The sequence below is a fragment of the Papilio machaon genome, chromosome 11, assembly GCF_912999745.1.
Source record: "Papilio machaon chromosome 11, ilPapMach1.1, whole genome shotgun sequence".
Taxonomy (NCBI): domain Eukaryota; kingdom Metazoa; phylum Arthropoda; class Insecta; order Lepidoptera; family Papilionidae; genus Papilio; species Papilio machaon.
In genome coordinates, this window is record NC_059996.1 from 1442586 (window position 1) to 1514674 (window position 72089).

The 72089-nt window shown below is 33.0% G+C and overlaps 3 protein-coding genes and 1 non-coding gene across 4 annotated transcripts; 2 read left to right on the forward strand and 2 right to left on the reverse strand.

Moving 5' to 3' along the window:
- Positions 1–10915: 10915 nt before the first annotated feature.
- LOC106718892 lies at positions 10916–24103 on the reverse strand. Its single transcript, XM_045679979.1, has 9 exons — positions 23852–24103; positions 19063–19364; positions 16137–16237; positions 14978–15186; positions 14570–14710; positions 13934–14136; positions 13324–13508; positions 12550–12673; positions 10916–11042 (listed from the first exon to the last, which is right to left on the reverse strand). Exons 2-9 carry the CDS (start codon positions 19264–19266, stop codon positions 10932–10934), a joined length of 1278 nt encoding a protein of 425 aa, XP_045535935.1. The 5' UTR covers positions 19267–19364; positions 23852–24103; the 3' UTR covers positions 10916–10931.
- Positions 24104–35176: 11073 nt separating this feature from the next.
- On the reverse strand, positions 35177–40396 carry LOC106718950 (phosphoglycolate phosphatase 1A, chloroplastic). Its single transcript, XM_014513158.2, has 6 exons — positions 40233–40396; positions 38593–38750; positions 38103–38237; positions 37604–37811; positions 36220–36364; positions 35177–35538 (listed from the first exon to the last, which is right to left on the reverse strand). The coding sequence occupies exons 1-6, from the start codon at positions 40318–40320 to the stop codon at positions 35355–35357; spliced, it is 918 nt and encodes a 305-aa protein (XP_014368644.2). The 5' UTR covers positions 40321–40396; the 3' UTR covers positions 35177–35354.
- Positions 40397–43944: 3548 nt separating this feature from the next.
- Positions 43945–45224, forward strand: LOC123721396. Its single transcript, XM_045680032.1, has 2 exons — positions 43945–44028; positions 44681–45224. Exons 1-2 carry the CDS (start codon positions 43977–43979, stop codon positions 45043–45045), a joined length of 417 nt encoding a protein of 138 aa, XP_045535988.1. The 5' UTR covers positions 43945–43976; the 3' UTR covers positions 45046–45224.
- A 1346-nt stretch (positions 45225–46570) lies between these two features.
- On the forward strand, positions 46571–46658 carry Trnay-gua. Its single transcript is given in 2 exon segments — positions 46571–46607; positions 46623–46658. It is a non-coding gene; the product is annotated as a tRNA-Tyr (tRNA).
- Positions 46659–72089: the final 25431 nt, after the last annotated feature.

The window sequence follows — 72089 nt, forward strand, 5'->3', positions numbered from 1 at the left end:
TCAACAAAATCTGTCAAAATGTATATGAAAAACGTGACATCACAAAATTTATAGACACTTCGATACATTAATGACTTTACTAATGTCCCTCAGGTATAGACTACATGTCAACTGTTCAGATTTACTCCGTCACCTTGAATATCGCAGCTACTTTTCTCACGCCAATCTTGAAAAATAGGTTACAAGCGATTTTGGCAATGACAGACAGAAATGTGGTTAACTCGTACGCCTAAGTACGAACCTCTCTGACAACTGTATTGTGTAAGTGACCACCAGGTTTCCAAAATAAACATCACCTTGTGTTTGTAGGGTCTTTGACAACTAAGATTATCTTAAAAAATTGGCTCATCAAGTGTAGTTGTTTTATTTTAAAAGCTACAGATATTATTATTTAACAATATAATATACATTTTATTTTTTGTAGACGTAAGTAGATAATACCATAATTTTTATATTACTTGTATAAATATCAGGGTAAAATCGTTCTTATCAAAAAGTGCTTACAGAAGTATATTGTGAGAATCGATTCATAACCTCATTACATGCTTAAGAGAGCACCTCTCTACAATATTCTATTACAGCCGTAAAATGATATTTTCTTCTAAAATACGTTTGGGTAATATTTCTTTTTTAACATTTTCCGAGTAACTTCTCAATTTCACTTTATATAAATTAAACACAACTAAACCATAAAAATAAGTGTAATATCAATAGCTCCTTATTTTTTGTTTAACTTGTTAATTAATTGACTTTCAAGGATGATAAGAAGGCGTTACCAAAAAATCCTGAAAAAAAAACTGCTGTAATATGCATTGAATTAATATTGCCACTGCCAAACCATTCAATGCGTTGAAATTAAAGCTTGCGAGATTTTTTTACTGTTGTTTTCCCTCTTTTCTATTTACGATTCGCATGCGAGCCGCACAAAGGGTTGCGTTGTTGATACTGAGCGTATCCGTGCGGGATATACTCGAGCTACGCCGTAGTAGCTACGCGCTACACTGTAGTTACTACGGAGTATTGTTTCTACCACAAATGACACCGACATGGGAAGATTAAACTTTTCCAACAATGACTTGGCACGGATTAAATTCTGTCTATTTTCCTGTTCTTTTATTAACTTTATTAGCCGTTGCCTTGACTTCCACTTTGAGAAATTAAAAAGAAAATTTATGTCATTGTTATTTGTTAACTATGTGAAGAGGAAAACTTGTTCCAACCCCCTACAATTATATTTCACGATTTATGTATGTATCAAATTTCATCCAGATTAGTTCACGCTTTTAAAATTGGCCTATTGTCAATCAATTAATAACTAAGGTTCATGGTTGACATGATTTTGCTGCGTAAAGTTCTACTCTAATTTGAGTAAATATTATTTATGTTCATACTAGCTGTCGCCAGAAACTCCATCCACGCGGAATTAAAAAAATCGTAATAAGTAGTCTATGTGTTCTTCCAGACTATGTTCTACATCTGTGCCAAAATTAAGCAAGATCCGTTGAGCCGTTCTGGATATACCTTCAAACAAACATCCATCCATCCATCAATCCATCCATCCATTTATAATATTAGTATGATTAATTATTCACTCGTTTTTCATCTTGTCTTATAGTTTTAATACTTAAATAAATTGTTGGTTTAATTATCATCAAGTTTTTGCTGTCTAGATGTAATTTAAAAATAATTATTCTTCACTCGGAGAAAACCATTAGTACGATAGTTTAAAAGAATTAAAAACTAAGCTGTCTTTTGTATCGAGAAAGAAACTAGAAATGTTTTTTTTTTACTCTTTAAAGGAAAAGTGTATACACAACTGTCCTTTGTGTTACTTAAGATCAGATTAGAACAGCGTCTATTTACTATAAGATTTATCTTTGAAAGAGTACAAATAGATAAAGACATCGTAAAATATCACATTTATATTATGAAACTAGCTTTTGCCCGCGACACCGTCCGCGCGGAATAAAAAAATGCACACAAGATAAAAAAAAGTTCCTATGTCCGTCTCCTAGTTCTAAGCTACCTCCCCATCAATTTTTAGCTAAATCAATTCCACCGATCTTGAGTTATAAAAAATGTAACTAACGCGACTTATATATATATATATATATATATATATAGATAGATTTATATTTAGAAATAACATTTACTTCATTCTTTCGTATTTAAAAGAGACCTTTGATGTGGTAGGTATTTTCCATTCCCGTACAACTGTGGAGTCGATCAGCCTACCGAGCAATTTTCTCGTTGGGAAAACATTCACACAAACTTGAATATACCATTTGACCAAAAATATAATCAATCGGACAAATGGTTATTTATTTCGTGTTTTATTTTATTTTATGGCCAATTCAAGGAAACAAACCTAATTATTTAAAAAATACCCAAACCATCTTCTTTCTGCAAGTCTGTTATTGGAATATAAATGTAATTAATTAATATAAATTCACATTATCACCGATGTTAGTGAGTTCTATACTGGCACGATATTAATTAAAATTTTGCTATAATTTCATTAGCCGAAACATGTTGATACGCGTAATAAAAATTATTGATGAGTATTGTTTGTAGTTTAATAATTGTATTAATAATATTTGTTTATTATTTACATTTAAAATATACATTTAAATAAAGAGAAAACTTACTTTAAAACAAAACCCACTAAAAGAAAATACAAAAATGCAAAAAATTGTATTCACTTTCTTTTCTGTTGTAACTATTTTGTATATTGTTTCTTGCGGTCTATGTTTATATAATTCACTAATATATACATATATATCTAAGCTGAATAAACATTTTTTTATAATTACATAGCTTAATAATTGTACTTTTGTTCTTACTAACTTTTGCGCGTAACTCCGTCACCTCAGAATTAAAAAAAAACCGTAATTATTCTACGTGTTCTTTCGGATTATGTTCTACATCTATACCAAATTTCATCGAGATCCATTAAGCCTTTATAGAGATACTTCGTGACAAACATCCGTCCATCCATGCATCAATCCATCCATCCATTTAAATTTTCGAATAGTAAGATCACTTCGTCCAGATAAGACCTTGCGAAGATTACGGTTTTAGGCCTTGAACACAATTAATGTTGTTGAAACAAAATTAATGTTGTTCTGAAAATTTACAAGATAATCTAATTAAATTATAACTTTGCCAGCTTCTGTAAAATTATCTACAAATTAATTATTTAATTATAATTGATGATATTAAAATAATATTTGTACGTTTAAAATATATTCAAATCGTTTTATATAATTACTACGCTTTCAAAATTATCGAGTGATCACGATAACTGTCATAAAATGTTCTTAGTATAGTTTTTATTCTTTTTTTTAATCAACACAAGATTAACGAATACAATTAATTCAACTTTATTATATTTAAAGGTAACAAGTTGGTTAAGTGAAAATGATTTACATTGTGTGGAAAAATAGATTAGATAAAAAAATATTAACTTTACAAAGAGCAAGCGGTGAAGTATGCAGAGGGGAATTGCGGTTTTCTAGTAATAAAGTAATTTAATTTATAATATTTGATTGAAGAATATTACAGAATTTGAATACCAACATCGACACTAACCATGATTTTACATTACGAAAAGACATTTGCAGTATGTTGAAATAAAAAGATAGTTGTTTTTTTTTAATAATATAGAGGAATAACAAAAAGTATTTGTACTTGAAACTAACAGAAAGAATCATATTATCTCACTACAATTTGATGGTATCGATTTCTAGATATCAAAGTGATCTCTCTGTATTGAAATTGCTTTGTGTGATTAAGTGTGGCTTCAATAGAATTACGATGAAAGGCCTAATTGTATTCAGATTACAGTTACTTGTTTAGGTAATATTAAATCAATCCCTAAATCAGCCTAAGATCAGCCTGATTTTATTTATTTGTTGTGAAATTTAACATCTTCCAATCTTTACTGGCTTAAGCAGAATATGTTGATGCGATCCTCTTGTTTTATTTGAGAAATTAAATAAATCTTAAACATATAACGAACTGTCCCATATTAATAGTCTAATTTTGCACTCCCGTTATAAAATCTTAATATTTTTTTACAAAATACAGAGATATTAGAAGTCAATAGCAAGGAATATTATGTAAGTTTTTTTATGTTGTGGGTTTGTATGCATAGGTTCCTTTGTGATGACCTAGAGCCTACACAACTGTACCGTTTTTGAGTGTTTTATCATTCGATTAATTTTTTTCTCGTAGTGTTATTAGTAGTATTGCATCGTAGAAGCTGGGAATAAAATTCGAAATTAGTGAAAAACGTGTTCGAATCTCACTTTCACACTCACACTCACTAACTTTCTTTTAAATCGTTGATATGTTTATACGATTTAATCGAGTATATTGCAAAGTAAGAAAGCATTTAAAATTCGAGATAACTTAATATTCCTCTTTTCAGCTGACGCCGACTACTGGACATAATCCTATCTCAAAGATCGCCACGATGTGCTACCCGCATCCAGTATACTTAATCAATTTAAAGCTAATTTAGTTTAAGTGATTAATTTTCAAATCATTATTTTAAAATTTAGCCAATAGATGGCGTTAGTTTATATCTGTTAAAGCCACGGTTAGTTGGTTAAATTGTTTTTTTGGTAAAACTCTTAAACAATACTTTCTTAATTCTTTAATTCTTCGACGGATATTAATATGATTCCGGTGTTGGCAACATTTTGAATTAGGTTTTTTTTATTTATTGCACTTTAATTTCCTTACTCAAAACTGTTTCCAAAAATAAACTTTAATCAGTTGCGCAAATTCGATACGCTAACGTGAAATGTTTGCAATAAATTTTAATGTAAATTTATGTTGATGTATTACTTGAGATAGCTTCAACATCGGGTTTTAATATTGACAAATATTTATTTGAAATATTTCACAATAAAATTGGAACTTTTTAATGAATGTCGAGTTTACGTTTACCGTACTGCAGTTACGACAGAAAGAAAAACAGCGCACCTTGAGACAATTTAACATTTCACTTCGCACAAAAAGTGCAATCTTGTGAATAATGACTACCTTAGCTTGACTCTAGTTTGTTTAAAGTAAAAAGTTTCTTTCACTGATAAAAATCTCTTTTCTAGTGAAAAGAAAAATACCCATTTTATTTTACATGCTTATTCTATTTCTAAAAGCTTTAAGTACTTCAAAGTTTGGACAAAGTATATTTTTCTGTTATAAAAAAACAGTTTATTATTTTATCACATTAATTTTGATAACTTCATGATTCATCATCATCATCATCAGCTCACCATACTTCCCCACTGAGGGGCTCGGAGCCTTCTCAAGTTAGGTGACTAGGCCATAGTCAACCACGCTGGCCCGGTGCGGGTTTTTTTGGCCCGAGCGGCGGGAACACCAAAGTAATCATCGACGCCCATGGACATATATCTTTTGAATTTCTTTTCAAATATGTACAGGTTGCATCCCATGTTTTCCTTCACCGTAAGAATGTCGGATCAATGTACAATGTAAATCGAAAATCGAAAAATACATTGGTACATGGCGGGATTCGAACCCAGGACCTGCTGATTGCAAGACAAGTGCTTAACCCCTGAACCACCGACGCTCTCTGAGATTAATTATTGTGATTAATTAAACATTATTACATATTATGCAAAAAATTAAATTATCTTCACTTCACTTTGAAATTATCTGATAACAGTATTCATCACATCAATTTAATGTTGTATAAATATTAATATTGGGAGTTACGATTATTTACGTTGGAGCCATCGTAGCATCATGACTTCATTGATAAGGAATTTAATTTTATGAAATATAATTCCACATTTTTCCCTCACAGAACACTTTGACTAAATAAAGCTACAAAACCTTAAATGGAAAAAACTGAAAGAAGTATACTATATAATAAAACTTTGATGCCCAAAGCTAAACCTTTTTATTATTACAATCCATTCAATTTCAGAACAAAATTAAATATACTTTATTATAATTTTGATCCTTCAAAATATATTCATTGGTTTGATAAATTTCTTTTAAGTTAAAGTTAATATCGTATATATTTTCTAATAAGAATTTATGAAAAAAAAAAAATAACTCATAGAATACTTTTTTCTATGAATATCATACTTATAAATATAAAATAATTAATTAACGTAACATGAAATTTATTTGTAAAATAGTAACATTGAAATAAATAATATAAATAACGTCCGTAACCCATATGGGTAAGTAGAGATTACGGATTTTCGTTTGGTACGGTCCTGACACTCTCGCTTTGTTCATATTCGTACATCTATGAATGTGGGAGAGACGTAAATACACATGCAAACTAGTCGGTAAAAATTAAAGTAATCGGTTTTATTTTCGAGCTTAGCTTCTGAATAAACAGTTGACAGTTCATAAAAATTTTATACGACCTATGATTTCATATTTGAATCCTAAATTCATTTATTTATGAGAAGAGCGGTGTTATAACTTGTACAATTTATATTTTTAATTTAGGTTTACTATTAAATATACACATCATCATCATCAGCTCACTATGCGTCTCCATCGAGGGGCTCGGAACCCACCATAAGTTAACTATCAGGCTATAGTCAGCCACGCTGGCCAAGTGCGGGTTGGTCGACTTCACACATATCATTGAATTTCTTCTCAGATATGTGCAGGTTGCATCACGATGTTTTCCTTCACAGTAAGAACGTCGGATAAATGTACAAATGTAAATCGAAAAACACATTGGTACATGGCGAGTTTCGAACCCAGGACCTGCAGATTGTAAGTCAAGTGACTTACAATATACAATCCCGACAGACCGCCAGGTACCTTCCATACCATCTGGACGGCTGGCATTCCACAACAGTGCGGTTCTCGCGAAATTTCTTGCCGCGCACGGCCGCGTTGTGGAATGGTCTGTCCTCGGCGGTATTTCCAAACCAGTACGGCTTAGGGTCCTTCAAGAATCGAGCGTATCACCATCTCAAAGGCCGGCAACGCATTTGCGATTCCGGCCGTCGATGAACACCTTGGTGTTCCCGCTGCTCGTTTGCCCCCTTCTCTTATAAAAAAAAAAAAAGTGCCTTAACCCTGAGGCACCGACGCTCACAAAATACACATCCAATGTTAATTTATAATAATTGTATTATCAATTCATTTTAAATACAAAAATAATGTTTATTTCCAATTGCGTGAACAAAAGACTGGAAATAATTATTTGTTATATAATTTTGTGACACAGTTCTCTGAAAACCAACAATATGAATATTGTTTACGACAGTTTCTTTCTTTGAAATTATTAATGATAGTACCCGCTTCACTGCAATAATAAATTGTAATAAAACGTTACTTTTTAAATGTACCCAAAAAATCAGATAAAAAATAAAAGCTTTTTGAACAACTTCATAAAGTAAAAAATCTTTTGAATTTACAAGGGGAAGAATTGTGTAACATGTTATGCGTTTTATACATGTTACAGAACTTTATTGACGTCACATAAGTTGTTATCGAATACTTTGGACGTCTTGACATTTGCTTATTTAGCAAAGCCTCAACTCAAGTAAGTATGCTCATATAACTTGGAGGCTGAAAAAGTGCATACTCGTGACCTAATTCTCGAAGCGCGATACGAGAATGTTGCCAGTTTTAAAACACTTGAACAACTAATTAATGAAATTTGAGATTTTATATAAGCAATTTTTTATTAAAATTTGATTTTAAATTTAGGCTTGCTGATTCAAAAATTATCTGTTTTTATAATTTAATATGCGAATATGTAAGAAACTGAATGAAGGAATTGATTACAATCTGGAATAGACTATTTTTTAACCCGGAAAAATATACCGTTACCGGAAAATTTAGGTGTTGTTTTTCATGTTATTACTCAATAAATTCACCATATAAAAAATAAATAAGTTTATAGTTTCATAACTTAAAATTCGAGGGCAGGTTTTGAGGTGGAAGAGGATTAAACTGGGGAAGAGAGAAGTTCTCGATTCTCCAATATTTTCACTTAAACAAACCAGCAGCTAATAATTATATCGTTTTCATTTGAATTTTATTAAAATAATTAATTAAACAATCAACCCTAGAAAGCCGGTGCAGGCTGCGAGTCATTTAATGGAATCCAGGATAAATGAAATTTATACAACAGCGAGAGATTTTCTTGCCAATTACTGGCGAAAAATTGTATATTTCAGTTTCATGTAAATGTTATTTTCTACTCGAATGTAGTTCATTACTTTATGTCAGTCTCAGATGTTATTTTCCGCTCCAGGGTTCAATTTCAATAAGATAATATAAATAATAAAAATGTAAAATATACTGAGCTAGTTGCGCTTATATTCAATATTTCAAAGCACTAATATTAAATTGCAAATAATATTATATAAATCCGAATGTTTAGGATGGATGGATGGATGTTTGTTACAAGGTATCTCAAAAATGGCTACGTTTCATCGAGACCCATATATCGATGAAATTTTGTATAGATGTAGAACACAGTCTGGAAGACCACATTAAGTTTTTTTAATCCTAGTTGGTTTATAAATGTTAAGATTATATAAATTATAAAAGTCTTCTTCATATTTCTAGTCTTGTAAGCGATCGATGAGTGCTAAGCGTTTAGTGATGTAGCAAGTTGGTAGCAGTTTAATATTGGTAGAGCCTGCATCCGGCGTCTGTGAAATTACACGACCACAAAAAAGACAGGCGTGACATGGAAGTAATTCCACGTTTCGAACTGTTGAGTGCCGGAGAACAAAAGAAAAGGGTAGGGATGGGAGGTGATTGTGCTGGAAGAGAGGACGCACAGAAAGAGTATATTTTAACTAACTATGTCAATTAGAGGAAGGCAACGCATCTGCAATTGCACATTTCTATGGATAACAGCTTGCTATGTTATCAAATTCAGATGGCTGCTTGCTCCTTTGCTATCTAATACTGTTAAACGACATGTACTCGTAGTATAAAAAGTAATGAGTACATCATTTCTTGATGTTTGGTACATATATTTTTCCATTTTAACCCATTAAATCCATATTTATTTATAAATAAAAGTTATATCAGTATTAAAGTAAAAGCGATAAAAGCTTTGTTTTATTTCCTACTCAAAGTAATAAATGGGGCATTTGCACGTTCTGAATTGCAGACGGTCTTTTGCACGTACCGCTCGTATACGCAATACGATTTGTTTCACATAACGTACAATATTTCAAAGTTCAAAATTTGAAGTATTTCAAGTTTCAAAGTTAAGTAGTTCTTGTAAAAATATCTACGATCAATGACAGTAATTATTTTCCTCTCTTAAAATTAAAACCTCCTTAAAATTTAATTTAAATTAAGTACTTAAAATGTTTTGCAGAAAAAAAACATCGTTTGTTTGGTTCTGATGCTTCCGTAAACATGTGTCTTACTTATATTATAAATGCGAGTGTTTAAATGGATTGATGTTTGTTTGAAGGTATCTCCGGAAAGGCTCAATGGATCTTGATGAAATTTGGCACAGATGTAGAACATAGTCTGAAAGAACACATAGGCTACAGATTAAGTTTTATTTAATCCCGTGCAGACGAAGTCACGGACGACAGCTTGTTTATATTATATGTCGTAATTATTAGTCACATAATGCCAGTTCTAGTTTACGCTAAATCTACGTCCGAGTCGTAAATAAGCAAAGCTGTGCATTCAACTCACGCACAACTCGATCGTAATTGAAATTCCCTGAAAGATTCTGATCTTATGAGAGAAAACGAGATCAAATAAATCGCATTGTTGAAGACTCCGAGATATAATCGGCTTTATATGAGTGATTTAAAAGAAAATAAAAAATAAATAAGCTTTACTATTGATAGTAAAGTTACAGTTGTAATGGCTATTGAAATTTAAGGACATTTTCACATGAACCTTGACGATTTTAACCTTTAACATGACTTCAAAAGCTTGAGAAATGTATTGTACTTTTTATATAGAACTAATAAAATAAAGACATGTTTTTTTGTTTTTATTCTAGCAAATAAAGTTGTCAAATAATTGACTATAGGAAAAGGATAGGAAAATAATTGAGTATAGGAGAAGAGGACTAGAAGAAAGTCTCCGGTACGCACACTTATCAGACAGAAAAAAATTACTACCACTTCCCACTTGCGATGAGTCTCCTGTGCCTGTACAGGTCTTGCGGTGCGTTTTCCCAAACGCTATCGAAAAATAGAGGAATAGAAAGTTAGCGTGGTTTGGACATGTTATGCGGAGGGATGATAATCATAAAAACAAAACAGTAATGAGATTGAATGTGGATGGCTATAAAGGTAGAGGAAGACCAAAGAAAGTATGGATGGATTGTGTGAAAGAGGATATGCGTAAGGGGGTAAATTCAGATATGACCGCTGATAGAGATGTATGGAGGAGTAGTACATACTGTGCCGACCCTCCATAGGGATAAGGGAAGGTTAATGATGATATCTGATTCATAAGAAAAGTCATAAAATAGTTTAAAATCAAACAATTCAATACTAGGCCATTTCTTTATTCATTTGTTTAATTAAATTTTTGACAATACTTCATTATTTTTACACAAACTAATTTCTTAATTATAATACTACAAAAACAATCATGTTTATTTTTTTGAAAGCATGTGCAAATAGTATTTACAATAAGGCCTGATAAATATATAATTATATTTTATATCCAATGCAACTATAATATGTTTTTATTTTTATATTTCAACAAAACTTTTTACTAAATTAACAAAGTATATTACGAGTTGAAATATTTAAAACACAAGTATGATATTTACATCTTTACTTTGCTAACAGTTTTACACGCAATATAAGTTTTCATTATACTAATAGACATTTTTTATTTTAAATAATTTTGTAAAACAATTGCAACTTTAATAGATCAGTTGTATACTTTTCTGCGGGCGTATATTAAACCAGTTAAGGTAATTGCAATGTATCAGGTAAACTGGTCACTCCTACGACTTGACTAGAGCACTGCTTGTGAGCTTGACCCGCCTTCGGAACCAACACTAGTTGTTCGAGATCTCCCTGTGAATTCAAAAAACTTTTTAATTTAATTCTTGACAATTCAATATTTAAATTTATAATCATGGCTTTTGAGACAAAAATCCCCGTTTAAATGATATTGATATCTCTGTTTTTTCCAAGATAATGACAGGGATTGAACAGGGATTCACAGGTTTTGTACAGAAATTTGAATCTGATCGTTGGTTAATATTTTAAAATTTTAAACCAACGATCAGTGTTGTGCAAATATAAATATCGTATATCAGCTATTGACCAAAACTTCGCAGGCGCTTATTATAAATTTAAGGGATCAATTGAATTCGAATAATCCACACTCAGAGTCGTAAGGGAGACTCTTAGTATAGACTTAGTACGAGAAACTCCTTAATTGATTATTGAACGATTTTAAGGTATACTATTCTATAGAAATAACTTTAATTCCGTAAAATAATTTGAATAGATTTATTACGAGTATGTGTTTTTTTTTTGTCACAAAATGCGGTCGTTTATGTCGCATTAATGCTCAATAACACGTTTAATAGGGTTATATTGAGGATTACATCATTGTTTGCCGCTACGAGAACGTACATTTGAAAATTAAGGCTGGTTTTCACGGTGCATGACTCTGCGAATGAGGACAAACCTACCGACTTGTACCGTAACAATATCTGTGGTACGTAATTTTGAATTGTCATGACATCTATATAAAAAATGAAAAAACTCTCTGGCTCATAAGAAGTTGTAGAAACAAGTCTCCGGTAGCGCAGATAAGTTCAGCTCCATCTGTAAAACTACTACGGTCGATTAAAGATAAATATTGCAGCGGAGTGCGTGGCTGCATGGTGATCAGCTGTCAGTTCTCAAAATCATATTCCGTAGAAACCTGACTTTACAACTCGCAATAAATCCGACCCATCCCAGCCGCGTGTGCTTTGCGTGGAAGTAATACCCTTTTGTATCGAACTGGTAATTTCATGTACATAAATGTATTCAATGTTTGTGATATGAAATCATTAATGAATTGCTTTATTAAGAGTAATATGCTTGTATCTAGTATTGAAGTTATTTTTTATACACTAGAACTTATAGACCCTAAAAGTATAAGCAGATCTTGAACTTTTTTATATTCAAAGTATAGTTACACAGTTTATTTTTCAATTTTTCTTCATGTGTAGTTATTCTCTGCTCTAAAAGGAATTCGTGTTTTAAATATTAAAGAGTAACTATCGCCTATCACATATATGTATCCCTTATATTGGGTTGTTCGAAAAGTCATTTTTATTTATAATGCCTTTATCATCTCCAACCGACCTTCCAGGACGTGGTGCATCTTCGTCAAAAATATACGAATCCTAAGTCGAGAAAAAACGAAATGAGTTTCCAAACGACCTAATAAATAATATTAATACCAAACAGACGAAAACAAGTAAGTTGATACTCTGAAAAATCTTTCTCAGTCTGTGTTAATATTTACGATGTCCCTTTTCGTGCACGGCTTATGATTTTATTTAATAAAACTGCTACTTACTGAGAAAAGATAGCCTATAATGAGATCGGCGTCAGTTGGCGTGTCCAAAGCATCCTTCTCAAGGACATCTGTCCTTAGCCAACGGCAGTCGACGTAAACACGGACCGTATTATCGTCGTGAACACTGACACAAAAACAAACAGAATTAAAAACTTGATTCTTTCACTTGGAAGCAAAATTAAGTTTGATTTTTTTTTTTTAAGAAATGATGTTAACTGTTTGCTTCACGCTTGATAAATGTAATATTTATAAGTAAACGTTCGAAAAGTTATTTACTTTATTTATTTTTCTTCATTTAATGACAAACCATTAAACTACTTTGTAGAATAATTTGTCAGTGTTGTAAAATTTGTGGACAGTGATATATTACTATCACTGTTTCGAGAATATTGCTTTTATTTTATTTAATTCAATTTATAAAGAACAATACACGTGGACACGGAAAATTATTTCAATATCTTCACATTGTAAGGCGAAGGACATTTTTTTCTACTCGCTTATCGCACAATTTTCTGTCTCAAAACATCCTTGGGGAATTAACAGCCACTATTATTTAGGATCGCAAAAAACATTTATAAAAAAGGGCTGTCCTTATCGTTGTAAAGCTTCTGTTTTTTTATGTTAAAACGTATAACGTAAGAAATTATTAATAGGTATAACGTATTGTATAACTAAAAAGGTTAAATAAATTTTTATACCATAGGAAAAAAGAAAACAATGTCCCAAAAAGCAGCAACCGTTATATTTGGAACTCATTAGTAAGTTTAAGATTACCTTATAGCTATATGATGCCAACGGAAATCATACAATGGCACTGCAAGATATATAGAGCGTGAGAGGCCGGCCCCAGCGTGAACCAATCTGGCCGCGCCGCGCCCGGCCAGCTCGAGTGACAGGAACGAGCCGGACCGCCGCCGGGACCGCAACGAGAATAGTGTGCCTTGGCCGTAACCACCGCTCTAAAATAAAAAATAAAAAACTAGGAGTTTAGAAGGCGGAGAATGAAAATATTAATGAACTTTGTGCAAAAAAGAATTTGAGTGTATTAGTTAAAGAAGCAAAGAATCATCGAAGGCATCGAATACAACATTAGTCAAACGAAATTCGAGAATATTTTTATTTCACGACTGCTTCCCTTGAAACTTTTATGCCTCCGAGTTCATATCTACAAATCGATTTAGTATAAATCATTCAAAGAACTTATACGTAGCATAGATTGGTAGGAAATTAAAATGCTTAATACTACTAGAATTTATATTCTTGGATTTAAAAATAGTATCATTTCAAAATATTGATGTCAAAATTTTCATGCATTGTTTATTAAAATTACGAGTTATGAAAATTGTTCCGCTTTCTATACATTATTAAAACCATATTAACAAACCTCAGGTCTTAATCTCAATGAAACAAATAATGTGAACTCAGACGGAAAAGTTCTTCCAGTGGCAAAGAGTTCTGAAGAAGCAATCCATATGTAAGAGTTTGGTCGCAGACTGAATGCGTGAGGCCGGTCCGGAACTGACCCCCATCGGGCTTGTGTAGGATGGAAGTTGCGTCTAGCGTCAGGCGCTAGAGGATTTATAGATACTACAAATAGAAATAAAAATTAGAATTCTTTCAAATGAATTTTATTTGGTATTTTAATAAATCATACTTTGCCTGTCTCTCTGGTTTAAGAACGTAGGAGTTGTTTGTTTAATTTTATTTATGAATATTAAAATGTCGAAGTTACTGATAATGAAAACAAATTTTAAACTTATGGTAATTCAGAATTTCGATTTTATCAGTGTCTGAAAATTATAAATCGTGTATGTTACGGACACACGTAACTTCAACTTTCGACCCTCGAAATTTTCGTCGGTCCTAATATTAATTTACTGTCTGTAATTTTCTATCCATTTGTTATCTTCAATAAGTTGATAATGTGAAAAGTTGTCTAACCAAGACTTTTTAAGTGACTGAACTAAGGCCAAAATTAAAAACGTCATATTTAAGTTTGCTTTAGCTTGATAGTTATTACCTGTACAATCAAAAGAGTTACATGAACGTCTTTGTTCACCAAAGCCTTCGCACAATGCTTTTGAACAGTATCTTCTTCTGATTTGTTTACCTCCTCCACATGTTTTACTGCACACGCCCCATTCTCCCCAACCCGCCCAACCTGTTTATTAAAATTTTTATTAACTGGTAATAAATTTATGTTTGTGACTATAACTTTATTGATATCTCATTGTGATTTATCAGTTACAAAATATTGCTTTATCGTTAATACCCTGTGACTATTGCTAGTAATTATATTAAGATCTCAATATAATTTTGTCTTTTTATAACACTGTGGTATGGCAGATATCCGTTTTTTTTTTTCATAATAATGCTAGTTACACACACATACTTTTAATGACGTATTTTCAGATATTAAAGAACATACCGACTGCATTCCAAATAGCTATATCAACGCCTAAACTCCAAGGAACTGCTGCTGAGGTGGCCTCTAGCCATGGTCCGTCTGCTGGCGTCGTTTCCAAGTCTTCGGCTGGGTCACTGATCCTCGCGAAGATAATAAACTCGCTTTGCGATGGAGCCATACTCCAGTTGAAGCATCCCTCTATTTGCGGACTCACTTTTAGATTCACTTGCCTAAAAATTATTTTAATTTTAAAAACTTATAGAAATTTGCTTAATTTCACAGAATTTTAAAATTAGCAAACAATCAAGCCTTCTTCTTTTTTTTTAAGATACATTTCGACTCTGTTATAGGAAGTTTGTATTTTTGATGTTCAAGAAATATGATCAACCAGTATAGAAACCAAACCAGATGCAAAGACAGCAAGAAGAACGAAACATAAAATAATGATCCAATTAATGTTATAAAACTAATTGTGTAATATGAAACATCAGTATAATATTTGTCAAGTTACGTAAGACGAGTGGAGTGACAAAGCTGCTAAGTATTCGTATCACGCAGCACTTTTGCTGAGAAAATTTAATTACACGGATCGCGATCTCGCCCAGAAGTTTGTTTGTTTAATTGAGTTCTCCGCTAATCTTCAGTAGCTCTCACGAGTTCGAATGAGTGTTAAGTCACAGACGGAGGAGTCCGAACTTCATTAGTGGTTCTAAGTACTAACTCTGATTCTTTTGTTTCATATAGGGTATATAGAAATAAAATCGTGCGAACGAAGAGTACTTAAAGGTGGTCATTTATATCAATTAGAGTAGATTCTAAACGTTTAACTCATAGACACAACATGTGTTGTTTGTCGTCTAATGAGTTTTCGTACCAAAAGTCTAATAGTCCACGTTCCATTTTCTTATAAAGAAATGATCAGAAGGGGAAATGGATTTGACTGAGAAGGGGAATCATCGGAGATGAAAATAACTTCTTTCTGTGCGTCTTCACCTCCGTCACTAAAATGTAAATGTCTATTGAAGATGTCTAAAAGCAGTGTTCGCTTCGTAATTTCAGCGAATCCAGGTGACCGTTTGCTCGTTTATAACCTTGGATCACCAAAAAAACACAAAAAATTGGTTTATTGGTTTTTTTGGAAGAGAATTTCTTAATACATTTGTCAGAGTAGTCGACTTACCGATCAGTTGTGTTGTACGGGGAGCCTGAGTACTGACTGACAGACGCCAGCTCCACACCACCTCTATAGATTGATACAAGTGCTAAATCTAATGTTTTACTCTGAAACAAAAACGTATTTATTACCAACTAATATTTTAAATACATCATTCAAGAATACGAAAGAAAATTAACAAATTAAAAGCTGATGACTGTTTATTTGGGATGCTAACTGTTTGTACAGTATATTGTTTAAATACGAAGAAAATATAAAATTAATTTCTGGTATATCACGAGGAGCTAAAGATTATATAGATAGCTAGGATTCAATATCATAATAAATAAAATATTTTTGTAAACAAAAACTTATTTACTTAACTATAAAAACAAAATAAGTTAATAAACTATGTTATAACTAAATTGCGCAACTACATTACATTATATAACCTATCTAAGGTTTGTATTTAATGTAATTAAACACTTTGTAAGCTTTTGGAATTAATCTAATAATTTGTATCGCCTATAAAATACATGTACAAGCAGAGATTAAGATTGTTAAATTTTAGTATCCAATATTCGGCTAGACATAGTTTGATATCGTAATTTCAGTGCCTTCAGAGATTTTGGGGTTTGAACGATACTTATCAAAGACTGTTGTCTTAATATCTAAGTATATTTTAGTTGTACAGTAAAACACTATAGTTATTATAATACTAACTGTCACCCGCGACTCTGTCCGCGCGGAATTAAAAAAAAATAATTAGCAGCCTATGTGTTCTTCCAAGCTATGTTCTACATCTATGTCAAATTTCAACGTGAACCGTGCAGCCGTTTTGGAGATACTTTCTAACAAAAAGCCATCCATCCATCCAATTAAACATTCGCATATATAATATTAGTAAGATAACCTATTTAATACAGTTGAATCATCCGTGTTTTTATTAGTATTTAAGATTTTTGAGAAAAGTCTACGTTTTCTTCACGTTTCGTTATAAATTATTCGAAAGCTGTCATATGTTTGTGAAGATAAAACGTATTAAATAATACAAAGATTTCTGAGACCTAAATCCCCGTTTAAAACATCCAGGTATTTATCATCTACGTTTTGTCAAAGATAATGACAGGGACGACGATATGTTTTATACAGAGAATTTAGTCTCAGAAACCAATGGCAAATCATATAAAGTTGTATTAGATTAGCGTGTGTATACAAATATTATATTTTTATGTAGCGCATAAGTATAACGGACCTCGTAGAGTTAAGGGTGCGGAAAATCCCTTTCAAGCCAGGCATAAAGCTCATCAAAGGAGTCCATTATAGAAATTTATACAACGAAATATTTTGAGAATCCATTAGTACTGAAATACTATCGTTTTCTATTTCCACTTTTGATATTACTTCAGATAACTTTATTACAACGAAACTAAAAAATAATAATAATAATTTACACTTATTTCCTGCTACAATATGTAAAATCAAATTTCTAACCTTTGGTTTTCACTGCTGATTCACCTATACAAAAACATATTTAAAAAAAAATAGATAGAATAGAGTAGTTTTTTTAAGAATGATTGTACAATATGTTTTAAGGGTATCACAGTGAACACTCACGCTAATTAAATATAACCTCAAAATATAAAATAGTTTGGCCACCCCAAATGGAGGTCCGTAATCTCTGTCTACCCCTCTGGGTTAGAGGCGTAAGTTGTGAGTACCAAATAAGTTGCGAGAATTTTTACTTAGTACTTTTATTTAATGAAAAGTAAAAGCAAAAGAAAATAAACACTCAAACATTGTATTTCATCAAACAAATCACTACCGCGAATCCGTAGTACTTTTTTAATTTCATAAATGTGATTGTGTGCGGAATAATAATCAGATCTCATCGGGAATGATTTAATGCAGGACTGAATAACGAACGCTGATTGCATTTGCATTTAATTTGAGTGTAAAATAAAATTTGTTTTCATAACACATTCCGCGGTGACGTAATAATTCGTCTCGTTTATCAACGTATTACGTTCATTATTGGATTTGCGCTGTTATTTTGATATTTGCTTTATTGGCTAAATAGATTGGGTCGTATATTAATACCGTTTATACGTTATAAAAGTTAACTTGAATTAACATCACAAATTGGCAAAATCGAATTCGCTGAAATAGCTAAGCGACCGCTGCTCATAGACGTCCGCAATTACAGATGCGTTGCCTTCCTTTAATCTACAGATGTGACGCAGAGAAAGTGAATATTTCCCCTTCCTATTCGTCCCCTCCTCCGATAAATTCCCATCTCAATCCCATAATTTCCTCTATAAGAAAAAGATGGGAAGGGGATAAGAAATAAATTAACTTCCAGCACCACACTCATCAGACGAAACGCGGAAATTTCTTCTGTGTGGTATTTAACCAGGCAAGCTGATCCATGCAACAGATGATGTTGTTGCTGGCGTCTACAACTACTGTAATTTAGATGGATGAAGCTTTGTCATTTTTAATGCCACTTTTACAAAGAAAAGATAGCTCATAATACCACTCAAACTCTGCATGGTGCCGCTGCTGCAGTATTTTAATGGAGGAGGGAATGTATTGGAAGGGGATATATTCTCATTCTGTGCGTCTCTTCCTCCGTCGACTAAAGGTAAGCAACGCATTTGCAATTGCGAATGTCTATGGGCAGCAATCGCTTCGCCATTTGGGCGAATTCAGGTCACCGTTTGATAGCGTGCCACCGTACTACATATAAATGGATAGCACTTAAGCCGTATTATGACAAATTAAGTAGCGATAAAATCTAATTCATTTGTTTGTATTTAACCAAATTATACTTTAGTAAGGAGTACCTCTGAAATGAATTTGGATCAAGATCGGTTAAGTAGCTTTTATGTAAAGTTTCCCCTACACATCGTGATTTAACATATCTGGTAATTAAGTAATATGAAAAACTTACCTGAAAATGTGCTTGTATAACAACCGCCCTGAAAACAATGGAAGCATCTTCAACTCGCGTCTCCAGAGGCTTTTCAGCAAACTTCGGACATTGACTGTCACAAACTATAGTCTGACACAAGAATAGAATAACAACCAACAGATGTCTGTTAGAAAGTCCGCCATTTATCGGACGCAGCGCACGGAAAGCCATTTTAAACTTCATTTCTTTCACTCCCTTATATTTTCAAAATCATCGTCCATTTCACACCACACAATTTTAGTTTCCTTTTTCTTTGACGTTTCCTCTTTTGCATTGTTTACCTGAAACAATTCGAAACAATAATTTAATTTTCTTTTCTTTATAAGAGAAGGGGGCAAGCGAGCAACGGGAACACCAAGGTGTTCATCGACGACTATCGACATCTGCAATACCAGAGGAATCACAGATGCGTTGCCGGCCTTTGAGAAGGTGATACGCTCGCTTCTTGAAGGACCATAAGTCGTAGCGGTTTGGAAATACCGCCGAGGACAATGGAAAAAATCTCAAATAAAGTATGTTACTTCACTAATTTCGTATGTGCGGTTACGTATTTAATTAAATTCTGAAGAAAATAAATATTGTTACAACTGCAAATAGTAATTTGATCAAGAAGCACTTGTTCTATGAAACACAACATACTTAAGACTCCCATACGTTAAGTTAGGGCTGCCACCTCTTCCATCTTATATGACGTATCTTGTCTAAGTTACCGGATTATAGTTTTTTTAATCGAGACTTGATAAGGCAATGGTCGTGGTTTTGTAGTCGCCAGTATTCATTTCTACGTAGGGTCATTGTAAATTGGCAGCCCTAGTTGAGTTCTTAAGCTTTAAAGTGTCTCCTGTCTCGCATTCTCTCGCGCTTTAGATAAGAGAAGGCTTTGTACCCGCTAGCACTAAATAAGTAGGCATGTCGTTCCCAGTGGTATACTGTGAAATAAATTAACGATTTTACTCGTGTTCACACATTATTTTGAATGTGTGATATATTAAATACGAAATAAAGGTCAAATTAGCTGTTTATTTTGTACGCTCGAATTATTTAATTTTCAATTGAAGTATACTATATTTATGTACAAATATGTTTATTGTATTAAATATATAAAACAGATAAATCCTTCTGTTGGTTTTGCGTTCACATATGAAATTTCTTTTTTATAATATTTTACAAAAAACAAACTAAAGCTGTTTTATTAAAAACTTAAAAGAGATTCTATATTACAGAAAGGTAGGCAGAGTTTGTAAGTTAGTGTGACAACTTTTTGGATTTGTTACGCACTAGCTTTCGGCCACGATTTTGTCCGCGCAAAAATGAAAAAAAAAAAAAAAAAACTTAATAATTAAAATGCCTATGCGGTTTTCCAGACAATGTCCTGTATCTGTGCCAATACCGAGATTCGTCAATCCGTTTTGGATGTACGTAATAACAAATATCCATCCATCCATCCAAACTTTCTCATTAACAATATAACTAAGATTTGTACTGCTTATTACTAAAAAACATGTAGATACTAAAAAAATTCGTGATCGTTACTTTTTATTTGAAATTTTATAAAACAACTAGCTGTCGCCCGCGACTCCGTCCGCGCGCAGTTAAAAAATGGGGGGGGGGGGTTATGAAAAATAGATGTTGGCCGATTCTCAGACCTACTGAATATGCTCACAAAATTTCATGAGAATCGGTCAAGCGGTTTCGGAGGAGTACGGTGACGAAAATTGTGACACGAGAATTTTATATATTAGATGTTTCACTTTGTAGATAGCCATTGCTTGTTTGGATATACAAAGCAAACGAAAACGTGGCTAAGGGCAAGAATAGTACATTTTTGTTAACTTCGAAATGTTTACGGCCAGAAAGGTTGGAGTTTAAAATTCTCCCTTAATGCTCCAAAATAACGCAATCACTGACCTCTTTACATAGTCAGTTTATAAACCGTGATATTTCAAAGACAAAACCAAAATAAAAAAAAAAACATTATCAACTCATCGAAATGTATTTTAAGTCTCATCTTACCTCTTACTAATATTATAAATGCGAATGTTTAGATGGATGGATGGATTTTTGTTTGGAGTTATCTCCAGAACAGCTCAACGGACCTCGATAAAATTTAGCACAGATGTAAATCATAGTCTGGAAGAACTCATAGGCTACTTATTATATTTTTTTTAATGCCGCGCGGACGTAGTCTCGGGTGACAGCTAGTCATTTTTAGCCGACTTCAAAAAGAAAGAGGTTATCAATTCGACTGTATTTTTTTTATGTGTTTTACCGCAAAACTCCGCTCCTGGTAGTCCGATTTTGATAAAAAATATTTTAATCGAAAGGAAGTGCTTGCAGATGGGTGCCATTTTTTTTTTTAAATAACTAGAGACTAGTAGATTTTTCATAAATGCGAAGGTAATATTTTTTTTTAGTTTTATGGGATTCAAATTTGTTATGCCAGTCAATAATAACAATAGATTAGATTAACAATAAATTTATCACCGACAACATGAGTAATAAAATATCAACAATAAAATAAATTATTGTTCTCAACTCTTTGATTCAATATTATTATATGAAAAGCACTTCGGTCGTCGCCTTTGTTTCCGAGGCCGTTGTTAACAAATCAGTCGGAACATTCGCTGTATTGAAATTTCGGGAATAAATGTCTTTGCTCGCTCCAGCTTTGTGTTGCGATTGTGAATTGTGAATCTACTAAATTGGACTTTGAAATACGATGGATTTTATGATTTGATTACAATAGCGATAATAACTGAAATATTTGGGTTATCGTTTTGAGAAATCCCCAATAACTTATATGGGAACGACTAAAAGGGTGAGTGGGACTGGTATTATTTCCCGGACGCGGCCCGTCGCTCACTGACACTCACCTTGATGATGGGTCACCCGATGGGCTCGAAACTAGTCGGTGCCGACACCGGATATATATACGTGAGTGTTTTAGCCGTTCCTATATAAGTTAATGATAATGTCTCACGAAAGTTTGAATAATTTAAATCCCCAATATGGGATCGTAACCGAATTTGAGACACTGTATTTAAATTTTCTACAGATTTATAGATAACCCGCCAAGCGAATACAATAAATCTAAATTATGTTAATTTTTTAAATCTTCTGACTAATAATAACTACTATCAGTGAGTAAACAAAATTTAAAACTAGACTTTGTCACGACAAACATAAAGGTACTACAGTAAGTATGAATTAAACAGATCTTCAACAGGAGTCTCTATACAAAGCGATCTCTTTGATATTAGATAACCTTGTATTAATCTCTAAATGTCGGTTGAGATATATTTTGTTTGGATATGTCATTTATCTAGTCTGTAACTAAAAAATAAATAAAAGGACAATATTTCTGCGTTTGATAATAGTGTAATTTCAACAATCATACCTTTTGTTTTTAGCCGACTTCAAAAAGAAGGAGGTTATCAATTCGAATGTATTTTTTATGTGTGTTACTGCGCATCTCCGCCTCTGGTGGTCCGATTTTGATAAAATTTATTTTAATCGAAAGGAAGTGCTTGCAGATGGGTCCCATTTTTTTTTTAAATAACTAAAAGACTAGTAGATTTTGAATTTAGCTGCAAAATGTGTTGCGAAAATTAGAGACATTTTTGCTTTAAGCGCTTATGTAATAATAAATTAAATAATTGAAGACTCAACGTCATAGTAAAATTTTTAGTCAGAAGATTGTTTACGGAACTATGGTCTATCTGTGGTCATCCGACCATAGAAACTACCTACGACTACGTAGTGAGCGACATTCTCCGACATGAAAAATCTAATAAGTTCCAAACTAGTCGGACACTGATTCAACATAATCATATTTCTTGGAGGGGAAAAATGGATGCAAATTAGGTGACACACATTTTCTGTTTTCCCTTTGTACACTTACAGATACATAAATGCATCCAATCGTCGGTTATTAAGTTTTTAAGATACTTATTGTACCTGTTAAATGGTACAAATATAACGTCAGGAACCTGGTTAGATATTGGCCAATGATTTGGTTAATGTAACTTGTAGTGCATGAAAACAGTTGGGAGCGATCTTTAAGAAATGTAAATTAAATTTAAATTCGAATTGATTAGATAATGATAATTCGTAAAATAATCAAAAAACCTTTACCTTTCTTTTCATCCCGTCTAAACCCTTGAAAATCTCGGTTTATTCATTCATTGCTGCCCAATCATGGATATAAATGTTTAATAAATTTCATATTGTAGATTCTTTATTTTATTACCCTTATCACCTTATTTCGGGTCGCCGAAATTCGCTAAAATAGCGAAGCGACCGCTGCTCATAGATACTAGCATTTGAAGATGAATTGTCTACCTTTAATCATCAGCGATTCGGACACATAGAAAGGGATGATTTCCCCAATGCCTCCCGTCCCCGACTAAGTCAACTTTTTCTACCCATCCTTTCCCTGTACGAAAATTGTGGTAAGGAGACTGGTCTCCAAAATGTACACTCATCAGACGAAACGCGAAATTACTTCCACTTCAATCCTGTCTTCTGCGTGATCGTGGTATGGCACCGAGCAAACCGGCCCATTCGTACAAAATTATCGCAGGCTCTACTACTGGCCCCTTTCCTCAAAGGCTTAAATTAGTTAAATAATACCATAAGAGTACGTACTTAAATTAAATGTAAAAGATCACAAAATAAACTTCATTGGTATAATTAAAAAAAAAAATAAAACAAAAGACAAGAAACAAAAGCTCAAAAGACAAACACATAATCACTAAAAATTACTTACCGCGAAACAAGTTAATCCTTTTTAATTCACAAACGTTGTCACAATAAATAACACTGAGTTAATTCTGAACGGTTTCACTTTTAAAATCCGTTTAAAGCACGATTTAAGTTTTTAATTCTGAAAGCTCGTAGAAATTCTCACAAACGTAAGCACGTGCATCCACGGCGACGTCTAAAGAGGGACTGAGTTCACGCTGAATGAATATACGGAGGCACATCTATATTATGCCCGTGCTAACGAGTGAGGAAGGAGGTTCGATAAACTCTTTACATATTGTATTAAATATTTAACTGCTGATAAATTTATTATGATCTCTTAACAGACTATTTATTTTTATTTGGATATTTGATTTCGGCCGACTGCCAGAACTTTATGAAAATATTGGTAAGTCTTATAAAACGAACCGCTCACCGTCAAGATAGTCTGACCAAGTCAAAGTGATGTCGTTCACAAAATTCTAAACCATCGTGAGAGACGCATTGGCCAGACACCGGAGGAGGACCGCTCCAGATGGTTCCCGTACTCCCGCTGACCACGATCCTCAATCATGAGGGACTGATCTAGACAGAGATTACTATTATAATTATTTTTTTTTTTTGGATAAGGAGAAATATATTATGTAGAACGTCAAAAATTACATCCAAAATGATTGTAATAAAATTATGTGCTTTTTTATTTGGCAGTCGCCAGTGGAGATTAAATAAAGTATTAAACAATTAAATATAAAATTACATTTACACTTTCATAACATTTTAATTAAAAAATAATCCCGAAAGCATCCGCTTCTTTCCAAGTGATTTATCATTGCCTGTTGCGTTACGAGGCGAATATAAAATTTAATTTCACAGCTATAGTCCCTAGAGTAAACGCATTTCTTTGATAACTTCCATGGGTACACAGAATAGGATTTCCGTGAATATCGGATTATCTATCCAACAATTGGAAAACGTAACAAAGATTTTGATGAACTTATTAGTGGTTAAATCGACTTTTTGTCTCGTTTCTTTTGTAAAGAAATTCATTTTACATACATACGAGGTTTGCTGAAGCCAAATTCTAGTACCCTCCTTTGCTTATACGGAAAGGTTGGGAAGGGGATATTAATTTGGCGGGAAGGGGACCTAATAAGAAAGGGAAATCGTCTATCTGTATATCAACTCTTATGTTCATTAAAGGTAGTTAACGCATCTGCTACATTTTGACTTTTTTCACACCTCTACAGGCAGGTCACATCGCCATTTTTAAATTTAGGCGTTCGCTTGATCGCTTGCCACCTAAAAAAACAAAAGCGTCGAATAAATAGATCAAACATATTAGATTTGCCAAAAAATTGATCGATTACCGCAAGCAGAAAATTAAAAACAAATGTTTTTAATTTATCTGTGTCTAGTATGAAATTGATTTATTATTACTTGGTCCGCAATGCCAGATATAACAAAAACTAGAAAATTTAATTAAATTACGAAAACAATTTTACCAACAAAATATTTTTCTGTTGACAGCTTGGCATTTTTCACCAAACTTTACCATTTTTACGAAAACACATTTGTCTTTCTTAAAAAAATTGTGAATTGAAATAGTTTTGATATTCATCTTGGCCAAACATCTTTCCGATGGTCACAAAGATTTGGACTTTCGCCAGATCACATATAGCGGTGTTTGTTAAGTCAGAGTGGTTTTAAATTCAATACTTGGCCAGACGAAGATAGTTTGGTATTTCAAAAGCATTGATGTTTGTAAACAAAATAGATATGTCTTTACATTTTCTGTATCTTTAAAATTATTGCCAAAACGTTGGAACATTATAACTGTGAAATGCCACGGCTGTAACATTTGTATAGCGCTGCTACCGCTTTTAGTTCTGTCAGAAAATGTGTAAGTAGAAAATTTCATAAAAGGAAAAACATGCTACATTACAATACGAAAAGGAACTTGACACTTTTTTGACATTGACAGGGTGGCGCTATTGTGCTATCATAATTTAGTTTGATTTATGCCCACCGGATCAGACATCGTTGTCGGTCAATACAATACAACAATGTTCTTGTGCCACTTTTTTGACAATGACAGGGTGGCGCTAGTGTGCTATCATAATTTAGTTTGTCTTTACCCATCGGATCAGATAACGTTGTCGGTGTATATGTCGCAGTCAAACTGTATAATCCGCCGTATTACATTACGGCTAGCTGTTATCAAAAACAGGGCCGTTTTCAAATGCGGCGGTACTACGTGTAGCCGGATTGTCATAACGAGGATACGTTCTTCAATAAGGCGGCCCACGTTTAGCCACATCGTACTAATACATAATCTGTAGGCTTACCATACTTACAAAATGAAACAAATGTTTAAAATGAAAATCAATTTTATTAATCAGAAAAAGCTAAGAGATTTCTTCTTACGATATTTCTTACTAGTCAACAATATGACTGCGACATATACACGTCTCTGTTTTTAAAGAGACGCTTTGACAATAGAAACCCACAGTAAGACAATATAATTTAATAAGTTGCATAAATATTAGAAAAATTTAAATATAATTTTATATATTGTATGTTGAAACAAAGTTTTCTACATCAACGATTATTTGAAATTTCATATTAAATTTCAAACTTTACGTATTGTTAATATTGACTTTGTATTTCTGATGAAAGTTGAAAATGTAACGAACAATAATTTTTGGTTTCGCAGAACAACTATCTAAATTTTCAAATTTTCATCAAACAATTCAATTATTGTCGAGAATTTTCAATTGGTATGAAAATCGATCAATAGGATTTCGAAACATCAGCGGCGAAAAGAGAACCAAAGTATGGAAAAGCAGGTAGTAAGATGAGACAGGTCTGCCACAAAATTAATAATAAAGTTTGCACTATATTACGACTATTGAATAAGTAATGCTGGTGACTATTTTTATTGGTCTATATTTTATGTTCATTGGTAACGTGCAGCTGATGTTAAATCAACTTACATATATTTTTTTTTTATAAGAGAAGGGGGCAAACGAGCAGCGGGAACACCAAGGTGTTCATCGACGCCCATGGACATCTGCAATACCAGAGGAATCGCAAATGCGTATTATTATATGATTATTTCTGATGATACTGCTACTAAGGTTAGGATAAACTAACTTTACGGTCTGTACTTAAATAGAACAGATAATACATGACTTCTTAGTCTTGGTAGTTGCTTGTAAAATCTTAATAAAGTACTATCAGTTGTCGTAATACACGAGACCACTTAACAACCGTCACACAGTAAACAGTCAAGACATCTAAAGACTCTATTAAACTTTTGTGATTTGAAACTTTTCGCATTATAAGTTTCAAGATGTTTTACTCTGTAAAGTTTTGTACTTTAAAGTAAACATCATTTTGGTTGTCAAAACCATTGACTATGTGTTATTAGTTGTAAGAAAATCTTAAAGGTTTTAAAAACTAGCAATTTAAAAAAAATTGAGAATTTTCAAGAATATCAATTCCAAATTAATATGCGGTTCCTCAATTTCAATTTCGAATCCCAAAATTCGAATTTCAAAATCGAATATGATATATATAAATTATGGAATAAAAGTATGAAATCTAAATAATGATTCGCAGACGACAGAACTTACTCGTTACTTGATAAATATTGCTTTAATGCTAACAAACTGTGTAATACTCGTATATCTCGTAAAGAAATGGTATGTTGAAGTTATGAAAAAAATCATATTTATAAAACATATGCATGATATAAAATTACGTTACTGTAAGATACGTCAATAAAACACTGCGGTCGGATGCCAACTGATTTATTCTTTTTCATAAGTACCTTCAATATACTACACATCTCTCTCCTAATTAATAACATTTTGATAATCTATGAACTAAATAAACTTACAGATTTTTTTTTTTTTTTTTAAATGCATTTTAACAAGTTTAACTTACATCTACTATTTTCTTCCTCCACCAAGTGAAACTAATTATTCATCTTACATCATATAACTTACTTTATGTTGATATTAATTTTAATATTAATTATTACATTTTACTAATATCTAACAAAAAGCTTGTTTAATCAAACGACAAGAAAACCAAAGGAAATGCGATAAATGTGACCAAGTGCTGTAACGATTTTTTTTTTTTTTACTTGACCTTACTCCATCCCTTTCCTTCGCCATTCGCGACGAAGCGCTCTTTTTGCCCTCTCATTTAATTCTCCGGATAACGTGCTCACCTGGTTGGAACTTCCGGGAACCGCCCAGGTGGTATCTTCAGCCTCCGCTGGCCCTACAGCCTCAGTGGTCGGCGCCGACGCAGTGCCTGTGTCACTGTCGGGCTGCGGCTGAGCCGTCGTGTACGTATCGTAATCAATATCGAAAGTATCACCTTCATAATTGTTATTTCTATTCCGCGGTCTCGTGTTGACGTACTCATCCATGTTACTATAATTATCCGATTCGTTTTCTATGTCCCATGAGAACCTATTGTTACTCCGAGGTAAAATTTGGTCCGTGTGCCTACGGTATACATCCCCATCATTATTCATAATTTTATACGACACCGGACCGGTTTGTTGTAAAATTTTCCCTTCGACCCACTTATGCTTATTAGTTGAATAATTTCTAGATAATATTTTATCCCCTACCTTAAAGTTTCTAGCGAGTCCCGAGGAGTTGAGTACTTGTTTGTCCTGCGCTTCCTCGACTATTTTTGCGGTGCTCGGGCGCATCACGTCTAGCCTGTTACGCAACCGATGTCCGAGGAGCGCCACCGCGGGCGCAACCCCTGTTGTTGCATGTTCACAATTTCTATACTGCATTAGAAACCGATATAAACTAGTATGGATGTCCCTACCTTCTATAACGGCTTTCTTAATAGTTTTTTTTACTATTTTAACACAGTTCTCGGCTGCACCGTTACCTTGCGGTCTATAGGGCGAAGAAGTTATGTGACGTATCATATTTCTATCACAAAATTCCCTAAATTCCGCGCTTTGAAACGGAGGCCCGTTATCCGTAACGAGCTTTTCCGGTAGGCCGAACCTCGCAAATAAACTTCTAAGAAATTTTATGGTGTGATACGCCGATGTGCTACGTATTTCCTCCGCCTCGAGCCACTTACTATGGGCATCCACTAGGATAATATAATACTTGCCGTGCAGCTGCGCAAAGTCAGCGTGCAGTCGCTGCCAAGGCGCGGCGGGAAACTCCCAGGGATGGAGGACGGCGCGCGGGGGGGCGTCGCGTACGCTGCGACACGCCTCGCACTTGTTTCCTATCAACTCGATATCTTTATCGAGTGCCGGCCAATAAACATAATTCCTAGCGATGGACTTCATTTTTACAATGCCTAAATGACCATCGTGAATTTCTAACAGCACGCGTTTTTGTAATGTTTGCGGTATCACCAGACGATATTTATACAAAATACAGCCGTGATCAATATTCAAATCTGCACGTCTGACATAAAAAGCCTTTTCATCATCTGAACACTTTCCCGGCCAGCCAAACATAATATATCCAAAAATTCTACTTAACAATTTATCTTTAGTTGTTGCTAATGCTATTTCTTTAAAATTAACTGGTAAAGTTTCATCAACGTACATTAAATAATGTTTATCCGGCGCACTCGATGCGCCGCCGCTGCCGTCTCCCTCTAGCGGCAAGCGCGACAACGCGTCCGCGTTGCCGTTGCACTTTGATTTTACAAAATCAATATTAAAATCGTACGCGGCTAGTTTGGCGGCCCAACGTTGTAGCCGACTCGCCGCAGTCTGTGGAATACAGCCTTTAGGTCCAAAAATATATACCAATGGTTTGTGATCAGTTTTTAACGTGAATTTCCTGCCGAATAAATATTGATGATGTTTTTGCACTCCGTACATAATAGCGAGCGCCTCTTTGTCTAATTGACTGTAATTCTTTTCGGCGTCGGAAAGCGTCCTGGAGGCGCAGCTTATAGGGCGCTCGGAACCGTCGGGGAAGGTGTGCGCGAGCACCGCGCCCACGCCGTACGCGCTGCTGTCCACCGACAGCACCACCGGAAGTTCCGCCTCGTAGTGACACAACACCTTGTCGCTAGCTAAAATGTTTTTTATTTTTCTGAATGCGATTTCACAATTTGTATTCCAATACCACGACTGATTTTTTTTTAACAAGGCATACAAGGGATGGAGTAATGTACTTAAATTAGGAACGAATTTGCCATAATAATTAACTAATCCTAAAAATGCCTTTAATTGAGTCACGTTCATCGGTTCCGGAGCCTTCACGATCGCATCAACCTTGGCCATGTCCGGGTGTAAACCATGCCTATCAATAATAAAGCCTAAATACGATACACTCTCTTGTAAAAAATTACATTTATTCAACTTAACAGTAAGACCCATGTTTGCCAACCTTTCTATTACCGCTCTCAGATTTTTTTTATGCGTCTCCCTATCTTTTCCTGTAACACAAATATCATCTAGGAACACTACAGTATTCGGTAAGCCCCTAAGGGTCTCCTCCATAATTTTTTGAAACATTTGTGGAATGCAATTTAAACCATAGGGAGTACGCTTAAATACATAAGTACCAACGTGTGTGGTGATGGCCGTGCACGCCTGCGAATCGGGGTGGAGAGGTACTTGCATATACGCGGTTGTCAGATCTATTTTTGAAAACTCCTGCCCACCGCTTAGGGCCGCAAACAGTTCCTCTATTCGCGGAAGCGGATATTGATCAATTTTTAATTTCGGATTTATTGTAGATTTGTAATCGCCGCATATGCGGATGTCCCCGGATGGTTTAATGATAGGTACTATAGGTGTACCATAATCGGAATGTTCAACTTGATAAATCGATCCCTCTTTTTCTAGACGATTTATTTCCCTCTCCACCGCGGTGCGCAATGCGAGCGGTACGGGCCGCGCGCGTAAGTAAACCGGTTTGTTATCAGTCAATTGCAAGCGAAACTGTTTTTTACATTCACCTAACTTATCTGTAAAGACGTTAGGATAATTATTTTTTAAATCTTCAATGAACCGATTTCGCTGCTCGTTAACATCAAGTGAAATATTATTAATACACAATCCATTTATATTAAATCTTTGAATCCAATTTCTACCTAACAAAGGACGACTACCATTCTTGATTACGTACAGTTGTAAATTATCTTGAAAATTATCATCAATCGACGCGTTTACTACAATATATCCAATCGTTTCTATACGCGACCCGGAATACGAACATAACTTAATCGAATCCTTAAGAATTTTATAGTTGGAAAAAAATCGCTTGTAACAATTCTCATTAATTGCCGAAATCTTACTTCCAGTGTCTAGTTCACATTTTAACATTACATCACCAACCTTAACGTCTATAAAGTAAGGCTTATCTCCGCAAGAAACCGCACAAATATTATACATTTCACAGTCGGAGTCCTCCTCCACAAAATTGTGTCGCGTGCCGGCTGTTCTACTATTCGACGCTTTGCACATTATTTTTAAATGCCCTTTTACATTACATTGGCCACACGTATATTGCTTAAAACGACACTTATCTGCACGATGTGGTTTACCACATCTCCAACACGGCGGTTGCGCCGCAGCCGGTCGCGCCGCCACGGCCGGCCCGCTGCGCAGCGCGTGCAACGGCTCGCCGCCCGCCTGTGAAACGCCGCCGCTTGCGCCCGCGCTGACCGCCGTCACCGCCGCCGCCACGTCGTCGCCGAGGTCCCTGGAGCGCACAGCACCGCTCACGCTGACGCGGCCGCTCACCCGCTCCACATGCTTCTCCGTGGCTTCCAAATTTAGAGCTAGCTCCACCGCCCGTTTATAGGTTAATTTCGCATCAAATAGCAATCGTGATTTAATCTCCGTGCTCCGCAAGCCCGTGACGAATTGCTCACATAAGTTTTCTTCTAAATTCTGGGCAAAATTGCATGACGAAGCTAAATGTTTTAACTGTTGCAAAAATTCGCCGATGCTTTCTTCTGCCTTTTGCCGTCGTTGTCGAAACATTTCCCTTTCGGCGTACACCGAACGTTGCGGTTCTACGTGACTTTTTACAATTTGCACTAACTGTTCGAAAGTTTTATCCTCCGGTCTATCAGGTGCACACAAGTCACACATCAAATTATATGTACGATCGCCTACTAACGTCACCAACGTGGCGACCCGATGCGTCTCCTTTATGTCATTTAGGAAAATAAATTGTTCTACACGTCGCACATATGTTGTCCATTGTCCACAAAACAAATCGAACGGTTCGATTTTACCAAATGGCATGTTAACACTTTTAACTAATTACTTCGCACGCGTACAATATAAAAAAAATAACCCGCCTCGTCGCCAGTGTAAGATACGTCAATAAAACACTGCGGTCGGATGCCAACTGATTTATTCTTTTTCATAAGTACCTTCAATATACTACAGTTACAACTTCAACTTTTATAATCAATAAGCTAGCAATAAAAATACTAATAATATTATACTAAATATTTTGTTTTAAATTATCAAACAAATCTGGAGTTTTCACTGCCAAAATACATATACAAAAACATACTCTTTTCTTAAATCCCCTTCATTATTTTGCTGTTTTAAATGGTTAACCTTATTACCCTTTGAAAAACTTTTTGCTTTTCTTCCAAAGTTTTTCTTCGTCGGCTGATAAAAAAATCAACAATCAATTTTTAAGGATAATGGAATATTTTAGCAAAGCGGAAACTTCTATTTATAAGAATAAATTTAATATTAATAAACTTAGTTTTTTTGCTCTTTTTAAAAACTTTTTTTTTTATAATTTTCAAAAAAATAGAACATTTATTATTGAGCTAACCTAACCTTATTTATATTATTTTTCAATGTTACAACTAATAAATGTCATAAACACAATTTATTTTGTTCCTTAGAACATCGAACGAAATGTGAAAGCTTTTTTTAAGTTAGACTACTCTAAAATTAAACAAAGTAACAAAAAAGTAATATCTTAAGGACATAATAAGAATAAAAGATATCAATAGACGGGACATTACAAACAAAACCGTACCATCAAAAATTCTATTAATAGTTTGACCGACAAGGATATTTTAACCGGTGGGCATAAATAAAATAAAATTATGAATTATGACAGCTCACTATCGTCTCCCTGTGAAAGTCAAAAAATGTCGAAGTATGTTGTCTCTTTGTGTTGTAGCTGTCATGTCATTTTATATGACTAAGTAGGTTAAATATTATAGTCTGACATAACCGAACGCGATAGCAGCGCCCCTCTTACCAGTTCAGAAAGCCTTGTTCGGCTATACGTGGGATACGTGGATTATGTTTAAAATAATTAAAGAAAAGTGCTCGTAACGTCCGCTCTATACTTGTTTTATGCTTGAATATCTTTGTTATAGCTCCGTTGATCGGAATTTTAAATTAAAGTAAACTTCGACTAAGTAAACTATGGTCCTGGTGATCTATATCTAATTGATTTACAATGCACTCAAAACTTTTATTTCAAACTGCACAGACAACATTAAAAATACAAGCTTTTTAAAATAAAAAGCTCAGATGACATCTTTGGAAGCTCGAAGTGCGCTACGTAATCAACTAATGCAAAGAACATTCACAGCTGTGTAAAAAATGAAGTAATTTTATGAAACTGCGCATTGAAAATTGTATAAAGTATTACGAAGACGTATTAAAAAGGAGAAAAAGATCACAAATGGAAGTAATGCAATGAAATTCCTATTAGATTTTATAATTTTTTAAATAAAAAGTGTCATTTTAGGAGTTAATTGTTAAAATAAGTAACTATAGCTTGTTTACGTTTTAACCCAAACAATGACTAGTATCCAACATGTATTTTGAATGTGGAAAGTCACTAAAATAATGATACGAAACAATCGATTACTAATATTTAAAAAGTAAATTGAAATAAGACGAAACGTAACTGATTTTAATTGTTTAAATCTCGGTGTAAAATATAGTCAAATGTAAAGTCAACAGCTTTTATGAACTGATATAATCTTTACTAATTGCGACAAAATCAAGTTTGCCGTGTAAACTGCTACAATACCCCAAGATCCTATTAAACTTTAACAATTCCTAACTTTCCCCATTAAGACTAGTAACAAATTTCGTCTCAAATTCGAAGGAATTCTTAATCTTCTACCTGCTCATATTCTTAAAGGAGTAATAATAAATCAAAATAATGTCACTTAAACTCTTCTTTGACAGTATCCTATATTATAAAGGTTTCAAACGTAGGTAACTAACCTACCGTTTAAACAGTGGAGAAGGTTCTTAACATGTCATAGATGTTGAATGAATAAGTTATGTAAAATAATTTATTTACAAACTAGCTGTCGCCCGCGACATCGTTAGCACGGAATTAAAAAAGTAACCTATAATCAGTCAATACAAATTCCAGTGAAAGTCCCGTCAAAATTGGCCCCGCCTTTCCGGAGATTACGTGGAAGAAACGTGGCCTTGCAGACAGACAGAAATACAGGCAGATAAATATTTTAACTGGCTAATAACGAAAATTATCAGTTAAGCAAAAACATTATGTCTACGAAATTCATTTTATAGTTACATTCAGACACCTCAATTTCATTACCTATATGTATAGACTAGCTGTCGCCAGCGATTCCGTCCGCGCGGAATAAAAAAATACTTAACTAGTAGTGTATGAGTTCTACCAGTATATGTACTACATCTATGCCAAATTTCAGCGAGATCCATGCAGCCGTTCTGGAGATACTTTGTAACAAACATCCATCCATCCATCCATCTAAACTTTTGCATTTATAATATTAGTAAGATTGTCCCAAAAAACTAAGTATGTTATTTAATTTCCCGATTAGGTAATCCAAAATTATAAATACGGTCTTCTGAATATTCCTGATTCACTTGCAGGATTGCAGGACTGTCTATTACACTCTTTATCTAGTCCAAATAATCATTACTCTAATAAAAAGTGTTTTTTATTCACCCAAATAAGGTTATTCAATGGTTGTTAGTTCAATTCTCTGATGAGAAAGTTTTCGTATTCAACGGTAAGTTTAGCATTGCGTACGCGTAGGTCTGTACGATGTAACTTTTTTAATTCCAGTCATTGTGTTTCTTTTCCCATTCGAGTTGGCTAAAGATTCTTATTAACACTTTGGATCAGCGTTATTATTCTGTAAGGCGTACATAGTGTTGGTTTTAATGAATTTCTTAACCTTTTTCGTAAACAAAAACTTTAAAAATTAACTTTATCATAACGATGAAATACATAACACGAATGACATATATGACTATTTGCTATTATTTAATATCAGGGGCAAGAAAATATATACACAATAATACAAGATCATTTTCCATTTAATTTATGTCTCAGGAAAGATATGCACAACTAAGAGGTACAAATATAAACATAAAAATATAGCTGACGAATCTAATCACAAACAATTCACTAATTAAAGCTTTCTCGAAATAACCCATAGGTACCATCATAAGCTTTGTGAGTGAAATTTTTAACTTTCATGCTTATAGTAAAAAATGTCCCACTTTTTTAACCATCATAATTTCCATTTAAACACACTTTATTAAGTACTGGAACTAAACTGCCCAAAGAATCTGCATAGAAATCAGGTTTCAAGCTCTTATGTGCTTTCATGTCTTCATATGTGTTGTTTGTTAACACTAACAAAGTTTTGAAACCGGTCGCTTTGCCCAAACCAATATCTTGTTCGATCCTAAAATTAAATATATAATGTAATTTAAATATCAACAAATAAAGCACACTACACCTTCTCCGTCATTCATCATACCTGCCCTTATCCCTATGGAGGGTCGGCACAGTATGTACTACTCCTCCATACATCTCTATCAGCCGTCATATCCTCTTTCACACAATCCATCCATACTTTCTTTGGTCTTCCTCTACCTTTATAGCCATCCACATTCAATCTCATTACTTTTTTGTTTATATGATTATCATCCCTCCGCATAACATGTCCAAACCACGCTAACCTTCTGCTCCTCAATTTCTCGATAACTGGCGCTACTTTCAAACTTCCTCTGATATGCACATTCTTAACCAATCAATCTTTTCTTGTCACATCCATCTTAGCATACGCATCTCAGCTACATGCAATCTTCTTTCAGCCGAAACCTTTGTGGCCCAACATTCAGATCCGTACAATAAGACAGGTCTTACGATTGACTTGTAGTGTTGAGACTTAAGCTTGGGTGGCATGTGTCATTAACTGTTGTATTCAGTCGCATAATTCTTTGCCAATGTCAAATTTGGATCTACGATCCTGGGATTGTGGTGGAATTTAAACCACATTTAGAGAAGCTTGGAGTATATAACAAGACAATAACCAAAAGCTCAGAACATTTTCAACAAATCTAAATATAAAAGAAAGACTCACATATCTCCAATAAAAAGTACTCGACTCGGATCAGTGACGCCCGCGCGTTTCATTGCAAATTCCCCGAATAATTTTCCAGGTTTAGCGAGCTGAGTTGGCTTGCGATTTGCCTCTTCACTTACGATGTCAGTAAATATTCCCGTACCTGAAAACATTTTCATCATCATCAGCTCACTATACGTCCCCACTGAGACTCAGAGCCTACCCTGAGTTAGGGTGACTAAGCCATAGTCAATCACACTGGCCCAGTGCGGATTGGTTGACTTCACACATATCTTTGAATTTCTTCTTATGTGCTGTTTGCATGTTTTCCTTCACCGTAAGAACGTCGGATAAATGTACATATGTAAATCGAAAAACACATTGGTATATGGCGGGATTCGAACCCAGGACTTGCAGATTGCACTTTTCGAGTGCTTAAACACTGTGCCAGCAACGCTCTGAAAACATTTTACGTTCACGCAATTTATCACAAGAACATTTTTTTTCTTATCTCAAAATCCGCTTTCGTGTTTTTATGTTATGAAGATATAAACTCAACAGATAAATAAAATTATTATTACAGATAAGATAAGTCATTATTATAAATAACACTTGTTAATTAAAAAAAACAAAAAACCCGACTGACCGACAATCGGGGAAAGAATACGTTTCATATTACATCTCATTATGTTAAAAATAATGGAACTTTGTATATAGTACGTACAACCCTATATTATATGCACAAAATTTTATATCTTACAGTCTCATAACTTACTGTCGAGTATATAAATTTTATACTAGAATGCGCTAATTTCTATCTTAAAAAAGTTAGTTCTTTATTCTTATGATCTTTTCTAGTTTTAAAAAAAATATCTTTGCAAATCTTCAATGCTACAAGTTTGTGAAAATTAAAAATTACCTTATAAAATGATAATGAGCGTCGGAGGTTCAGGGGTTAAGCACTTGATTTGCAATCTGCTGGGTTCGAATCCCGCTATATACCAATGTGTTTTTCGATTTACATATGTACATTTATCCGACTTTCTTACGTTGAAGAAGAACATGCAACCTGCACATATCTGAGAAGAAATTCAAAGATATGTGTGAAGTCATCCAACTCGCATTGAGCCAGAGTGGTTGGCTATAGCCTAGTCACCCCTCACTGCTCAGTGGGGACGTATAGTGAGCTGATGATAATTATAAAATGATATGAATCTAACAGTAACAGTTCAACAACGCGGGGACCAGTACAATTTTGACAGAAAGCGTTCACACAATAACAGTACTGCATTGTCTACTACTCTGCCTTTTGTTTTGCTCTCGTGTAAACATTTATTATAGATCCTGTAAAAGATATGTACAACGTGCTCTTTTAATAAAGGCGTGTTAATAAAGCTTTTACCTAATAAAACCCTTCCCGGGATCAAAGGTACATGTCGATCTGTCGCTCCACTGATAAAAAGCACGTCAGGCCTAGTCAGGTACGTGATAGCTTGGTACATCTTAGGCAGGTTCACATTGAAGTCGCTGTCGAATACCACAGCACCCACTTCGGTATCGTCTTCCAAATATTTATTGTAGTTTGTGTAGAGGTCCAAACCAACTTCGGGCTACAAAAAGTAGCATTATTAAGCAGCTTCATGGGTTAGCATTATAAGATACTTCGTCTGCTATTAATACAACTTAAACTATCAACGATGTGTTTAAAAACGTTTAATTATAAAGGAAAACTTCAGTAAATATTTTTGATACATATAGAAATGTACAAATATATTTAAATATGTTACGTTACGATATATTGAAAATTCTATAAACACAATATCCCACATTTATTAACATATAAAAATAAACACAAAAAACTGTACAAAAAAGGTCAGCTATTCTTACTAAAATTAACTTACGCCATATTTGCACGTGAATCCATAAGATTGTAACACATTCATTGTCTCTGGGCAAGTTACACAGAAAACTGTTTTACTAAAGTTTATCGCTTTCAAGTACTCTGCTATAGCGGTAGATGGTATTGTTAGTTTCTCCTGAAAGTAAATTCATAGTTATATATCTTGCCAATATTATAAACTAGCTTTTACCCGCGACTCCGTCCGCGCGGAATAAAAAATAGAAAACGGGGTAAAAATTATCCTATGTCCGTTTCCTGGTTCTAAGCTACCTGCCCATCAATTTTCAGCTAAATCAGTTGGACTGATCTTGAGTTATAAATAGTGTACTTAACACGACTTTTATATATATAGATGTTAAACCTTAGATGGATGGATGAATGTTTATTAGAAGGTATCTCCGGAACGATCCAACGGATCTCGATGAAATTTGGCATGAACGTAGGACATAATCTTTAAGAACAAAGATGGCAATATATAAAACTATACTTACAAATCCTTGACTTATATTGGCAGCTGCAAATAAATTTTCATAGTTCTCTTGTGTTCTCATGCTGTTATTAGAAACGAAGTGTACGGTCTTTCCCAACTGTTGCATTCGTTCAAAGAACTCACCTGACCCTGGTAAAGGTTTCTTCGCCCAAATTACACCTGGATGGATGGATGAATGTTAGAAGGTATTATCAGAAGGACTGCATGGATATAATTGAAATTTGGCATAGATGTAGAAACATAGCCTTTTTTTTATAGTCTGGAAATGCATTTACGTACCCCCTACGCCGGGCTGTGCAATGGCGTAGGGGAGTGTGGGACTCGCCGGCCGCAGAAGGCGACCGGAATACCCACTAAAACCAGACTGCCCTCTCACGCGTTACGGCGGGGCCACGGGAAACGCGTTAGCTTACTTCCACTGACCGTAGAAACATAGCCTGGAAGAACACATAGGCTACTAATTAAGTTGATTTTAATTTCACACGAAAGGTTATATATAGTTCCCTTGTACAATTTCAGTCTTCTTTATAATTAATTTTACTATATTATTATATTATAAATGCGTAAGATCGATGAATATTTGTTACCAAGTTACTCCAAAATGGCTTAACGGATCTGGATGAAATTAGCACAAAGTCTTGAAAGTCTAAGTTTTTTTCACGCTGACAAAGTCGGAGGCAAAAACTAGTTTGATATTATAAGTAATTTGGTTTGGTAAGAGGTTAGTTAAATAAGTTAGTAAAATTAAAATTAATTTATCTACTTTCTTGAGATTCTTTAAAAAATTACGTGTTCTTAAATCTTTGAATAGTTGTAATGATGCTTGTTTTTACAGTTTCATATTAATCGTATATCGTGTCGAAACTTTTATACCAAGACATATAGTCATCATAACATCCATATGATAAGGCAGTGGAACCTCACGGTTAACAAACAAGGATAACGTGTTTGTTAATATTTTACAGTGCTTTTAAATACTTTAATGAGTTTGTTTACAATATTTTATCTCATTATAAATGAATTTGTTTTTTCTGCAGAAATATATCAAATTAATTAAACCTTTAATGAAACGGATTGGGATACATATTTATTGCAATAACACATTTAGTATGCAGGGATTGCAACTTTTCATACATTTGATTTACAGACGTCTTTTAACTTTTTACTCGACTGACAAGACGGTAAAATATACATAGGTTTTGTATGTAAATTCCTTCGTCTGTCTAGAACGTAAACTAATGAACCGATTTTGACGAGTGTGGTATCATTCTATTCGTCTTCTTTGGCGTATGTCATAGTGTGTGTACATATATTTGACATTTCAAATACTTAATTAATGAAATCAGTTTCAGAATCAAATGGCTAGTGAGAGAAACCTTTATTGATGATTTGAATTTTCCCCAAGTTCAATAAATATTTAATTTATATCGAAAAGTTATATTCTAGTATAATTATATTTTACTAACAAAATAATAACAAAATAAATAAATTAACCTACAACATTTTATCAACGGGAAATTATTATTTAAGAGGTTAGTCAAGCCCCATAATTATCGTTTAGTGTTGTGTTTCTCATTTGACATATCGACACAGTAACGAGGCATGCGCAATGAAATTGTTTCAAATAGTGATGTAACTTACCATCACAGTCGGAAAATACATGATCGAAACTATCCAAGAATACATTTAAGTCACTTGTACTCATAGACATTAAATTCATGGGCCCCATTTTATTAAATTCACTAATATGTTATCAAGCAACGATAAACACGTGTGACCCTGACTTGGCCAGTCGTACGACTGTGCTCGCATCGTACTGAGTCTGAGTGAAAAATATACGTTCGATGTGAGTCACTCAATCTATGCCGTCATAACAGTGTTGATTTCCGTAAATATATAGGAAACAATATGGATTTAGAGAGAAATGATTGTGTTTTCACAAGCAATGCTACTTAAATTAATTTTGAGGTTAATTAAAATATTTTTAGTGATTTGAAAGAGAAATAAAAGTATAGGAACATGCGTTTGATTTCCCGACTTCTGGTAGTCAATTGTCAATGTCAATTTTGGACTAGAAATTCTCACGACTTCAAATCATTCTACGTTAACATAATCTTATCAATGGTTTAAAAATAAGGTAGAGGACACACATATGAAGATTTATTTTATTTACACAGATAAGTAGATAATTTTTACTGCACGACAGTCTGTATCACTTGTCATAATAACTAGGTACAAAGTGCAAACGAGCAAACATCCATAGGGTTACGCTTATACAGCAAAGATATCGCTGACCAGACATCTGGAACAAGTTAAAATGTTGTTTAGCAGTTGCCGTTATACACAAACGGTGAATTTCCCTTAACGAGTAACCCCTCCCCCACCCAATTACTATGTCTCTTTCCATTCTTTCCTTATAAGAACAGGGTGAGAAGGGGAAAAGGATTAGAATTTGGCCTACGGCACACAAAATCGTCAATGAGTGAGGCGCTTACGTCGTTCTTTGCTAAACCACTAATGTATCGATCGACTTTCCTACCACCATAGTAACGACCTTGTGTTATAACTATTGTTTTTGTTTCACTCGGTAGTTGTTTCATTAGAACGTAATTATCGGTGATAAAAAATCTATTTGTCTAACAATCTACCTTTCGTAACAATGTGAAAGACCTATAACTGTTCTGGAATGATTATGAACTGAGATTAAAGTTATTTCTTAGATAAAGAAATCAAATTTCGTGAATATTTTTTTTTTACTTAAAATATCCAGATAGTGACGAAGATTCCTTAATCATAATGCCGCTCACAGCTCATATTTCCGTGGCAGTTACATTTGCACTAGTGTGAACGGTTATATTTACAAGTTCACAAAGAAAGAGTGGTAGCCTTCAGCAACAACATCTGTTGCACTAATGGGCATGGGCAGGCTCGACCGGTAACATACCATAACCACACCGAAGATATTCGTGAAGTGGATAATTCCGCGTTCCGTCTGATGGGTGTTCGTGCCGAAGTCCTGTTTTCCTCTTTTTCTTACAATGAGAGATTGGGAAGGGGAGTTTTAAGTGACGGAGATCCTCGGTCGATTAAAGGTAGGCAACACATCTGCAATTATCTGAAGCCTATTGTAATTTTCCATATTGACTAGCTGTCGCCCGCGACTCCGTCCGCGCGAAGTTAAAAAAAAATGAAAAATAGATGTTGGCCGATTCTCAGACCTACTGAATATGCTCACAAAATTTCATGAGAATCGGTCAAGCCGTTTCGGAGGAGTACGGTGACGAAAACTGTGACACGAGAATTTTATAAATTAGATATTATCAGGTTTTCTTATAATGATTACGTCTAGTTGCAAATAGTTCATAAATGAAAAAAAAAAATAGTTCATTTAAAATTTAAATGAAACATGTAATAAGTTTTTTCCGGCAAGTTTTTTGCGACCAACGTAAAATAATCGTTAAATTAAACTGAGTGTAAAAACTTTATTGTTTTACTACTTTGTTTAAAACTGAAAGGTGTAAAGCCGAACATAGGTAGATACAATTGTTTTGAATTATGTTCTTTTTTTTTTGAGTTACACACAGTGCAATAATAAGTTAGGTATTTAAACACAATAGTTAACCTTCAAGATGTTTTTCAAGAATGTTAATTAGTAATTATAATATTATAGGTACAAGCATTTTAACTACGATGTTATAAATGCAGATTGAGACTTGACAACTTTTTACATTCTATCTTTTTTCAGTAAATAATAGATGGGAAGGGGAAGTGAATACTGGCGATACCAAGTGTCTTACTGGTTTTCTATCTTGTAGTAAAAAAAATACCGTTTAGCCTTTTATAGAAAATAGTAAGTATATTCTTGTTCGCATTTTTGCTATTTAATTTCACTAGGCTATCAAATTTAATTGAAATTATAAATTGGAAAGTCACAAATATTTATCACAATAAATATATCGTCATTACTGTCATAATCTTTAACAAAACAGAGGTAACAAAATATTTTAAAAGAATATTTTGGTCTTGGAAACCCACTTTTAATTTCATAACAAATTTTTATCTATTAAAAAAATCTGTTCAATTATCTACGTCATTTAACATTTCCGATTAGTTTTAAGTTGAAACAGAGAAGTAAGAAACAGAGTTTTAACATTTTTTGACTGTAACGTTCGTTCTAAAAAATAGTTTTTTTTCTAAACAAATTCTTTTAGGAACTTGCTTTCTGATTTTTGCTGAAATTTTAAATCTCCGATCGACCTCACTTATTTTTCAGCCATAATAAAGTTAGTAATTTTTACGCTTAGCTAGTGAAATATAATTACATATTTTTTCTTTGTGTTAAGGTCTAGGAAGTTCCGAAATAGAAAAAAACTCAGCTTAGTTTTTTTCTATTTTAGAATATCATACGAGAATTTGTTTTCGAATGTAGCGATAATAATACAAAAATTACACGATTTATTTTTTAACATCCTGATTTATTTTTATCCTCCTTTGTTTTTAGGATTCCGTACCTCGAAAGGAAAAAACGGAACTCTTATCGGATCACTTTAGTGTCCGTCTGTCTGTATGTCTATTAAGACTCTTTTTTAAATTATGTGGTATGTTTTAGTCGATGTCATTTATTGATTGTATCATTCAATCACGTACCTTGTATCTTATCTACTTAGTATGTACATTATAGATACTGAAACCTAGTAATTTGTTTAATTTCAGAAAAAACGAAATGTACAATCAGGGAAATTAGCGTTATGTCGCCTAAAACGCGATACTTGTTTAAACGTTTTGTACGTATTGAAACCACGACGCGGAACAATAACCAATAGACCGCAGCTTTTAAATATACCTGTGCGATAAAATGTCAGTTAGCAGTATACGACTAATTGCTTTTTACTATTATGCTGCCGTTTGCGAAAATCACTGCTAACTAAATGGTTATTTTGTAAGAAGCGGCGGAATCTGTCTTGTTGAAAGGAAATAAGCAATTTTTTTGTAAGTGGAACACCGCGAAATTGCCTGACTGTACACTAAATATACAAAAAGAGTGCCGAAATAACACGACCGATATAATTGCAAATCAACTAATTTATAATTTTCATAAAATTCTTTTATGAATTATTCTTTTAGAATATTTTTTCAAAGATAATCATTGTATAATAAACATTACTCTGGGTTTCTATTGCCAGCATAAGCTTCACGCTCTTTGTAAAACTGTTACAACAATATGTTTTGTGTTGGTAAATCACATCGGAAATCCACGGTTACTCGACTATATTTATCGAGATAAGCTATCTTTAGTTAGAAGCTAACAAATCAAGATCAAATAAAAATATATAAGGAACTGATTAACTTTTCTTTTGATTTACGGATATTTGCGGAATACAGAAAATGGAGAAGTACATATTGCCTTTGTTGTTGTTAGCTGCATTTGTGTGTCAAGGTATTTTAAATTAGGTTTTTTTTGTTGATTTTATTTATGCGACTAGTGTTTTAATATGTTTCAAATATTTATAAGTAAAGTAACTAAATATACTGAGAAGATAGTAATGCTGATGTGAAGTTATGAAATTAATTTAAAAAAAATAAAATTTAAAATTTTTGATTTAAATACACGCGATTATAAATATTTTAATTGTATTGTTATTAAGACTATAGTATCTTGAATATTTTTTTTTTATATTTATTATTTTTTTAATATTGCAAATAGGATAGACTCAAATATTATTATTATTATTCTAGCAAAGCAATCGTTACATAAATATTTACTGTATTACTACAAAAAATACTGTAAGACACTGTTTAGTTAAACACATGTTTTAAACCTTTGTCCGCCACTGATGATATTATTGACGTCAATATGGTTATATGTTTCACCATAAATATGTATCACCACAATGGTATTTTCGGTATTAGTACATTTCGCAAGCTTACACATTACAATGTTTCAATAACCATGATTTGTTAAAAATCCACTTCTAGCGCTAAAGTCACGGTATAAAAGAGTTGACGTATGTTTAAGCTTAAATGTATTTGAAACACTGTATAAGTTTTTTATGGTATATCCGATATTAACGATTTTTTTTTAATTTCAGGTATAAACGGAAACGATATTTGGCTTGAAGACAGACATGTTCAATACATAAGCCACGATTACCTCGGTACGACGATATCAATACCTAAATTTATATTTGATACTTTAAGATCATGCCACATTATATATCCAAATGGTGTTATGTACGAAGTGTTCCCAAGTAATAATCTGCCACAAAGCAATGTTTTCTTCTTGGAAGCAGTACAACCGTATACTAGTTGTGGGGTGGGTTTCAGGGGTGTTGGGGTTGAGTTCAGTGGTACATATGAATTGCTGTCTTCTGTTCAACATGTCAGTAATAACAGTATCACTTTGACACGGCAGAGGTTCCATTTGACTGTCACTCTTCCTGAATTTACTAACTGATTTTATTCAAAGGTATTATGTGATCATGGAACTCTAGTACTAAACTAAGACAAAACATATAAAGCTGTCACGCTAATGGAATTCTACGATAACTAGTCTTGATTTGTTGTAAGATCGGATTTTTTATTTTCTTATCTTTGATTTTTTTTGTTATCTATAATATTTGATAAACCAATAAATTGCACAGATTAAATTATAATCATTACTTAATATCTTTCTTTTATCTTCTTTTTCTTATTCTTTTCTTATTATCTTCTTTGATTTTAATTATTAGTTCCTTAAATATGCTTAGTTAAGTATTGATTTAAATTTGTTAATTATTTATTTTTAACCACCAATCAACTACTTAGGAAAACATCCATTATAAATTATAATATACCATCTTGCGTGCTCTCTACAAAAATATAGATCACAACATGTTTCTGTGGATGTTTCGAAACAAACTTATCACAAAAGTTAACATAAGTAAAATAAAATCTTATTATAGTTTTGCGTCCGTATTGTTATTAAAAGAGAAAAATAATACAATAGCATAAACCTGCAACATTACAGCGCAATTTAGTTTTCATTTTTCAGAATAAGTGCTTCCCGCTGGCAACAATTCTAAGTGAGAGTTTACTGTAATTTTAAGCCTTGTACATTGCTGTCAGAAACATGTTTATTTATTATTTACTAACTGTCGCCTGCGACTTCGTCTGCGCTTATTTAAAAAAAAAAAACTAAATTAGACGGCTATGTGTTCTTCCAGATTATGCTCTACATCTATGCCAAGTTTCATCAAGATCCATGCAGTCGCTCTGGAGATACCTTCTAACAAACATCCATCCATCCAACCATTCATCTTCACTTTCGCATTTATAATATTTGTAATTATTGTTTTCAAATTTTTTTTGTTTGCATAAACAAAACGTTGAATTGAAACTGTGTTTATAGGAAAACTAACGGTCGCCCGCAAATTAGTCAGCGGAAAAAAGTTGCCTATAATAATCCCGCATACATCAACTATCTTCCAGTGAAATCCCATCGACATCAGTCACGCTATTTCGGACATTACTCGGAATAACTGCGAATTTGCAGACAGACAGACTGTCCTGACTGCCGAAATTTAAAAATTGAATAAAAGCAGCGCAGATATGTATTTTACTTGCAATTATCCAAAAACTAATTTTGAAATTTTAAAAGTTTTAAACTTATTCTTCATATTAATACAGACACACCAATTACATTAATTGTATATATATGTATATCTTACTAACATTGTAAATGCGAAAATTAGAATAGATGCTTGTTAGAAGGTGACTTTAAAACGGTTAATCGGATTTGAATGAAATTTAGCTCAGGTATACATTACAGTTTGGAATATGCATATACTTATTTTTTTTATTCCGTGCGGTCGCAGTCGCAGGCAAAAATTAACTAGCTGGTGCTTCATAATAACACAATATTTGTATCCAAGTAATTAAGTTCTTACGAATATTAATTGCATTAACATAAAATGTAGTACTTTTTTGTAACATTCCTCACACCTTCGATAGCTCAGTTGGTAGAGCGGTGGACTGTAGAGGACTTTCACTGACATCCATAGGTCGCTGGTTCAAATCCGGCTCGAAGGAGTTTTTTTGTTTGTAGTGTTTTCGTCTACGTATATAAAACTCAATGGTTATATATTTACTTAAAATGACTAGAGGGTATTAATTGGCCTAATTAAATCTTTTTTTTATCTTACGAGGAATTTCACTTGGAACACATGCCGAGTTCAGCTTATTTATAATAAATTAGCTGTCGCTCGCGATGCCGTTTTCGTGGAAATTAAAAAAAAACGTCAGTTGTAGCCTATGTGTTCTTCCAAAGTATGTTACCACATCTATAATTTTCTGGGAGATTCATGCAGCCGTTCTAGAGATACCTTGCAACAAAATCCATCCATCTAAACATTCGCATTTATAATATTAGTGACATTAAATAAAAAAATAAATAAAAAAAACTATGCTACCTAAACCTAAAGAAAAAAAATGTAGATTACATTTGCATAATAAATTAATGTATTCCATGCCACATCTAATTTTCGTATCTCAGTAAACTCGTTAATGCTTCAACTTGTTTAAGTTTAAACTTACCTGCATTGTATAAAAATAAAACACTACGCTTGCAATACAAATGTAAAATAATTATTGTAGCCTTAAGTAAGTGAATTGTAATTTCGATTCTTATTAAGGAAAAATAAAGATTTCTTAAACCATAAACCCTAAATTGAAAACTCAGGAAAAATCACATTACTAATTAAATAAAAATAAAAATCTATAAATCTACAAAACACTATCGTCGGCTTATAATAAAAGGAAAACAATTGCTGGTAACAAAAGCGGATTTTATCACAAAGATGCAGATGATACGATATAATACGTAATAGGTATAAAATTTCCATTAACAAAAAAAAATATTTCTGAGTCAAACATTTTAATTTATACAATTATATTTCAAATTTAATTTTATTCATGTTATTATGATTTACAATAGTTATTCAAAATTGTTCGCACCAATGTTTTCAAATGCACTTCAAACTTAATGCAGTGAAAATGAGGTATCGCATTAAAATTAATTGCAGGTGCCTTTTCATTGCTTTCCGCATAAGGGCTGTCAACTATCAAAGAACAAAAGGCTTAGAAAAACATTTTCCATAAAATAAAAATTGTCTACCAGGGACTTGTTAACCTTTAATTCTTTATCGAACGATGAAAAAAAAAACAGTTAACTTTTGCACCATCCACTCTGAATTGAATACCTCGATGTCAAAGCCCTAGTCCAAATATTATGTACTAAATGAAGCCAAACAGGTAGCAACCCTACGCACAACTGTAGTAATGACGTCATTACAGTAACATTACGCCACAAAACTTGCTCCTTACAGTACGATCCTGGGGAAGATTGTGCATTTTTTAATTAAAAACATCTCGTCTTAGCGATGCATGCAAGTTTAGTTAATTAAGCTATATATTTATTCTAATGGTTTACTTATTACTCTAATGGTATTAGACTTAAGTTAATTGTTCTTGAAAAACTTAGCCATTGCATATAAGAATGAATAGGTTAAAAAGATAGACACTCGTTTATGTAAGACTAGCTGTCGCACCGTCCGCGCGGAATGTAAAAAAAAACGTAATAAGTAGCCTTTGTGTTCTTTTACCTATAGACTCTGTTCTACGTCTGTGCCAAATTTCATCAAGATCCGTTCTTGAGATACCTTCAAACAATCATCAGCCATCCATCCATCTAAATTTTCGCATTTATAATATTAGTAAGGTAAAGCTTGAATGATAAAGATAAACAAATAATATGAATACAATGCAGCAACACCGAACTCCTTTAACTTTTGATTTTATGATCTATTCCGCCTAAAGCCTAAACACTCACTCCTTGTAAAGCGTCACGTAAAACAATTTCGATGGCTCTTATCCTTGTTCGAGACTTGAATACAACGGTCCGCCAATTTAAGGGACTGAAATTCTGCGTATACATATCCTATATATATTTTTGATAGGTAAATTAAAAAAGAAAACACCTGTGTAAATACATATGCTAAATATTTATGAAAGTATATTTTTAGTACCTGAAGTTAAAAGCTACAATTTTATAAGATTATTTTTAGTTAAACCCTCCCGACAACCACTCGTCGCAGCCTCAGCTTATTGACCACTGGTTAACAACTGGTGAAAACGACCTGTCAGTTTTAGATAAATCTCACCTACTAGTATCGTAATTCATTAAAATTGTACTTTATTTAAGGAAATAATATTTTACACAATTTTGGTACAATTTTTAGGTTATACAATTTTACCTTGTCACAGAAAGTAAAGTGATGATAATAGAAAGCAATAAAATGTAGATCTCGGAATTAAATTTGAATTCAGAACAATAGGCCATCTCTATTCCGGTTGCGGCAAATGTAAACAAATTTATATGCATTTATTCAGAGCCCAGCGTGGATTTATTTGAATATCTAAAGACTTTACTCGACGTACTGTTGTGTTCGAGTAGAAAAAGTATTAACATAGAATTTTTCAATTAAAATTATATCTCTGTTATACAATATTCGAGTTTAATAAGTGTTAAGTTGTGTTTTCAACAGAATTTATTGTTGTTTTTGTTCTTCTTTGACTAAAAAAATAGAGCATTGAATTAAAAACTCCTTCACCGACTTTAATTAAAAAAATTAATAACACATTCAAATAGTGCAAGCAGCAGTGGAAATCCACGGCTATTTTTATTTGAATTATAATATATTTGTCCATTTTTACAACATAACTACAGTCAAAACCGTTTATAGCGACATCGTTTAGAACAACATACCGGTTAAATTGACCAAAATCAAAGGTCCTGGCTGAATGTTATTACATATCTTTCCTATTAATACCTGTCACCGGTTGTTACAACTATCGGTTTTTACGACTCAATATGAGTAGTCCCTTCGATGTCGTTATAACAGATTTTGACTGTATTATTATTTCTTATACTTATTAATACATAATACATACATACTTATATAAAAAATTTCCACATCAAATAATTTAGTACGATTTAACTCTGGGATCTATTAATCTAAATTTAACAATTCTAATTATATAGTGCACATAACTTACGCCTGTAAACCATTAGGGTAGTCAGAGATTACGGACCTCCGTTTCTTTATCCGGACACATATCTTTGAAATTTCTTTTTGTTGATATGTCCCGCAAATATGATATAATTATATAGTATTAATGTAATTTAATTTTATAAAATTTTCTACATAGCATTGTTTTTATTTTTTTCCTTCTAATGTCGTCCTGTAGACTGTTCAGTAAATATGGAATACGTTCGTCTATCGGAGATCATTAAGCGTTATAATAATGACTTCATTTATTGAAGCAATAGATTGACCAAAATCCCACCTAATTTTAAATGACCATCTTTATGGTTTATACGCTTAGGAAATATCTGTGTGGAAGGGTGTAGCAAAAAAATTGCAGTAAATAAACTTATATCACGGAGATAATTAAGCGATAAGATGTTGGATGTTCGGGCGTTGGCTGTAAAGTGATTATATGCCGGAGTTACGGTTAACCGAAGGTCGGGTCACGTTCCGGCTTAATCTAAACGTATTTAACTAGCTACCCCAAAATCTTCTCCTACGTTAAATTTGAATTGCACTAAAATGATCTGCCAGTGACAAGGTTGATTACGTTTAATTTTGATTTAGTTCAAAAATATGTATAATATTTGTTCGTATAATATTAACGTTTCGTTGAAACTTGCTCAAAAAATTAAGTTAGTACTTGAATATAAATATAAAAATAACGAAAAACATTTTTGGATGAAAAGATAAAGTTTTTTTTTTCTACGCTAAAGACAAAACGATTTGCAAAGTTATAACATAAGAATGTACAAGAAATGATTGTTTTTAATAAATAAATCTGCATTTGTAATGGCGGCCGATATCAAATATCTTACTAAAAAATATTATAAATGCGATGTTTAGACGTTTGTTTGAAGGTATTTCTGGAACGACATAACGAATCTCGATGAAATTTAACACAGATATAGAACATAGTTTGGAAGAACATAGGACTATTAGAGCATAGAACATAGGCTTGATTAAACAATTTTTTTTTAATTCAACGCGGACGGAGTCACGGGCGACAGCTATTTTCTTCATAATTATAAATCTGTTAACTCACGAGTTAGTAGAATCAGAGATTATATGTTCAATATCTATAATTAAACACATATTTGAGATACAATAACAAAATCGATGTACTGTAGAACTGTACATGAAATTTGTTTACGTGTTCTATGCAAAACGTAATTAGCAAGGCAATTATCGTCTGACCGAATCATATGAAACTACGAGTATCTCACCGTGAAGTGAATAATAACTATCCGGACTACTATTAGTGGAAATAATATGGCTTGTTACAAAGCTTAGTTGTAGGTAACCAAAGTTATATAACGTGAAACTTTACTGGTATATTAAATGCATCCCAGATGCAAAGGGTGTGGGGCAGCACCAACAGCTGCAACTCATTGTTGATAGAGCGGGTTTGGACTCTCCCGTATTAACCATGTGGACACTGTTGTAGTAGTATAATCTGCTTAGATGCTGAGATGTGCACTGGCTGTTTTAGTTTTATGAAAGTGTACGTCTGACATGTGTCAAGTATTTTTATGGTCTTTCAAGAATAAATTTTCCCATGTAAACTTGTGTTGTTCATCAGACACGTCTTTTTTAAAATTACAAGGTGGCAAACGAGCAAGTGGCCACATGAATTCTCCGAAATGGCGAAGCGACCGCTGCTCGTAGACATTCGCAATTGGAGATGCGTTGCCTACCTTCAATCGACGAAAGAGGAGACGCACAAAAAGAGAACATTTAACCTTCCTATGCATCTCCTCCTCCATCAAATCCACCTCCCCTTCCCATCCTTTCCTTATAAGAAAAGGAGTGGGAAGGGAAAGAGGACTTAGGCCTCCGGCACCACACTCATCAGACTGTACGCGGAATTACTTCCACTTCACGCCTGTCTTCTGTGTGGTCGTGGTATTGCACCGGGCGAGCCGGCCAATTCGTGCAACTGATGTTGTTGTTACTGGCGTCTACCACAGTTAAATACTACTACGTCTACATGAGTTATAATTTTATGTAATTTCTAAGTTGATTTTGTATTGACCATGTGTCTGCAATTAAAGTTTTATTATTTTATTAAACCGAAAAGTAAACTGTGTTTTTTTAATAAACCTCTACGATCTTTAAGTATAAAATTGATCTTGCAATGCCGCAATTTTAAAGCGCCTGATCATACCGGACCGAAATCTACACGTCCTTGTTCTATCCCCGCTATGTACATTGGTAATAATATATGTGACGCTCCTTTCTTAACCTTTTCACTACTACATAAAATAATGCTATGCATATTATAACAACGATGTACCTTTGATGTTTATCATTACACGCATTAAAGCAAATCTTATTGTTATTACATGGAATAATGCTGTTGCTTACATAACTGAGACAATGTTATGTAACTAACGCTATTTAACATCTGCATGACGTCAGAGATTAGTACTAAAATCGAATATTACAGGAGATAAACAATTGCTTTGCATTGTAATTCGAAGCATCAATAGTTTAATTGTTAAGGTTAAGGATTATATGTGTATAACCCGTGGTCATGGATTCGAATTCATCATTTGATTATTGTTGTGAATCATCCTAGATAAAATTGGCTACATAAGCCACATGTGAGCACATCAACAGCAAAACCAGAGTTGAAGACAGCCGATATCGGCTGGGATTACATCATCATCAGATAAAATTGATGGACAAATTTAAAGGATGAAATAAACGAGGTTTAGGCTAAGCGCCATCTGCGCCCGGCCACCTCAAGCCCGGTGAAGCTGTAAATGCCTCCTCAAGGCAAACAGTAACAAAAAAAAAAAGGTTGAAAACTTCTTGGATATATATTTTTTTTCAATAAAGCAAGTTGTAATTAAAATTTTACGTTAGTTTTGCGAGCAATCTACTGAGCGTAGCTTTGCCGTTACTCTTCCTAATCAGCTTTAGTGTTAATTACTGTCATAAACTGTAAAAATACGTACTAAAAGAGAATGTTCAATTTTTAACGCTACATTTTTAAAATTTTATAACCCTGTAACGTTAAGTATCATAAAAGTTTAATGATTTTTTAATGAAATGTAATCACCTTTTTATATTTATTAAATCATTAATTAGTTTGTTATATCATTAAAACATATTGTATTGTACATTATTGTAGTGAGATTTCATGGCGTGCCTCTTGAAAAAAAAATCTAAATAATGTATGTAGTTGTTTCAAAATATTTCAAAATGCAATATTCAGATGGCTTTATTACGTCATCTATCAGAGGACGGGGACGGGTGTCGTACAATAACGTAGTCAGAATAAATGATTTAACAGGATTAGATTTGGAACAATCGACCTATTTCATGACGGCCCTCGCAGGTCATTCGTCAAATTTATGACGGTATCCGCTATAAACGTGCGCACTAAATTATTTTCAATCTGACGAAATGATTCTTTATAGTTTATCATTATTTTGATTATAGTAGTAAGTAATATAACTAAATTCGTTTTCTAGAAATGTTTATAAAATCATTATTTGATAAATAATGACGAATGTGTAGCAACATTACTTGAACAATGACTTAACATATAAATCTATGGATATGTGATTAATAATTATTCATTATTTCAATTTTTTAATGTAATTATTGAGTCGTTTTATTTAATTAATAATAATAAATTAAAAAGTAATTTTCATTAACAATCATTAAAATTAAATTCATAATTTTTAAATAAGACGACAAAAATTTATAGGCACTACAGTTATTGTCTACGCCAGGGATCCCCAAACTATTTTGGACAAGTGACCCCCCTTTTCCAAAATGAACCGTTTCCACAGACCCCAATGGCCAAATTATCTACTTTTAAGATCAATTATTGTTATTGTTATTATTTTTCATTCTGACTTAGGTCAATAGAAGAAGACAGAGTGAGAATTAGCAATGCTTTAAGTTCAATATCGACCCCAGGGATTCGATATCGTCCCCTTGGGGAATCCTGGTCTACGCTATAGGAATATATTCAAAATTAAGAGATTGCTTTCCTCCGCGATTAAATTAGATTACTTAAATATTTGGTGTACTCAATCTTGCTGAAAAGACAGAGATTCAGAGACGAATTACGTACAGATTGATCGATCGTTTCATTAACATAATGTTTATATTTGATAGTATTATTATTCCCTTTAGCAGATTCTATCTGACAGGCATTATTTGTAACACGAGAATTTCTGTTATGCATATGTACGTCAAAAATACCATCATTCACTTTTTACGGTTGAAGCGGTAATCAAATCGTTGATTTCCAATGCCGAAACATTTGTAAAAAAAATATATTGCCGCAATTTTTTTTTTTCGGAGAGAAAGAATGGGTAAATTATATGTTTAACAATGGTAGAGCCCGCAACAACTGTTACACGAATGGGTCGCCACAGTATTGTGAGTGTGTGTGCCTGATCATTTCAGTCCTCTCCCCCTCTCCTCCCATTTCTTGCAAAAAAGGGTTGGGAAGGGCAAGCGTGGATGCACATTTTGGAGAAATATTTTCTTTTTATGCGTCACTTCCTCTATAGATTAAAGGTAGACAACGCATCTGCAAATGCGGATGTTAATGAGCCGCGGACACTTCGTTAATTTAGGGAATTCAGGTGGCCGTTTGCTCGTTTGTTACCTTATAGTATAAAATGTTTTGTATGAGTGTTTTAGCAGTAAATTTATTATGGTCCTAAAGCGCAATACATCAGGCGATAAAATTATTTATGTCGATAACGTTCATATGCAATGATTGCCAATCTAACCCGGGACCCGGCGTGGGAAATTACCTTTAGCCTGTTGGGAATTCTCCAATTCATATTATTTTATGCACGTCAAAATAACAACATGCCGCTGTTGAATATTACTACGGAAACTAGATAAAGTTATAAATAAACGTAAACTAACGATGGAGTGTGTAAAGTATTTTTATTTTCGGACGAAAAATAAATTTTTGATATGTGAAAAACTGGACTAGAATAGTTTCATTTCATACAAAAGACTTCACAAATGTCCTCAAAGCAATAATCCCCAAGACTCGTGACCAAAAAATATATATAAGAGAGGTCAGTATTTAACCTCTACTAATATCAATATTAAAGTAAACGAAACTTAAACAAAACATAGAATAACTTCATTAATATGTTCTTAATATTTACATATCAACTGCTTTGGTTCCTAACGGAATATTAAAATAACAGAATGAATATTCTCTGCGTCATAATCAGCAATAATAGTGAATGCTTTAACATAAATTACTATAATTTATCAAATGTTAAGTCAGTTGACTTGTATTCTGTAAGTCCTGGGTTCGAATCCCGCCACATACCACATGCCAGCGTAGTTGACTATGGCCTAGTAGCTTAGGGTAGGCTCTGAGCCCCTTTAATTGTATCTTACCAATATTATAAATGTAAATGTTTGGATGGATAGAAGAACGCAGAGGCAACTAATTAAGTATTTTTTAATACCACGCGGACGGAGTCACGTACGACAGCTAGTGTTTCAATATTTTCAAGAAAATTTATTTAAAATTCTGTTACTTTTGTCATCGTTGAAACGTGCTTGTACATTGTTTCCATGATAATGTCCTCTCGAATTACAAGCCCTACATCGCTCTGCAAGTTTCATAAAAATGTTAATGCGCTCGCTGGCGCAAGAAAGTGCCTCTTAAACAGCGGACAGATTTGATACGGGTATAAATTTGAATTTCAATTCATCTTCATTGTATTTATATACCGTCTTAATTTTATATAATGATTTATTATAAATGTAAAAAAATATCTTTTTATTTAACTAAAAACCATTTTTACCAAAATTGGTGGGACTCTGTTTTCTGAACTAGTTTATACTGTGTTTCGAAAAGCAGCGCCTTCTCTTATCTATTACTTAAATGTATTAAGGGTTAGTTGCTATATTATACATATTGAAAGATACATTACATTTAGGTATATTAAAAAAAAACTATTGGTGCATAATACTCGTAGTACCTATGTGTTTTGTGTGTTAAATAGAAACCCGAAGATAAACAGATTAACTCAAATTTGAGTAATAATAGTTTAAAAGTTTAACAGTTTAACAGTGGTAGATCCCGCAACAACAATATTTGTTGGGTGCACAAATGGGCTGGGTCGACCGGTGAAATACCACGACCACACAGAAGACAGGCGTGAAGTGGAAGCTACTCCGCGTTTCGTCCGGTGACTGTGGTGCCGGAGGCTTAATTGTAATCCACGTTCCCTTCCCACCCTTTTCTTACAAGGAACCACCTTATGTGAAAAGGATGGGAAGGGGAAATAGATTTGACGGAGGAGGAGACACATTGAAAGAGATATATCCTTTTTCTGTGCGTTCCCTCTTCTGTCGATTAAAGGTAGGCAACGCATCAGCAATTGCGAATGTCTATAGGCAGCGGTCGCTTCGTTTTTTAGGCGTATTCAGGTGACCGCTTGCTCGTTTGCCATTTTATGATATAAAAAAAGTCTGTTTTCAGCTCCAACACTTTCCCAAGCACTGGTCTCGAGTCTACTATATTTTATGTTTGATTGACTAAGCCTTGGTCAACGACGCGAGCCTAGCGCGGATTAATAGCAATTATTTTTTGAAATACTATTTCTAAAAATAATCTAAAGCTTTATTGCTTTCTTTATAAGAGTGTTCAAATTTATAGCCTTAGAAAAATGTTTCAAAATAAAACAAGCAAGAGACATAAGACGAAAGGTTAATAAAATTCAATGACATAAAATCTAAATGTAAAAATGAAAGTCAATTATGTTAAGGTGTCAAATAAAACATATCAAAGTTGAAAAACTTTAGCAATTAGGATAACATCAACAACTCTTGACAACATTTTGAAACAATTAAAGTAAGTACTTATACTAAAATTCTTTGAAGTGATTTTCTCAAATTCATTAACTTTGTACATTAATATTTCGTCTTTATTTACGACTAGCTGTCACCCGAGAAAAATAAGTCACTCGTAATAGAAAAAAAAAATGATCAAGGGTGATCAGAAATTATCAAACTTTAAGTAATACGTTACAATACTTTTAAGCTTAGCTTAAAATGTCTTTATTTTAACATGCTGTAATACCTTTTACTTTGAGAAAGAGATTTAAATCCTTATTAAAGTATTCAAATGATGACGTGACTATTAAAGCGGGTCTTAAAGTTAATGTCTCGGAATTTGAGATAGTTAGAGTTTGCTAAGCTCTGTGACCAGAATTCATTAAAGTGTAATTTCTCTTAGATTGTCTCAAATATAGTACATTTATTTTGTAAGTTATTTATTTATTTACAACATATACATATTTTTATGTTTATTAATGTGGTTTTCAATACGTGATACTTTGGTATAATCGAATCGAATCTAAACCGATGAAGCCTATCACAATATACGTTTAAAGACGCAATAAATTTTACCCAAGTAAATATTTATATTCATATATTTCAGAGAGCATAGGTTAAATGATTATTGGTTAGATTCGGTTTAACAATAACATATTAAATTCCGTAGCAAAATTTGCGGCATGTTTTATAACTTGGTAATAATAATTTTCATTAACACTATCGGAGTAATTGAAAATAATGGACGTTTTGATACGATATTAATAATCATTTCATAAAATATGTTCCAAAATTATATTTATTGTTAACTAGCTGTCGCCCGAGACTCCGTCAGCGAGGGATTAAAAAAAACGTAATAAGCCTATGTGTTATTCCAGATTATGTTCTATATGTGAGGCAAATTTCATTGAGATCCGTTGAGGTATTTCAGAGATACCTTCAAACAAACATCCATCCATCCATCTAAACATTCGCATTTATAATATAAGTAAGATAAAATCAGTTTTTCGGTAAATTGCAATTATGTATATTGATTTAAAAGCAATTAAATAAAAAATATAGAAGTGAAAGAACCAATAGGCTTATACCTTTTTTGAATGAAAGAGCAGTTCATTAAATAAAAAGACAACATTTTTTTTTTTTTAGTAAACACATTAATTCAACGATTTTAATTATCTATAAAAATAATTCAAATAATCTTACAATTTATATCGAATGAATTCAATAAAACATTCTCGAAGCAAACTTAGTTTAACTCTGGCTTCGTCTTCAATTCGAATACAGAAGCTTTCAAAGCCAATTCTGTACATCCTTATTAATAGAATTTGCTGCAGGCAGGGAAACTTGTCTTAAATTATTAAATCAAAAGTATCTTACTTGGTAGAATCTAAAGACGAATTGAAATCGATGAGTCATATCTTAAATCTCAACAAAATAGCATCGTGTTTTAAAACAGAGCCACCGCCATCTAGCGATAAGTATCTAAAACTTAATTTTATTGGAATTAAAATCAAAGATGGAATGCTCTCAAATTAAACTTTATCTAATAAATAAACTTTAGCAATAAGGACAACATTAACAACTCTTAACGAAATTCCAATTTGATGTTAAGAACTTACTGAGCGTTTCGTTGAAATGTACATTTTAAATGGATAAACTTATTAAGTATTACCTTTTTATGTGAACTTTATTTAGTCCTTCGCTATATAAAGTATAAAATGAGAATATATAAGAATTACAATTGTTATTAGTAACAAAAACATTATCCTCATAAAAATATTCACAAAATCACAAACCGTCATATATTTTACAGCCCCTACTTTACATGAAGTAGTCTATTGTATAAAATTTGAATAACTTTATACGCCTATAAATAAGACCCTCTCCTTTGTATCCTGTTACATTGAAATCTCCCGTCACCTCGTCTTTTGTCAATGCTGACGTAGGTCTAACAAGCAATTTACAATGGATGGAAAGTTTCCTAATAAATAACTACCCACGACACTTTACAAAGATGTATCTTCCTTTAATCATACTAATATTATAAATGCGAATGTTTAGATGGAAAGATAGATGGAAGTTTGTTTGAAGGTATCTCTAGAACGGTTCAACGTATCTCGATGACATTTGGCATAAATGTAGAATATCTGGAAGAACACATAGGCTACGAATTAAGTTTTTTTTATTTCGAGCGGACGGGGTAACGGACGACAGCTAGCTACCTTTGATAAATTTAGAACATTGTTAGTTAAACTAATATAGTATATAAGTATATGAATAGAAATCAATGCTTGTACATTTGTCCCCTTTTAATTCTTTGACTTCCACTACAGATTATGACAGACGGAGGCAGTGCCTGATTTAGCGCTACAAGCCCTGGCCGAGATTTATACGCCGCCTCTTTTTACTAAGCCTTGGGAAGGAGGGTTTGAGGGTTACGTGAGTCTATGTAATTCGCAGACCCGTGACGTCCCTTTGTATCCAGATCTTTGGGTGGTTGCACAACCGCGCCCGAACTTAACACCGGCATCGCAGACAGATAGATGAAAATAAATGTAGGTAGAATGTCCCTAAGATGCTTGAATATTAGTCTAAGAGCCCGTGAACCCCAGACCTTCGTTATTTTATAAAAGCTGAAAGTTTGTCAGCGCATGCTCCCAACACAGGTAAGAACGATGGACTATTATGAAGTTTGGGTTACCGTGGCTTTGGCAGGTAAACGGTACTAAAGGTGTGTAAAATACCGATCTAAATTCGTCAAATTATAAAGTGTGATTTTTTGGTATTACCTTCAGAATATTATTAAAAATCACGTTATTGATTGCCAGACACTTAACATCGTGGCAACCCCTTGCCAGACACCCCTAATGTTCATGAAATTATAATTCTACTTATGTTATAGTATAAAAGCTGATTTTTATATATAATACTTAGGTAATAATTAGATGATGTTTCCTCATCAGCCAGACATTTTTGATAGTTCCAACCCCTTGCCAGACAATGATGTAGGGTCGCTGTAGGAGCGAGCGCGAGACAGTATATGTATGGTGGGTGCGAGTGAGATGGCGAGATAGGTCTATCGCGATCCCTCAATAACAGATTATAAAAAAAAACCAAATAAATAATACTCAAAAATTTAATTAAAAATATATTAATAACATTACAAGTTATTATAGAGCAAGAGCCCGTGAACCCCAGACCTTCATTATTAGTAGTAGTAAAAGTAGTATCCATTTCAATGGAATTCTCTGCATATATTCTCTCCAATGAATCAGTATATAATTCATATAAATGGAATTATATACTGATGACAGCGGCCATTGTTGATAATATCTTCTTCTATGATGCTACAAATTTCATTGAAAGATTCTTGGTGGTACTCTCGATAATGATGCCAATCACTTTTAACAGATATTTTCGCCAATGAAGATATTTTATTATTAAACTGAATCCTACAGTCAGTGTGATAGTATATTTTCGGATTTGCAATACTTTCCAATCTACTTAACAACTCATTATACTCTTTTTGATTTTCAATGCTAGACATTATACGAGACTGAAATTGGTTTTTATCACCTTCATGGAGTGGAAGCATTTTTGATCTCACTTGTCTCTTTTTTTTATTGCAAAATAAACAAATTTTTTTACTTATACTGATTAAAATGACTAATGACTTATGACTGATGAAAAAATATTTTACCCCAGAACCTAAAAATTCTAAAAAGACTGTTGAAACAGAGCAAGAAAAAGAGCCATCTAAAGACGTAAATATATATATCAACAGACGATTCAATACCAGGTTCATCGCATTTGTCTGAGTTAACTGTATCACACCCACCTTCAGCTTCTCAATCAACAGAACTTCAACCTTCCCAGGCAGCTGTGGACATTCGCGGACTTGAAGAAGTGAGTGAAAATGCTAATGCAACCACAGAAGTAAATAGTTCGATTCAAGTGATACCAGTGTTGATATAAGTAAAAAAATTTGTTTATTTTGCAATAAAAAAAAGAGACAAGTGAGATCAAAAATGCTTCCACTCCATGAAGGTGATAAAAACCAATTTCAGTATCGTATAATGTCTAGCATTGAAAATCAAAAAGAGTATAATGAGTTGTTAAGCAGATTGGAAAGTATTGCAAGTCCGAAAATATACTATCACACTGACTGTAGGATTCAGTTTAATAATAAAATATCTTCATTGGCGAAAATATCTGTTAAAAGTGATTGGCATCATTATCGAGAGTACCACCAAGAATCTTTCAATGAAATTTGTAGCATCATAGAAGAAGATATTATCAACAATGGCCGCTGTCATCAGTATATAATTCCATTTACATGAATTATATACTGATTCATTGGAGAGAATATATGCAGAGAATTCCATTGAAATGGATACTACTTTTACTACTACTAATAATGAAGGTCTGGGGTTCACGGGCTCTTGCTCTATAATAACTTGTAATGTTATTAATATATTTTTAATTAAATTTTTGAGTATTATTTATTTGGTTTTTTTTTATAATCTGTTATTGAGGGATCGCGATAGACCTATCTCGCCATCTCACTCGCACCCACCATACATATACTGTCTCGCGCTCGCTCCTACAGCGACCCTACATCATTGTCTGGCAAGGGGTTGGAACTATCAAAAATGTCTGGCTGATGAGGAAACATCATCTAATTATTACCTAAGTATTATATATAAAAATCAGCTTTTATACTATAACATAAGTAGAATTATAATTTCATGAACATTAGGGGTGTCTGGCAAGGGGTTGCCACGATGTTAAGTGTCTGGCAATCAATAACGTGATTTTTAATAATATTCTGAAGGTAATACCAAAAAATCACACTTTATAATTTGACGAATTTAGATCGGTATTTTACACACCTTTAGTACCGTTTACCTGCCAAAGCCACGGTAACCCAAACTTCATAATAGTCCATCGTTCTTACCTGTGTTGGGAGCATGCGCTGACAAACTTTCAGCTTTTATAAAATAACGAAGGTCTGGGGTTCACGGGCTCTTGCTCTATATGTTTATAACACTATTCGCCTCCTAAAATAAGTTTTTGCTTACACTTTTAGATTTTTTTTATTTCTCCAGTATTATCTTCAGATATTATTGCAATAATATAAGTAGATTTAGTTCATGTTTTAAGTCTAGCAACCAACAATACCTAGAAAAGTTTTCCAAGCCACAGAGCAGTGCTTTATTACACACCAGAAAATACTTTACGATTCCCAAGCCGGCTAAAATTTACCCTGCAGAGACTAGTAAATTCATTTTGTAACATTGTATTCCAACAAATAAAAAGGGTTTAGATATGTTCAAAATGAAACAAAAACGCAAAGTATGATATGAACTAGTCATTTAAAAAAATCCGATTGTGACTCGATGACATTCAGAAAAAGGAATGCCAATCAAATTTTAGCTGTTACTATCCGCTGAAATAGCTTTTCGAAGGGATCATTCCTTTCGGAAGATCGGTTTAGCTATTTAAGCTACATCACAACGGAACGGACAGATAAATATTAAACAAACATACATACTGCAATCATATTTGCTATTCATCAAAATTAACACTATTTTCCATAATTCACTGGTACCAGCTTATTATTAAATTAAAAAAAATAAGGGAAGAAAAATCACAAATATAAGCCACGAAACGTCATGTTACTTTAAGATTACTTGTAGATTGTAGAGAGGCAGGGAGACCCAAATCTGACAAGGGTTAAAACGGATGTGCACTTTGCTGACTTACATATTTTTATGTTTGGGATTATTTATTAAAGTAGAAAGTATGAAAGTAGAAAAATATATTAAAAATATGATATCAGCAAGTGCCTCTTAAGATTGTATTTTTTATTAAGGAAATCAAAACGCACGTTATAAATTCCTGCTGATATTTGAAGTTAGTTACTTCAAATATCAGCAGCGTGGTTTTGTGAGGCTAAAATCCTCGTTTAAAATGTATTGTTGTTTCTGTTTCTGTCAAAGATAGTGAACGATATGTTTTATACAGAGATTATGGTCTGAGAAACCAAAAGTTAACCACTGAACTTTTTTTTTCATTTAGAAATAGGTTATATAGTAATAATTGATATTGGTGTATCAATTATCTTAAAAATATTTATCTATATATATATAAAAGAAAGTCGTGTTAGTTACAATATTTATAACTCAAGATCCGTCGAACTGATTTAGCTGAAAATTGATGGGGAGGTAGCTTAGAACTAGGAGACGGACATAGGAACTTTTTTATCTTGTGTGCATTTTTTTTATTCCGCGCGGACGAAGTCGCGGTTAAAAGCTAGTTTGAGATAAAATAACATTTAATTAAAACATTTCTACGAAAATGAAATGGATTGAATGAATTAATATAACAATTAATTTGAAATTTTACGATCCAATTCGAAAAGCGATGAGCTTACAAAATTATAACTTCTGCTCATTCATTAAAATTTTCCTAAAAGGTCCTTGAAGCCTTTTGAGTGACTTTGATTGGGAGTAAAGATAAATTAAAATTATTTAGATTTTTTATCGTTTATTATTTTTTATAAACAACACTTGAATGTATCATGTGAGTAAGTGAAATTCTTTGCAAAAAATTAGGTCACAAACTTTTTTGAGCTATGCAAATAGAAATATGCAAATTGTCTTGATGTAAAAGTCGTAGTAGTCGCCCTGATAAAATGGGGTCAACAGACACAAAACTAGAAATAGTGTTTATAACAAAATATTGAATGATTTTTCGTCAGTAATTCAACTATTTACTACGTAGATAAAAAAAGAGATTCTTTGAAGAAAATCTTTACATATTACAGTATAAAACTATTTTTTTTTAATTCAATTTTTTTCTTTTCACTCCTTTTTACAGTTTCTTAAAAAACTGATTATCTCAGTTTTTTCCCGAGAGTGTGTGCGGGATTGCAAGATAGATATGGTGAGGTCTCACTAATATCTTCGTGTTTTGTCTGTTCTCTTAAATAAAGATAAACGCAACTAAAATGAGATATTTCATGTACTATGGCTAAGTTGCATCCACTAACTATAACCAGAAACAGCGTCCCACCCTTTGTCGCCCTTTTAACTTTAACATTACATATGATGGTGCAATGCTTGGTACTCAATGATCACGTTACTGTTGAGGATATCTCATTCTCGCGTAATTTGATGCAACTTATTTTAAGTACTTTCTTAATATTCTTATAAAAGTTATCACATATTTTCTATACGTATGAAAAGGGATCGTGTTATCAAAATGTAAATTTTCTCAAAACATATTACGAAGGTGGATTACAAAAGTTTGCTCGGTTTTCGGTAAGGTTTTACAATTTTTAAAGCATCGTATAATTTTTATAATTATTACAATTAACATAATTTGTTTTACTAACAATCTTTAAATAGATTTGCAGTTTTTTTTAAATACTTAAGTTATCTTTAAACTGATACTTAATCATATGTTAATAAAAATCTATTTTTTAACTCATATTAATGTACTAGCCGTTGCCCGCGACACCGTCTGGTCGGAATTAAAAACACTTACTATTAGCCTATATGTTATTCCAGACCATGTTCTACAACTGTGCCAAATTTGATCAAAATTTGTTGCTCCGTTCCGGAGATACCTTCAAACAGACATCCATCCATACATCTAATTATTCGTATTTATAATATTAGTAAGATTAAAACCTTTAAAACAAATATTAAATCTAATTTAATTTAAATCAGGTCGTATCGTAAGCCGCAACTTAAGTTGTACTATGCCAACCTTATCTTTTATTACCACTTTCTTTTTTATTTAATAGTATTATTTGAATAGAGGTCTACCTCTAGTTTACTAACTAGGGTAAACAAATACTTATAGATAATTGAATTATCAAAGTGAAATTTTGATTTAGGACGGATTTTATAATGGAGAAATTAATGAATGTATGTAATAAAGGGAAAATAGTTAGCAATAATTATTTTGTATATCTTATTAATAAGTCATCACCGATATTTTTCTATATCATAAAGTGGCAAACGAGAAAGCGTCTACCTAAATTCGCCGAAATAGTGAAGCGACGGCTGCTCATAGACATCCGTAAGTGCAGTGACTTTGCCTATATTTAATCGACAAAGGATCCCACAATCATACACATAATCCCACAGTAAGGGAATATTTCTCCTTCCTATGATTAATTTGGTTACCCAAAGTAATGAGAAGTAAAATCAAGGAATAAGGCATAAGAAAGTTAGGAATCTCGTACGGATATTCGTCAGTCGAAACGCGAAATTAATTCCACTTGACGCATGTCTTCTGTGTGGTCGAGTCGGCCGCCCCATTTGTGAAACAGATGCTGACGTCTACCACTGTTAATTAATTTTTTATGTTGGTTATAATATTTTGTCGATATATTAATATAGCATATGTTATAATAGTACGTTTAGATAAAAAAAACTATAGTTTTATGCGTTGTTTTATTGGCTACTAGCTTTTACCCGCGACTCCGTCCGCGCGGAATAAAAAATAGAAAACGGGGTAAAAATTATTATCCTACGTCCTTTTCCTGGTTCTAAGCTACCTGCCCACCAATTTTCAGTCAAATCGATTCAGCCGTTCTTGAGTTATAAATGGTGTAACTAACACAACTTTCTTTTATATATATAGATAGATAGATGAAAATTAATATAAATGTGAAATAATATAAACCTATTCCGTCTCTGTTATCTTTTACAATCTCGCTTCTAATCAGATATGATAATAAATCCAAAGTTAAGCATAAAGGTTTTATTGTCACCGTTATTAAGCAATAAAAGTTAAGCTATTGTAGGATCCGGATAAACAGATATCTCGTTTAACCCAACATAAGCCGAGGGTTAGGGTTCAATTCATTTTAAACTAACCTAACCCTTATTTAGGATATGTTTGCTTTATTGTTTCCTACCACGGTCACGGAATGAGATACAGGATTTGTGAAATTGGACATTTGAATATATTATATTACTTAATCGTGTTGTTTAACATTTATATTATAAACCAGTTGTATTCAAGTCGTATAGAATATTTTCTAGTGAATTATTTTCAAGACTCATCAGAAAAAAAGAGTCATTCCTTTTCTATTTATCCTTCATGAAATCTGTGAACATAATCCTCCGATAAATCCATTGTTACTTTACGAGTACATTCTTTCAGAATAAAAATTAAAGAAAAGGGCCGAAGGAATTCGTTGAAATTGAATTAGGTCTCGGACATTTAGGTCAGATATACGCCGTATAACTAAATTAAAATACTTCACAGAGGCCTTAGGTATTTCAGATCCTCCGTATTCTTATCTTACTAATGTTATAAAATGCAAATGTTTAGATGGATGGATGGATGGATATTTGTTTGAAGGTATCTCCAAAATGGCTGCATGGATATCTATAGAATTTGGCATAGATGTAGGACATAGTCTGAAAGAACACATAGACCACCCATTTTTTTATCTTTTTTTTTTTCAGACTTGTTTATTGTTAATTTACATTTAATTAATTTCTGTTTAATGACTTCATATTTCTATTTCATAATTTATGCCTTTTATGTTTTATTTACTTTTTATTGAAACCCCCTTGATTATTTTGTGTGGGTAGATCTTTCGTTTTGTACTCTACCTTGAAGCTAGAGTTGTCAAGCTTATTGATTTTTAAACATTATTTTTCCTGAAACTCTTTAAAATAAGTTATTTTCTAATACAGCTACACACGAGTCTACGATAATAGCATCGTTATCGGCGCTGCGAGATAACGATTTATAAATGTCGCATGCAACTCTATGTACTCGTAATTTTTCACTAAACTCTCTGTTTTGTATTGGATTTTTTTTAAATTTAATTTTTATTTCAACCATTAAAGACATAAATAGTTGATTTCAATATTTTTAAAATATAATATAATGAGGTTACAAAGTATCATTATAAGTATTTATAAATTAATTTTTCGTGGTTAATACCACTCTATAGAGATATGTAGCCTAAAGTACTTCACTGTTTTTTATTTTTGTATTCTTAACGTGTTATTCAAAATACTACAATTTTCTGTTAAGTTACATTGTGACGATTTCTACAAAAACAATACATTAAAACTGTTATTTTCAAATATTTTAAAACAAAGCGCATAAGCCAGACGCCGTATCGTCAAAAAGCATATATTTTATTCCAACTGCGGGCCATCTGGTTACATTCGGTATCGATATTAGTTTAGTCGGGGATGAAACATACAAATGTAAAATATTTTTAAATTCTACTTTACAGAGTGCCACTTTAATAATGAATTGTTAATAATCTTAATTAAATTAAGTACATGTTAATCATATTTTAATCACGAACAAGAATTTTAACAATGAAAAATAAATTAGATTAAATTTATTAACACACATTTTTGGAGCTGGCAAACGAGCAATCGGGCACCTGAATTCGTCGATATAGCGAAGCGACCTCTGTATCATAGACATTGCAGATGCGTTCCTTATCTTAAATAAAGAGAGGAGGGACGCACAGAAAAAGAATATTTTCACTTGCTATGCGTCCCCTCATCTATCAAATACACTTCTCCTTCCTATATCTGTTTATTCGCAAATCTATGATTTAAATAAGTTATTTAGACAAAAAAGGTGTGATAACTCTGCGCCGAATGGAAGTAACTACTATATGCCTACTCCTCTAGGTTAAGTTGTTATTGACACAAATTTTACAAAGTAATAAATTATTGTAAAAAAAAACGTTTATGACAACACAATAACAAACTATAACTATGTTCTTGTCTAGATAATAAGATGAAGAATGATCATATAACTTAAATAGCGCATATAAATAACAAGGTTATCTATCTTGATTGGATCGTTCATTCCATTACACCTTATATCGAATATGGGTCATGAGTTCCCTTGATGCTAATGGCTCGATGCGGTTCCATACAATATTCTCGCCTCTGCAATCTCTAGCGATTGCACAAAGATGCGCTGCGGTTTCATTTGGTCACTTGCAATCAAGCGACTAATTTCATGCTAGCCAAATCTATATAATGCATGCATCATTACTATGTTCGTTTTAATTTATTTTAAGATTTTGGAAACTGGAGATGGGAAATATTATGTATAATACCACGACCACACAGAAGACAAACGTGAAGTGGAAGTAATTCCGCGTTTAGTCTGATGAGTGTGGTGCCGGAGGCCTAATTTTAGTCCTCTTTCCCTTCCCACCCCAATTTCTTATAAGGAAAAATGGGAAAGGGAGGTGATTTGATGGAGGAGGAGATGCATAGGAAGGTTAAATGTTCACTTTTTGTGCGTCTCCTCCTTCGACGATTGAGGGTAGGCAACGCATCTGCAATAGCGAATGTCTATGGGCAGTGGTCGCTTCGCCATTTCGGCGAACTCATGTGGCCGCTTGCTCGTTTGCTACCTTGTAATATAAAGAAAATATAAAAAGAAATCCAATTGACAGAAAAATTCAAATCAATCAGTTGAGTATCTGTTTTAATAAGAATTTATATTAACCTTCATCAATTTTATTATTTCTATGTTAATCTAAATTCTGCCTATTTTTTTTTTCGCTTTTTATTATTTTATAAATTTTGTTACTGGATAAATATTTTTACGAAAACATCCTCTTTGTTGTTTAAACAAGATTGCACTTTGTCTTACCAAAGTTAGAAAGGAAGTTTTCTTCTTGAAATTTAATCCATTAGAAGTTTGTTTGACGGTTGTTATCTGTTATACTCTGTTTAAAAACAATAGAACTAACTGGTTGTTTGTTACGACAAAGATGCTTTTAAAAGAAATATCATGATATTAGTTTCTGTTCGACAGTTTTCATGATATACATGTTTTTATAAATCTAAAATAATACCTCTGGGTTAAGGTCATAAGATTGTTGTTTTGATTTTGTTTTCATAATTAATTTATTAATGATTTTTTACCGTTTTTGATAAGGAAATATCCAATATATATTTTATTTATTTTATCTTTGTCGCTATATGAATGTATTCTAAATAACCTTTTTGGTGTCGGGTGAGAAATTTTACATAGGTACCCTGCCTTCGGGGAGTAAGACAGGGTTATGTGGAACTTGATCCACAAACCCAAACTCAAATGCAATAAGTTGGGGATTCCGGAATCTCTAAGGAATGCACTGGAACCCTAAGCACAAATTTCCCAGGAGAGGCAGAACTCTCCCTTTAGGTCCACACTATAACAGCAACATAGGACCACACTATGTCATCATCTTGTCGGTATCGTCTTAAATGTCCCCCACCCTGACAATTACAAAATAAACAACCTAGTGTTTTTGGATTTTTTGTTATAAGAAACTTTTCTCAAATTCCCTCTGTTTCGTGGCAGCGACATTTTGCAAGTAGTAGTTGTTTATTGTTTTAATCTTGGCAATATTTTCTTCGCCAGACCGTTATTAGTGAAGCAATTAGGGAGACGACGCTGCAAGAACATTTATCTTTTTTCATGTTAAATAAGAAAATAACCTTTGAAGATTTAGCAGACTACGTAAGAATGTATTATAAATTTACTGTTTTCTGCAAAATTTCCTTCAAATATTGATTTTATTACCGTTAAAAATACTGTTATTTTAACACGTATTTAAACCCATTGATAGTCACTGATTGATATTATTGGCATCAACATGGTTATGTTGCTCTAAAAATATATATCACCACAATGCTTTCGGTATAAGTAGGTACATCATTATTTATTGGTAAAGATCGCATTTCGCAAGTCTGCGAATAATGTTTCAATAGCTATGATTTGTCAAAAATCCCAGCCAGGCTCAAATCACGGTATAAAAGGATTGACGTATGTTTAAGCTAAAACGTATTTAAAGCACTAAGTTTTCTTATGTTAAGGCCCTGAATGTTTTATCGTTTTTGTTGATGTCACTTAGAAAGCCCTATAAGGGCCTTATTTCATGTTACCTCCATTTGATTATAAGCCTGATAGCGGTGGTAATTCTGATAGACTTTTAAGAAGCTTGTTAGCTTTTAGGTACCAACAAAAACTATAAACATATAAACATTTTGTTAAATATTATAATACTGCGTATGATTTCACTTGAAAGCCTTTAATGTAACATGTTACAAGTTACTTTATACGTAAAAGTTAGTAGAATCCTTTAACATTTACCCTTATCACATTTGGGTTTTCTGACATAATCTCTGAGTAACTCAAAAGCATTAAGCTTAGGTGAAAACATTTTGCAGTAAATAACATGAAGAGTAATATTTTAAGTAACACAATTTGATTTATGATTTTATATATTTTTTAATGCAAAAAACAATAAATAAAGCGTGTTCTTTGCACCTTTAGCAAATAAAAAATGTTATTCTCTCATACTTACTAGCTGACGACGTTTCTTTTTTCGCTCACGCGACGCCGAATTGTACTATCGGGGAATCTGGCGGTATTGCACTTCAAAAGCGATTGTCGTTTATACGTTACCTAAGCATTGATACGAGGACGAAGAAACAATAAGCAATAGGACTGTGTAGGTACGAAAAAAGTTCGGTCAGTGGCACACGGTTTATCGTTGCTGTCATACCATCATTTACTTACTGCTAAGTAATTGATTATTTTGTACGAAGAGACAGTGTTTTTTTTTTTCGTTGAAATGTATGAGGGATTTTTTTGTAAGTGAAACACCACAAAGAGCCCTAACTGTACTTTCAAAAGTATGTATTATATTATGGCTTAGTTTAGAAAGTCACGCTAAAATATAAGCCAAACTAATCAAATCAAATTATCGGTGAAATACTACAGTGAGATAAGATTTACTGTAGGTTTTAATAAACAGTTTTATTGTTATGACTTAATTGCTTTAACGTAACAGCTCGTTGCATCAAGAGAGCATTTTCATGTTCAATTAAGCTAAGATTACCGGAACAGTTTTATCAGCGGTTATTATTGCTTACCAAGCTTACTTTGACTTAAAAGCTTTTTAATAACCGACTGCTGTTAATATTTCTAAAACATAATCGAAATAAATATTAAAGTAGTAGTATTAAAAAAAGTAAAATAAATACAATTTATGTATCTATTTAGTACCAGAAAATCGTTGTTGTCTTCCTGATAAGGTTCAATTTAATAATTAAAAATAACTACGTGCTTTTTAATATTACATTTCCCATGAAAGTGAGTTCATAATTTTGAATGAAAGAATAATAATTAAAGAAAAAGAAATCTAGAAACGTATTGCTATTTCATTTCATTATTAGTTTCTCAGACAAATTCATTCATACAATGATATTTTATTACCTAAAATTTCATAAATTCATAGCGTTTAAATCAAAACACAAGGACCTCAACTTTCACAAGGATTGGGTGTTAATTAAATTCCTTCTTCAAGACGGGTCTGTCTTGTCTGAAAAGCTTAGATTAAATTTCTAGAATGATATTAGATATTTACAAAGACATACAGATTTCTTAAACAACCTAGACCTAATTGCAAGATAATAATTAAAAAACGTGATGTTTTTAACGTGTCATTTAATTTTTAATATTGCAGTGTGAAAAAAAATTTTTAGTAGTTTTTTTTTTTGTTTTTCCTCTAAACTGCCAGTATTGATACCAGCCAACTTATAACATAAAAATTTCGTTATATTTGATAATAAAATATTTTCTATTGGAACAAGGGTATTTAGAAGATAGTAAATCGATCAAATGTCGAACAATGCTAACGAAAACAAGATTTATGTTGACTTAGTGCAGAACTATTTGGCGTGAAAACTTGTTTGTAAAGTAAGTTGACGCTTTGAGACTCGTGGGAGATTTATATATTTCCACACGTAGTTGGATGATTTATATTTCAGAAGCCTTTCGGCAACCTTTCAGATGATGCCAAGGTTACATTACATACAATATTGTAGTTTCACGAGTTATCATTTCACGATTATTGAGTATTTTCTGTTATGTTCAACATTGGTTATAATTATTATGTTTAGCATAACATATTGTTACTTTTATGTGTATATTACTCGTATGTTGAACATTGGTTTATTTATTATACTATTTATTTTTACTTTCTTGACAATTATTTTTAGCTGTTTTACTAATGTTATGATGTAATGGTATAATGATATGATCTGAACTTTCTTTTTAACTTTACTGGAAAAAGAAACAAAAGAATTAAAAAACAGACAATGTAAAATTTATCATCTTACTAATTATTATACATGCGAATGTTAAGATGAATGGATGGATGGATGGACGGATGTTGGTTATTAAGTATCTCCGAAACAGAAATTTGGAATAAATGTAGATCGTAGTATGGAAGAATACACAAGCTATTAATTCGTTTGTTTTTTTTTAATTCCGCGAGGTAGGAGTTTCGTATGACAGCCTGTCATAAATAAAGCTGTTGCTTTGAATTTGCACGTAATATTCTGCTATTAAGTGTTAATCAACTAAAGTGCCAAAGTTCCTAACCAAGTTATAACACATTTACTCAAGCACACGGTATTGCAATCCGATCAACCAAACGGTAATTACCTCTAGATGC

Coding starts and splice junctions, on each gene's coding strand:
- LOC106718892 (XM_045679979.1), bottom strand. CDS start 19,266: ATGAAGTTTAAAATGGCTTTCCGTGCGCTGCGTCCGATAAATGGCGGA. Junction 14,711..14,977: donor AGCTATTTGGAATGCAGTCG/GTATGTTCTTTA, acceptor TTTAATAAACAG/GTTGGGCGGGTTGGGGAGAA. Junction 14,137..14,569: donor TAACTCTTTTGATTGTACAG/GTAATAACTATC, acceptor TTCTATTTGTAG/TATCTATAAATCCTCTAGCG.
- LOC106718950 (XM_014513158.2), bottom strand. CDS start 40,320: ATGGGGCCCATGAATTTAATGTCTATGAGTACAAGTGACTTAAATGTA. Junction 38,238..38,592: donor CCAATATAAGTCAAGGATTT/GTAAGTATAGTT, acceptor ATTTACTTTCAG/GAGAAACTAACAATACCATC. Junction 35,539..36,219: donor GTACTTTTTATTGGAGATAT/GTGAGTCTTTCT, acceptor ATTTAATTTTAG/GATCGAACAAGATATTGGTT.
- LOC123721396 (XM_045680032.1), top strand. CDS start 43,977: ATGGAGAAGTACATATTGCCTTTGTTGTTGTTAGCTGCATTTGTGTGT. Junction 44,029..44,680: donor AGCTGCATTTGTGTGTCAAG/GTATTTTAAATT, acceptor TTTTAATTTCAG/GTATAAACGGAAACGATATT.